This window comes from Lissotriton helveticus, chromosome 12 (genome assembly GCF_964261635.1).
Source record: "Lissotriton helveticus chromosome 12, aLisHel1.1, whole genome shotgun sequence".
Lineage (NCBI taxonomy): Eukaryota > Metazoa > Chordata > Amphibia > Caudata > Salamandridae > Lissotriton > Lissotriton helveticus.
In genome coordinates this window covers 875,276,633-875,337,580 of record NC_136073.1, presented here as the reverse complement: position 1 = coordinate 875,337,580, position 60,948 = coordinate 875,276,633, and the positions used below count along the sequence as shown (strand labels likewise).

Here is a 60,948-nt window from a genome sequence, read left to right as displayed (position 1 = left end):
CAAGCAATTTCAGTGCATAAAGATCAGGACGGAGACTCATTCCTCAGACCCTCACAAAGGTCTACTCCTTTTTAACGTTTATGTCCCCCCCGGATCAAAGGACGATATCCAATTTGCGGAAACCCTTGACGCCATTCAGCAAATAATTGAAGCCCAATCTTACCCGCCATACCTTATCATGGGTGATCTCAACGGTAAAATATCAAATATCGAAATCTCCAACTGGGCGAACTGGTATAAAGATGAAGCTCTAGAAATACCGGTGCCGACATTCCCGACTAATAGCAGGGCCGATAAAAGGGGGAAAATTCTACTAGCGTCACTCCCAATATTTAACGGAATTATATTGAACGGGAATGTAGAAGGAGACATCCCTGCATCCCATACACGACGGGGAAACGGCACCCTTTCAATCCTAGATTACAGAGTGACTCCCTTCTCCTCCAATGGCTGGCCTCCGTTTAGGAAGCCAGCCAATGGAGGAGAATGGAGGAGAGAGGCGGGTTCAAGCCCCCATACGCCAAATCATTAAATCTCCTCCCGGAGACTGCGCAAGCGCAGCCTTCGGTTCGAGACCTAAAAATGGCTTCTGATGTGGACAAGTTTGGCGATCTTGCTAGCCTAATTGCATGAAATGAATGAATGAATAAATGTATTTGTGTGGTTACTCAAAATCAAAATTGCATGAAATGTTTAATTGTTAAGTCACACAAAGATACTCACTTGGAATCCCAGTTTGATTCATTGCTGTTTTCAGGATGTTCTATATTCAGTAAATGGAATGTATTTGATATTATGTTGCATGCGAAATGGGATGCTTGCTGAATAAGATGATAACTTAAGTGTGTGAATAGGGCAAGGCTGCAGCATCTTGCCAAGTCCATGTCCAACTGACATTATACTCATCTGCAATGCTACTGAAGAAGGATTAAACAAATCTCACTCTCCGGCGTCTATTTTTGAATGACACTGAGGTTGTTTTTCGAAGAAAGAATTCCAGTAGAACTAAACAGAATCGTAAAACTTTAGGGTTCACAGTAGCCAAACCCATATAATAACTAGGGCTCCCGGTTTTCCGTTTAAACTGATTTTTACATATAAATACAGACGGAAAACTATTTTTCCTTTGTCTGTATTTATATGTAAAAACAGCAAAATACTAGTAAAACTGTGAATGGATGAGGTTGCCTTCTGGCATGTGCTAATCAGTGAGGAAGCACACCTCGGCGTATGTTAAGGATATTTCCTTCTCTATTATATTTTAGTCTCGATTTGTAAGCTGATCTATAAATAGAGCTCCTCCTGCAGGGGAATCGCATCACTTTGTTGGCCTGAAAGCATTTCGAAAACCTTAAGGACAAAGAAATAAAGATCAGACTTTGGAGGGCATCTGAGCTGCGGATCTGCTTGCAGTCGGAGTTAAATTGTTTAAGGGAGTAGGTGAGGGAGCCTTGTTAATGCATACTAATGCACCTCCATTGCCTTGTTTCCAGTTTTCAGCAGCATCATTCCTTTTATGGATGTCTTTGGTCCGTAATTCTGGGCTTCTGAGCATTTCAGCAAACTGTGCTGTTGCCCTGCGATAAGCCCAGGAGTTAAAAAGTTCTAGGGGCCAGCTCGCACTTCGCACTTCTCTTTGGAACTCCACGGGAGGCAACAGCACCTCCCCACCCTCCGCACAGGCAGTGGACGGCCTATTGTCATTCTGACTTCAGATGATTATCACATTTAGAATGACAATGAGCCGTATGCCTTTAACATGACATGTGCACCACAAGGGAGTGGCTGAGGTGAGTGACTCACATAGCGCCAGTAGATTGTAGCAGAAGAGCTTTCCCCAGTCAGCCAGTTTCGGCGTCCAGCAATTAACAAACTTTGGCAAAGCCAATAGGCCTTGCTTTAAAAGGCAGCGCTATTGGAGAGAGCTTGAGAGAGGGCAGTGAAATAACAGGGTAAAGAAACACATGTGCACTCAGACTGCTGGTTACTAATAAAAAAAGTATGTGAGGTATACAGTGTAGGGATACAACTCAACCAATCAGAACACAGTCAACCCTTAATGCTAGTAGGCAGACAGAAAAATAGGGAAAATACGAAATCAAGACAGCACAACATGTGATAGACCACAAAAGCTTCCAATCACAAGCAAAGGTTTGACCCAAGTCCCACTCCAAGTACATGTTATTCACTGAATACAATAGATCTGCCTGCTCAGAGTCACAGCTGTCCTGACCCAAGACCTTAAAAGGGGAGCAATAATAGGGTGGACAACATGGTGGGTATAGTCGGGGGAGCAGAGAGTGTGGTTAAGAGCATGCATAGTGTGGGAGAGCAGGGAGAGAGTGGGTACGAAAGGGAAAGCAGGTAGACAGGGTGTAAGAAAAGGGGTACAGAGTGAGACTGCGGGTCAGATCGTATGTAAAGAAAGGGGGAGTGTGAAGACAGTGGAGGATACTGAAAGGTGGAACAAAGAGACCGGGATGAAAGTGGCCACAGAAAACGAATCAGGGAGAGAGCAGGAAAACAAGGAGGGACCAGGGGGAGCTCGTAAGAGAGAAGGCCTGCTCCATGGTGAAGCCTCTAAGAGGCTTTTGCTTGCCAAGAGCAGAGGGTTGTTAACCATGGCAGAGCAAAGCGCACACAACATTTTCTCATTATAGGTTGCCCTTTAATCCCTGAAATGAGGAACTGGGACAGATCTGTATTATTTCCATACAAGTATTGACGTGTGGACACAGGACTGTGCACTTCACGGGTCACATCTCACCTTTTACTTTGACAGTGAAATTTATAGCTTGAGGCGAAAGTAAAGAGCAGATGTGTGGCAGTTATTCACTTTTTCAATGAATTGACTAATGACAAAATGTGAATCTTCATAATGACGTGCAAGGCGGGAATGGAGAATGGAATGTGCTTTCAATGGTACAAATGTGTACTACTAGGTAGGCTGTGGTGTCACAGTAATATGTCCAAGGTCACAAGGCCACCACTGCGAGGTTTATATAACAAAGGGTGTGCTAGCAAAGTCGAGAGAACCCCTTTCTGAACCTGATCTTGAATGTCACTGAGTGAGCGAGCGTTGGGAGTAACCCCCCAGTCATTTGATTGCTTACCTGAGGGAATTCTGAAAAGAGTGTGGGCAAATCCATCCATCTACCCACCCATCCACTAAGGCTGGGGTTCATAGTGCTCATCATCAAGGTTGATGTGCAGAATAAAGTCGACCGTGTAAGAACAACCAGTTGCTGGGTTTGCTAGATGATCCTTCTGGTCGTTGCCAGTGTTTCAATATATTTAAAAGAGAACAGGGGCCATGAATGAACTGTGGCTATGAAAGCACCGGTAAGGAAACATAAGAAAAATATATATATATATATACTAAGAAAAATACAGACATTTTTACTGTAGGAATTGCAGCTAATGTATGTAGCATGGCACTCGAAAGATGGATCAATTAATACTGTGATACTAACAAACGCAATGCATTTCTTGTATAATGTAGAAATAGTGCAGCACTAAGTTTACTCAATACCTTCAACTTCAAGTGTCGAAAGGCATTTTATTTTCGCTGTGTTTTCAGTTTAAATAAATGTGGAAAAATACTAGCTGTAGCATCGCCTTTTGCTTGTGGCAAAAATAAATGTAGATAAATACAGAAAAAAAGCCCAAAAAATAAATATGGATAAATACAGACGGAAATGGCAAAAAATAAATACCATAAAACCGGGAGCCCTAATAATCACATAGACTAAGCTGTTACATAACGAGCAATTAAAACAAAAATATAATTGTGATACATATGGGGAGGGCGGACAGTAGGGCGTGCAGAAGGTGTTGTGGGCACTTGGGAACTTTTATGCACATAATCTGGGAGTGTGATTCCGTAAGCTCCCTCTGGAGCAGGGTACACAACACCATCAATTTGGTGCCCTCTGTTAGTCTCCATCTGAGGCGCGCAGATGCTTGCTAAACATTTGGGGGCCAATTGACTTGAACACGTATCAGACACAATGGGGCTCATGCTTGTGAAAGTAAATATTGCACAGCTATGGGGCGCTACTCAACCACCCACAATAGAAGCTTAGGAAAAAGATCTCGACTGGTGTATGTACAGGGATAAGACAGTGTACTTGGCCAGGGGGTGCCCCAAAAAGTGGTCCCGTGTTTGGGGCCCTTGGAATACGTACCGGTAAGAAATATGTTTGCCACCTCGCTGTATTGAACATGATGATCCACTTTCCCCCATGACATTCCCTTTCGATGTGATGGTGTACCATGATTCATTCAGTATATTGTAGTGCTTGGATGGTTTGAGTCATCTGTAATGTTTCTTGAACCGATGTATGTTTAATTTAAAAAAAAGTATTAATTTCCTACTATTTCACGACCTCAAAGTCGACTCTTACACACTGCACCTACTACTGCTAAACAATGTTTTAAGACTGTGGCAATCACCTAGCCCTCCCTCCAAAGAGGACTGGATGGTTGCGATGATTAAGACAGCATCCTATGAACAGGTAATTTATAGGATAGAAGACCAAGAACAAATATTTCTGCAGGTGTGGACCCCCTTTTTTCGCGATTCCTGAAATTCTAATTCTCTATTCTTTCCCTCCCTATAAATAGCTTTTCCCCTTCTCCTTAATATATTACAGATGTATATTATTAGTCACATACTGATTTATATTTACTATTTTATAACCTATGAAATTGCCTTGATTTGATCTCCAATAAAAAATAAAGTATTAAAAAAATATATACAATTGTGCTCAACTGAGACATATTAAAATGTTGTATTTTTAAGTCTTACACTCATTCATTTCTGTTTGTAAATCGTGTAAGTTTGAGTTGTTATATTGAGCACAAACGCTACCAGTCTGAAACACTAACTGAGGCCTCCGGGGAAGGACAACTGCCTCTGGTCTATGATTGGTTAGGACGAAAGCGGAGGTGACGCAAGCGTGCGGGCGTCGTCGCCGGAAGTAGCCGAGTCTCATTCGCTGGCTTCTACTAAAGGAAAGGCGGCGCGCGCGGTCGCATTTGCACGGCGGTGGTTGTCGAAGGACGGCCTGGACTGAGTGAGAGCGCGCGCGGCTCCGTGAGCGGGACCGTTCTCCAGCTGCGTCCAACCCGGTGAGTCGCCGTCGGTGTGAGGGAAGCAAAATAGTTCGTCCGGCGTCTCAGCTGCGCCGTCGGCACGTACGAGGTTAACGCGCAGTGAGCGCCATGTCTATTGGGTACAGTTTATTGGGGAAGCATGTTTTGCCGTTAGCAGATTAAGGTGTTTAACGCGCGCGGAGGCCGCCCACGCACCAATTATTTTGCCTGCCAACAGCCCTCAACTTTCACCGGCTTGAGGTGGGGGTGGGGAACCGCGCGTCGCAGGGAAGCCTCGGGGAAATGGCGGCCTCTTGTTCGCGCGCGCTCACAAAATGGCCGCCAGAGGGCGGCGGAGCGCGCGACGCCTCGCTCACAGTTTCCAAGGCGTCGGGCCGCAGGGGGGGGATCCCCCGGGTGATCGCGAGGCCTTTTAAGAGTTTGAGTCTGGAGTTGGGGTGCGAGGATCCCGAGGGAGCTCGTGCATGCCGCCCCGGCATGTGCGCGTGACCCCGGCGGCCATCTTGAGGTCAGGCAGATGGCCACCCGGGGCAGCCAGCCTTTTGTTGCACGGTCTAGCATGACTTTGCTGCTCGTGCGAATGATGTGCTAGGTTCCCATCGTCGGGGTCAAGACTAAGAGTTAGCCATATTTTTAGAGGGTATTTGATCAGATGTTGGCCGGTGATATTGTGTTGTCCCCCACAGCACGAGTGCGGTAGGTTACTTGCTCTGAAACGGAATGTTTCGTGTCTAATTAAATCATTGGTAGTGGTGCGACCGGTGTATTGCGTCGGTCTCGCAGATAGGGGGGGCATGCTCAATTGCCCTGCGCGCATCTCCTTTCTGGTGATTCTACTGGAGGTCACTACGGGTCCCGTTTCCTCCACCTCGTGGAGCTGCGAACCGCCTAACTCTGGTAAAACTCGCGTCCCTCTGCCACAGCACAAGGATGCCGCATAGGGTGTATAGAGTTCATTATGTTAACGTGCGTCCAATGTAGATAGAACTGGTCACTGGCAGCGGGGGGTGGTGAGAAGGCCCGGCCCGTGCGAAAGCTCGTGCATACGCTGCAGTGATGCCCACAGATGCTTTGTATTGCTTGCAGTTGTGATTCAATGTGATTGTATGCTTAATGTACTACGCGCTAAGGTCTTTCTCAATTTCTTATCCCAGATATGGCAAAGGAGCAACTTTCACGCGAGATTTTTGACGCTATGATGCAAGAAATGATTGGAAATTACAGTGGAGATCGTTACGACGAACCCCGACGTTCCGGTAAGAGTCTTATATCATTTATTTTACACTCGTAGTCGGGCTAGGAGACGATACTCCGCTTTAAGGGTGGTATTCTGGTGGAGGGGAAGGTCAAATGTGGACTGTTTTGATGTGAAAGTCGCACGTTTTCCCCCATGTGTTGATTGCAGCCATAACGTATTTTCCATTTTCCCAACAGGGCCTTCCAGATCCACTCCGAGGTCGCAGTCTTACAGGTACGAGGAGGATTACCGTGACAACGGAAGGTATCACCGCGAAGCCACCATCCGCAGCCCGCGGGATGACTACCGGAGCAGAGCCCCCGAGTCTAGGAGGTCTTCGTATCCTGGGCCCCACCGGCGCGAGTACGAAGAAGACCCGCACCATGCCTACTCGGACCGCAGGCGATCGGGGAGCCCGTCCCGGAGCAGGGATCGCTACTACCCCGAGCACCGAGAACACGACTTTGCCTATTCCAGGTCCCGCGATGCGTCCTGGGCCGAGGGGCCCGAATACTATCCGGATCACGGCGCTTACAGGGAGCGTGCCATCGTGTCTCCACGGGAGCGCGGGGGCTACAGTCGGGGTGGGTGGGTGCCGAGCCCGCGAGATGATCCCCGGGCCCCACGGAGTCGGGGTCCCAGCCAGGGACTACGGGCCCGAGGCTCCAGCCAGGGTCCACCGGTGCGCGGCAGCGGCCCCATCCCACGGGGTCGCGGAACATTCCCACCTCGAGGACGCGGCACGACCTTTGTTCCCAGAGGCAGAGGATTCCCGACTAGAGGAGGCAGGCCGATCACTCAGCGGGGGCGTGGAGGGAGGCAGGGCTTCAGCCGAGGCGGTGCGGCCAACGAGAAGGCGCCGGTCCGGGAGCAGAGCCTGAAGGCGCTGATGGAGAAGGCGGATGCCGTGTCCAACTGCGAGAGCCAAGTGATCCGGTGGGCAGGCTTCCTGGACGTGGGCGACTCCGAGTTCACGCCCAAGAACCCGGCCCACAGCACGCTGGAAACGGACACCTGCATCAACACGCTGACATCCTTCCGCTGCTTCTTCAGGCCCGAGCTCCGCTATTTCTGTTTCTTGGCTGTCCGGACTCTAAACCACTCCGCTCTGAAGAAGCCCAAGATAGACGGAGACTTCTTCCAGCTGCTGATGGACAAAGGGGCCGTGACTGACAAGTTCTCTTTCAGTAAGACCATCAACCCCCTCGACAAGCACTTGACCATCTTTCAGACCTATCTCCTGAAGAGCGCCCACCCCCTGCTCCTGGCCTGTAATGAACACGAGCTCAACCAGAAGAATGCCGGCGAGGATGCGGCGGCGGAGACTCCGTCCGAGGAAGTCACTGCCATCGAGAAGAGCGTCGCCCTGTGCCGCAAGGGGCTGGTGCTTCTGGGGCAGACCTTTGCCGTGGTGACAGCTTTCCGGCAGGAGAAGATCCTGGAAGCAGCAGGTCTGCTCGACGAAGCTCCCAAGCCGTCCGACTACCCGAACCTCGACGACTCGCTTCTGTTCGGCAAAGAGTACATGACGCGCCTGAAGGCCTGGCTGGAGGAGAGCAAGCACAAGATCAAGGTCAAGTCCGACCAGGTGGTGCCGCAGAAAGGTGAGCCGGAGGCTGTTAAAATGTGTTCTTTCTAGCATAAAATAGTCCTAAACGTTATACTACAGCATATCTCTCCCCATGATAGTCAGATTGTTGATTGACAGTGAATCATTCTGTAGTTGAGCCGTCTTAAAATTGCAGAATATAACCTTATCTCAATTTACTATAAAATGTGCAGAAAATAACTACATGCTTCCTGTGCCGTCAGAGTATCATAGTGACAATGTATTCGTTTTGCAGACCAATCGTTAATTTCACGAAAACTAAACTAGAAGTATCCATCCATAAGCGGGTGGGGATAAATCTATGCCTAGCGTTTAAAACGGATTCAAGATATGGCTGCATTTCATACGTGGCTTGGTGTTTGACCGCTGCAATATTAACCCTAGCGTATTACAGTCTTCAGATTTGGGCTTCTCGTTCGTAATGAGGATACCCCAGATCACTGGAAAAAAAGTTGTCTGTCAGCCAGGGTATATGTAAAGGTGAGCCCACCTTAAGACAGTCCAAGATAATGGCACGAATTAAGCTAGTATAGTCCGGTGTCCAAATTGTATGCCATAGTAGAATGGGCTGCAGCATTATGAAATCTGCAAGGAACAGCACCCCCAGCCCCACATGGCGGTTGCAAAGGAACTTTGTTTAGCCCTGGTGATGTGTCCATGCTTGAAAGGATGCTTCCTTTAACTCCGTTTCTTTTGGGGATCATTATTGTAACGTTCGCAAACTATCTGTCCTGACGATTAAACTAGTTGTCTAAAAGAATCCTGAAGCCATATGCAAATCATAGGGTTTCATACCCATTAGGGTAGTTGTGGTCTACCTTCTCCACGTTTATTGGGGGTCTGGAGTTTGTGGTCAGCGTGTTTGCATGTATTTTGGTCCCAGTGTTTTTGCGAGTTGTCTCCGATGTGAAACCATTCACAACCCATCTAACCATTCACAACCCATCTAACCTTTGTAGTCCATTCATGGTTGGTGAACAACCTATTTTCATTGCGCTTGGACCAGACTGCTTTAGCAACACTTGAATTCGTTCCGTGAACTAGATAACAACTAACCGCCTGCTTTATTTTGTAGGTCTCAAACCAGAGTCTAAAGTGAAAGAAACATTAGATTCGCTCCTGGAGAATGCCGTTAATGCATGGAAGGAGAGCGAGGCCATGCGAGAGAAAGCAGAAAAGGAAGCTGAACTTAAAAAAGAAGCAGAAAAAAAGACTGTAAAGGAAACGGAACCCAAAAAAGAAGCGAAGGATGGCGACGAAAAGGAGGCTGCTGCTGAAGTGAAGGAAGAAGAAAAGGAGGAGGATACATCCGACACTGATAAAGAGAAGGAAACCGAGATGGAAACGGAGAAGGAGCCTGAAAAAGAAAAGCCAGATTTCTGGTAAGCAGATTTGCAATTTACATGTTCAGGCTACATCTACGTGAAGAGTGGCGTTTTCACCTTTTTAAGTTTAAAATATTCCTGGGTGGTTTGTTGCAAGAGTGCGTCCATTCTACAGGTACTTGTGCAATTCATTTAACTAATTGAATAATCGTTATATTAATTCCTAGGTTTTTGTTTGACGAAGAGAGCCAAGAGTTCAAATATTACCAGCAAAAGCTTGCAGAAATTCAGAAACTTAAGCGTGATGCTGCAGAAGCAAAGTTAAAGGCTGAAAAACTGAAGTTAAAGGCAGCCGAGAAAGCTGCAGCAGAAAAAGCTGCAGCAGAGCTGAAGGCAGCTGAGAAAGCTGCAGCCGAGAAGAAAGCAGCAGAGAAAGCCGCAGCAAAGGAAGCTGCCGAGAAAGCTGCAGCAGAGAAGAAGGCAGCCCAGAAAGCAGCTGCTGAAAAAGCAGCCGCCGAGAAAGCTGAAAAGACAGAGAAGGCTGCCAAGGAGCCAGCGGTCAAGAAAACCATTACCAAGACCGTCACCCCAGCAAAGCAAAAGAAGCAGAAGAAGGCTGCCACGAAGGCCCTGACGGGTATTCTCAAGAAAACCAAGGCAGCGGCGTCAACCGAATCTAATGATTCTGAGGAAGGTAAGCATCCATCGCATTGCCATTGTATGCCAAAGCTTGCCTAGGTCTATTGCATTGGGAGTAGTATGAACAAGGGTGTGGAATTCGTATAGTTTGATTTGCAGAACATATTGTTTGGGGCCAAGGTCAACATGTTTCCATGTTTTTGTCCTTGGGACAAGTAGGTCTAACACCCTGCAGCACAAACCATTTTGTTTACAATACCACATTATGGATAAGGGAAGGGCATTATCTGCATATAATTATGGTTCTATTTGTTACTGCTATTTAAACTTATAGTTATGGTTTATTGATACAAAGCCTTTCCTAAATACAATGCTTCCAGAATGCTCTCTAGATGCAAATATCTGCAAAAGCTTGAAAACAAGATTGATCCTTTGCTTTTATACTAAACTGTTATAATGCAACTAGGAAAAAAATGTATTGAAGTATGGTGGAAAAAATATTCTTCTAGTTGAAACTGATTGCACTAATTTTCTATCTGGAAAACATGAAAATAAACGCCCATTGGCTAAGCCAAGAAGTATGGGATTGGTGGTCAGCCTTTTGGTTTTGTCAGTGCATCTCTTGTTTTGATATTTTTGTAAAACTTTGTGGGAGGTTCCAGGCCCTCACCTTTATAACAAAAATTGCCAAAAAGCAATGATATTTTTAGTCTCTAAAAGCACACCATGCCACAGTAGTCCATGGCAGTGAACAAAAATACTGATGTACTCCTTGCAAAAGAGTGGAAACGAGTGACTAGATGAGAATTTTAAAGGTCTTGGTCAACTCCAGATCAAATTAGAATCCATTCTTAAATGCAGTGTCGTTTATAGCTTCTTGGCTGGTTAATTTGCAGCACAAAACCATAAGGGCTGTACTGTGATGCTTCAAAAAGCACAGATGATTACCTCCTTCAACCAAAATACTTTTTTCCCAGTTGATGCAAAAACCAAGGAAACGGCTGAGAATCTGGCACGGTTTATTGTTCAGATGGGCACAGGAGCAAAAGACTTCAACATGGAGAGCCTCACTAGTAATCCTGAGTTCTGGTACGTGGTCCATTCATTTTCTGTGAATATATTCAATATGTAGGAAATATTTTCGTATTGTAATGCACACATGAGTGCAATTATTCTGCCTGCAGGCTGTTATAAACGGGTAGAGGAAGAACCAGCTGAAATTACTATAAACTTAATTTAGACCGAAATGTAGGCAATGCGAAGTAATAATAAAATGGGGACACAGAAAAATCTCAATCTCCAAACAAATTGTGACAGATGCGTAGGTAGTTAAGGCTCGAGGTGCAGTGGCAGCAATCTTATTTGTATTTGTTTCAAACTTCAGTTTTTAGACTAATTTTGTCATTACTTTAATGTCTTTGGGTTGACTGTTCCATAGTCAATCAGGGTTTGTAAAGCGCAAGTACTCTCATGTGACGGCCTCATGGTGGGGCAATCTGTTGGTCTGTCTTTGCTTTGGTGTTCAGTTGAAGAGCCAGGTCTTGTGGTCCTTCCTGAATTGGGCCAGCAGGGATTCTCCGTGTGAGGTGGAGAGGCTGAGAGGTAAAAGAAAAATCGTCCTCCAGTTCTACTCCTCTGCTGCATTGGTTCATGTATGCTGGTCCTGCGTCGTGGAGGGCTTTGAGGGCATTATTCTTCAATTCGCCGGACAGTTTCTGATAAAACGAAGTAGCACATCTACATCCCAGAGAGTGTAGTATCAGGGTTCTGGTGGTTTCACCAATCTCATACCTCTCGATACTCTCCAAATCAAAGGGTGCCCCCCCCACACACAGGTTTTTCCCCCATGTGGGAATTTTCTGCGGAAATCCCTGAAAGAAAATTGACTGTTCAATGTGCCATTCCCTGACTGGCTACTTCAGAATAAAAAATGGACAATCACTACTACAAACTGATTTGTAACCCATGTACTTAGTGGGAGCCCAAGATAGTGACAGAAAAATCGTTACTCCCGGCACTTGCCACGAGGGACAATTGACCTGCATCCCCAGAGGAGGTGGGTATCTGTTGGAAAGTGGGTTATTGCTAGGGGCAAATGTAGGTCTGCCACTGGCAATAAGGCCACTAACACATGATAGGACTCAGCATGGGTCTTAGAAAATTATTCCTTTGCTCAACCCTTCGTAACGTGGCTGCGAGCAGACAGGCTTAACTTCAGACAGGTATGTAAAGCATTTAAACACACCATTTCAGTAAATAATTACGACACAACACAAAATAAAAATCTAACACCAATTTATAAAAATAGGTAATATTTTTATCTTTTAAATGACGCCACTCTTAGTCCTTTAGCAGCAAGGTAATCCACAGGGCTGTAGTTTCAAATGGTGCAGTCTTCAAAGGTCAGACCTTAGAGTTCCTAGCGCAGCAAACTTCAGCGGGGCACTTCTTGCTTCATTCAGTTTCAAGCAGCAGATCTGGAGGGCTCTGCCCCTCTCAGATACTTATTCAAAATTCTCTGGGTCATGGGAGCAGGTCAACTCCTCATAGTTATGACCACATCCTGTGGAGTGTGGCATTAGTTTGTCCCAGAGTGCATCATTCTTCCGAATCCATAATGGCTGATTTTCCAGCAAGGAGGTAAGAGCTGGCTAAACACCCTTACGATCTGCACATACCTTCCTTAAGCCTAGCCCTGACTCTGGGTCAAGATTGTCATAGTGGACTGAAACCCATTGAAGAGCGTAGTTTAAGACTCCATCTCCTGGCCTGGCATTCCTATAGAACAGCACACTGCCCTCCCAGCAATCTGGCTACGGGTCATTAAAACCAGGTCATCTGCATTATTTAATGACTTGTCATTAAAGCTTAAAAGCAGGCTAAATACAAAGCAAAAAGTGGGTTCAATATAAACCTTGTTTTAAGATGTTAGGCAAGATATTTGAGGCATGCATAGCTGTGGATATATATGCTTTGCATACTCCAGCCATCTAGTGTTGGGCCGGATAAAAGTTGTTTTTCTTCACAGAATGTCTCCTAAACCGCGAGGAATTGCGTCTCGTCTTGCTGGTAATCTGCATGGTCGACTCTGGTCATTAAATTGTTCGTGACCTCAGTGGGGGTTTAATGTGCTGAGAATTTCATACCAAACTTCCCATTTTTCAGTAAAACTATTATGGTACCATGGAGTTTGACAATAACTCCCAGCACCGTATACTCTTAATGGCATTACTGCACTTCAACAATTCTTATTGGTATAGACACTGTAGGGGTACAGGGCTCATGCACCTGTACCCTCGCCACTGGTAATAGGGGTGGCTGACCTATGCCAGGGCAGTGGGTTGTAGGCATGGCGCACAGGGATGCATGGCGCACAGGGATGTGTGCCATGTCGTCTTCAGTTCTACACCAAAACACAGCCTGTAACTCTAAACGTGTCTCTAAATAAATATTCTGTAAGTACTGGTTGTTCCCCTTACTATGAAAGCCTCCCGCCCCCTCACCCCACCGGCAAAGTAGTCCTCATCAAGACCAACATGGGAGCCATGTGTTGGAGGCATATGAGCTTTAGATCGTATACTTTTGCATACATCGCCATCTGATGTTCAGCTTGGATGTTTGCGCTTTGTTATTGTAGAAGTTTTTGTAGTCCCAAGGTAGGTGACTCCTTTGGTTAGTAGTGTGCATGGGCATCGACTCACTCCCTAGATTATTTTTTTTTTTTTTTGCCCGTGCGATTGGGTACAGATATAATTTGCTGCGCCCCGGGTCGACCCTGTTTCGATTCCTTCGATGCGCCAAGCTCTCCTGATTGACGGTTTCGTTTCGATCGCAATCTCGACGCGTATCCAGTTCAAAAGAACTTTTCGAGTCTGGTCGTCGCGGTTGGGCCGGTCGGGGCCATCAACCAGCTTATGGAAAGGACGCCATTTAAAAAAAAAAGGCAAGTGTGGGGCTAAATTCCCACACCCAGATCTCCATGAGGTCTGCAACCTTTTTCTCTCGCCAGAACACTAGCGTCAACACTGCCATGCCTGTGACTTTCAGGTCTAAGACCATACGTGCCGAGCTTGACATCAAGAAATGTCCAGATTGACACTTTCGGCACCTGAAGAAGTCTTCGAGGCAGGCACTGAAGATCCGGGACCAGAGACAGGAGATGAACAGGCCAGCGTCTCCGAAGCAGACTATTTGGACTCAGAAGATCAGGCGTTTACCCCAGGGCACGGTGCGTGAGTACTGATGTGGACGCCCTGACTCCGAAACCACTAAACACCTTCACCTTCGGTTCGACACTGAGACAAGACTCCAGAAGCCCCACCTCGGGCCTGGCTCAGAATCCCACAAAGCCTTCAGGCAGCTCTGGATCGAGCCAGCCACAACACGGTGTGTCGACCCCGGAATCTTCGGCACCTAAAGCAAAGCCAAAAGTAAGACTCTTTGGCACCGAAGCAAATTAAATCCAAGTCCTCGGAGCCGGAAAAACCAACTAAATCTTCGAAGTCAAACTCCACCTAAGCAAAATGAGACAAAACCCCTCTTGGAGCGAAGGAAGACTTGCCAAAACACCACTCTGAGCCGAAGTCCTCGGCAACGGAAAAATACAGCAACTCAAAAGAACATTTCAATCCAGATTCATCGGATCCTAAGCAAAGAAAACTACATATTGGCCCCTCTATTGGCCAAGTCCACCTCCATACCACTCAAGAAGAGAAAATGGGACACCTCAAATTCCTGAGAGACCCTCCAAGAAAAAAGACTAATCAACCTCGCCTATGAGGCCTTCTCTCCACTTCCACAATCCGCTAACATTATACCCTCTCCAGCACATACTCCAGTGCCGCCTCCTTTCACCTGCACCACAAGTGGATGATTAAGATATAGGGTGTGAGGATGGGGGAATAGACTCACATCACACAGATACTGATGACTCTTGGGACGATTACAATGTCCCAGACGAGCCTGAGCCAGATTTCTATTACTCCAAACCATTTCCACAGCCACAGAAAATGACAAATACTCTCCCTATGCTCAAGGGAATGATTAAACATGCCCCTCTGGTTGTTACAGATCCTGTCAGGACTAGGGTGCTTAATCATAGGATTGAAAAAAAATACAAGCCAGCTCCACGTGATTCAGCTTATAAAGTTCAACTCCCTCTGGACACACTGGTAGTGGCAAATGACCGTAAACTGGCAAATTCCCAAACCACCGATGATGCCCTTCCGGCGGGCAAAGAAACAAATCCCCTAGACGTGTCTGGCGCATTGCTAACTCGCGAGCCTAACTTGCGAGGTACGACAGGGCTCACTATGATGAGCGTGAAACTCATGCAACATCTTCCAGATGAGTACAAGACCAAAGCAAATGATCTCATACAATAGGGAAAGTTAATCATGAACACCTCAATAAAATGTGCCCTGGATGCTGCAGATACAGCATCCCGTGCAATTAATACAAGCGTGTTATTACGTAGACTTGCTTGGCTGCGCATATCCGGTTTTAAGCAAGAGGTGCAGTCTACCACCCTCAATCAACCCTTAGATCAGGAACACTTGTTTAGACACAGCCAAATCCATGGGGGCTCTACAAGCAACAACTAGTAGAGGTTATTTATGTCACTCTTAAAGGGGCGCCTCCAAGACCGCTGGTACAGACACCACTTCCACTTATAAAAGCCCCTCTCAAACTTTCCCTAACGGAGGTTATTTTAGAGGGAATTACAGAGGCAACAACCAAGGGAGAGGGTGTGGTTCTGATACCCGCACATCCAGTACTTGTTGACAGACCTTTACCAGTTCACAGATCATAGACAGTCACTAGAATGTATCCGTATTTAGTTAAACACTCAACAGTTTGTGATTCTACAGCCAACGAATCACTACACAAAAGTACTTGGCACATACAGGACAGGAGTGTCTTATCTACACATGTTATTGGTAATATCTTTAATCTTTTTTAGAAGCTTCACGTTTCCATCATTGATGCTCAGACATCATTTATATAGACCGAATATATAAATTATCCAATCCGTAAGTACGGGAGTGAACATTAGTAATACACAGGAGTCACGGAATCTTGATGGGAATCTTCATTTATTTCTATTCTTTTTGTAGATGTAAACATGCGTTCAGCCCAGTCAGCTCTTTTATTTATTTATGGAATTTTTAATGCGCAGCTACTACCCTGAGGTGTCTAGGCGCAGTGAGATACTCCAAGATACAGTGACTGGGCCACCATGTCGGGGACCACTCTGGAGAGATATTACCGAAGGTCATCACCTCCGTTTTCTCCGCATTAAGCTTCAAGCAGTTACTGTGCATCCATGATTGTATGTCCAGTAACCCCTCCTGAAGCTTAGCTGCTACCACTGGGCCATTCTTATGCACCGCCAGCACAAGCTGGGTGTCATCTGCGTAGGTAGTTAAACGCATCCCATGAGATTTGATGACCCTCGCCAAGTCCGCGACATAAATGTTGAAGAGCGTCGGACTTAACGAGGATCCTTGAGGAACCCCACAAGGCAGTTCAGAAGTCGGTGAGTAATGGTTACCCAATTTGACTGCCTGCTTATGGTCAACTAAGAAAGAAGCTATAAGGGCTGCGACACGGTCGACCAAGATGACGTGGTCGACCGTGTCCAACAAAATAAGCACTGCCGCTCCTCCCGAGTCCATAATATCTCTGATTTCATCGGAGGCCTTTATCAGTGCTGTCTCGGTTCCGTGTCCCCTCCGGAACCCGAACTGAGTATCATCCAAGAGTCCATTTTGCTCAATAAACTCTGACAGCTGTTGGTTCATGATGGCCTCTACGATTTTAGCCGGGAAGGCAAGCAATAGGCCTATAGTTGGCCGTAATGGTGGAGTCTAGGGAAGGCTTCTTGAGCAAAGGTTTGACAATAGCCTTCTTCCAAATCTCAGGATAGACACCGGTTTTGAAGATGGAATTACAAATATCGGTGAACGGCTGGGTGATGGTGTTATGTAATTGGTTCATTATGGGAGGAGGACATGGATCAAGCGGAGAGCCGGATTTAATCCTAGCAACAAGCGTGCTGACCTGGTCTTCAGTAACTGACTGAAACTGAGCGAAGAAAGGGTGAGTGGGCGCTGGATGGATGGATCGGTCCATGGATCCTCCCACCGGTTCTTTGGAAAATGTGGAATAGATATCCATCACCTTAGAGGTGAAGAATGTGGCCAGTGAACTACAAAGTTCCTAAACGGACTTCATCAGGGTTGTAAGTAAATGCTGGGAAACCAGGTATATCGTCTTTAGTTAGACTTTGCATTGTAATTGAGTTGATATCCAACAATAGTATCAAAGATGAGTCATCAAATACCTCATCAGAAGTGAATTCATTATGATCAATTATATTGCTCTTCCATGGATCCAAAGCAACAGCTACCATTACCGGGTTCGGTCTACAGTACCCCAACCCAGTATAACCTCCCTTTCCCTCCATCCTCCCCTTTGTCCTTTCTTTTTCCTACTTTTTAATTCTCGCCTTTCCTAAATTCCTATCTCAATTTCTCTACGAGCCCCTTAATTTGCAATATTACACTCCTGTTGATCCAGGCTTAAAAGTACTCCATAATAGCACCTTTATTTTACTCTTGCAGATCTTGATGTATCTTAAGTCTCCCTCCAAAAAGAGGAGTGCCTGTTACGCGGCAATGTGGAAGACATTTCACTGTTGTCTGCCAAAACATATTGACCAACAAGCAGTTGGAGTACAAGAATTGTCTGCTACTTACTTGATCTGTAAACTCGTAATTTAGCTTTCACATCCAGAAGATTAAGTTTATTGACTGTAGCCGCTCACCTTTAAAACGGGCAACACGTTTTCTCTTTGGCTCCGACATGCAATCTTAACGAGACCGATGGATCCTCCATTTGAACCCATCCTGTTCCCCTCCTTGGAAGGCGTCATTTCTTGTTGACATCACTTCACTTAGACATGTCCCACTTAGACCTGCCCGTGAGCTCCAGGCGCTACCTTTAGAGAAACCTTTCTTCCAAATACACAACAATTGTTTACTTCGTACCCGCCCCAGCTTTCTCTCAAAGGTGGTCTTACAGTTTCGCCTCAATCCATTCAGAATGCTGTTTTTTTCCTGCATCCGGATTAAGTTTCAGGGCATGCTCCTCATAAATTATGTGTAACATGCCCACATGTATTATGTTGACAGAACTAAAGCTGTTAGTGGAAAAACACAACTTTTTCTTGTTCACCAGACCACAAAGGCAAAACTCCTTACTAATTGGAGCATTGCTAGGCGGATTATTAAATGCATACAAACATGCTATGCTAAAGACAAAAACAATAACTATCCCTCCTAGAGCCCTCTCTACTTGGAAGCAAGGAGCACCTGTGGCTTTCCTTGTGGAAATTCCTATAGCTGACATTTATAAAGCAGTTACATGGTCTATGGTGTGGATCTATTCACTGCATAAGGATCTACAGTCACACATGCCTTAGGACTGTTACTTACCTTGTAAGTGTCGGTTTGTGGCATGCAGTGCTGTAGAGTCTCATGCTGTGCATAATCCCGCCATCGATACTAGGTTTCAATTCATGCCATCAAGTAGACCTGTCTGCAGAATCGAAGGTGCTGCTAAAATCTACATATGGCTAATAGACCTTTATTTTCCAGTCTCCAATGTTTTGCTCCGCATTCTCGTTATTTGAGTTGAGATTAGTTTCCACCTTCTCTAGTTTGTTGGAGGAGGGTTATCAATGAAAACATATAACCTGTCAAAATAGACGCACCAGTTCACTTAATCAATTAGAATAGGTTTTTTGATGCAGTCCATGCTAAAATGTACGCATATTTCCATAGGTCACTGCGGATTGTAGTGACAAACAACTTATTCCTTTGCAGTTTGGCGTATTAACCCTGCATGGCAATCTTATTTGTGGATTTGACTGAGCACTTGGATGGACTTGATATATAGATTCTCTGACCTGATTGATCTTTATAGAGCAATATTCATACATGAGGTTACGTTAATGGCTTGTTGTAACCATTGTTATATCATCCCCTAACGTTTTCTTCCAAACATATATACAATTGGAACAAATCTTATAACCAGAGAATATTCTGTATCCCTAAAATCAGCTTGGGCTAAATAAATTTGTAATTACCATAGTCCCTATGTAATAAAAGTGGTCTATCATGACTGCTGTGAGCTTCTTTGCGAAGTGTAATTGTCAAATTCCACCTCCATCTTCAATTAGGGCCAAATATAAGTCAAATGCCCTGGTAGTCAGTGCGTTGGTGGTTGTGGCACTACTTGTTTGAGAGTAGGAGAGTAAAGGCATCCAAAAGGTGTCATGTTCTAAACACTGTTTCTATATTGTAAGTACTGGGGGCTTACGTGTAAAGCAGCTACTTAACACACTCATCCACTGAGACACGAAGTGGGCTCAATAATGTATACCACACCAGTAGTTGTGTTTGAAAATCAAGATCTTTTATGTAGGCTTTAGGTTAAAGCAATTAATGCATTAGCAAATCATTAGCATTTCATTAAAGTACCTCATTAAAGCATTTCATGGACGCCTTTCAAAATGCATTTCCTTTAAAATGGTGAAACATTTCATTAAATATAATGTGGTGAAGACCACATTATTATAATGGTCAGACCACCACATTATCACCTTCAACGAAAAGGTCAAACTTAACCCGGCTCAACCCACCAAAACAAAGATCTGGAAGAGGGACATGAAGAATCTTAACCCAAACTCCTTGCCTGCCCACACAGGCAGTCTCCTACTTCCCCCGACGGACGTCTCTGATGTTCATTCTCTGACCGACCTCTACCTAGACACTATGACCTCAATAATCAATGAAGCCGCACCCCTGCAACTGAAGAGTCTCCACCAAGAACTCGAACCCATGGTATGATGGTAGACTCAATGAAGACAGACGTGCGATGCGCATGGCAGAACGCACGTGGAGATCTGACCCCTCAGCACTGCACCTTAAAACGCTTAAGAATAAGAGAAACGCCTACTTCAGAAAAATCAAACGCTCGAAAGCAGTCTTCTTTAGCCAACAGCTGGACCAAGCAAAAAACAGACCAAGAAAACTGTTCGAGTTAGTCCATTCCCAAACCAAGACGCAACCTCTACAACCTAACAGCTCAACAAATGATATTCCTAGCTGTGAAGACTTTTCTGCTTTCTTCAAGCAAAAGACCGACAATATAAGAAGTGATCTCCTCAAGGATGTAAGTCGACACTCCTGCTCCATCTCCATAACTAACACTCAACTTAAAAACAACGCTGCATGGAAGTCCTTCGACACTTACTCTGAAGAATCAATTCACTAACTGCTAGGCACCTTGAAGCCTGCTAATCACCTCACAGACCCCCTGCCTGCCAATGCTGTCAAAGCCCTCATCCCCCTGCTCCTCCCACTCTGGACTAAAATTATCAACGGCTCCCTTCAACAAGGACTCATCCCAGACTCCCTCCAGATAGGGCAAGTCACTCCTAACTCAAGAAATCCACAGCGGACCCGGCCGACCTAAACAATTACCGCCCTATCACCAATATCCCCACTCTGGCCAAATTGCTAGAAAAATGCGTACAACTCCAATTGACAAAAAACATTGATCAGTTTGACCTCCTCAACACTCACCAATCAGGATTCAGAGCAAAACATAGCATGGAAACGGTTATGACACACATAATTGACGCCCTCCAAATCCTTGATCACAATGAGTCCTGCCTCCTCATCCTTCTTGATCTCTCCTCAGCGTTTGATACGGTCAAACACGAGAATCTACTGGAGCTGTTAAATACCAGAATGGGCATATCCGGGACTGTTCTCAAATGGTTCACGTCCTTTCTACACAACCGATCTCAAAAGCTCAAGATCAACAACGCATTGTCCTCACCTGTGCCCGTAACACTAGGCGTCCCGCAAGGTTCCTCCCTATCCCCCACATTGTTCAACCTCGTCATGGAACCACTCACTACCTTGCTTCAAGCATCAAATGTACACTTCCATATGTACGCCGATGACACTCCACTCTACCTCAAGTTACAATCCCCGGAAGACATCAAACTTCTGGACGCCACACTAAAACACCCAAGCATGGCTGGCCGATAATCACCTCAAACTAAATGCTCTGAAAACTGAGTTCCTTCTGATCTCACCTCCTGCGAAAAAGGCCATCACCCAAACCTGGCTCAATCATCTAACCGCACTCAATGTCCAGCCCACCATCGTGGACTCTGGCATCACACTTGACTCCAATCTCAACATGCAGCAGCATATTAGCAAAGCAACTAATAGAGCCAACTTCCAAATCAACACTCTGAGAACTTAAACCCTTCCTACCACCCAAGGACTTCCATACTGTTGTACAAGCCCTTGTCATTCCTCGCATAGATTACGGAATTGTGGCCCTCAGCGGGCTCCCCCTAACAACAACGGCACCACTAAGAGCCTCTCTGAATGCGGCCGCGAGACTCATCACTGGCTCAAGAAAACACTCGCATATATCCCCTGACTTAAAAGCCCTGAATTGGCTGCCTTTTGAAGCCAGAATTCAGCTGAAAATTGCCTGTATGACACACTCGGCCGTACACCACAAGTCACCCAACTACATCACTCACAAGCTGACTATATCAGGAGGCTCAAGATCCAACAGAAGCACAAAAAACCTCCTCCTGAAACCTCGTAGATTCCGGAAGGAAAAGACATACAAACGCTCCTTCTCAGGAATGGCACCTAGGATCTGGAATGCACTCCCGCCAGAAACTAGGCTTATCCCCTCCACTGTACTCTTCAAGAAAGAGGTAAAAGCCATCCTTATGGCTAAGTTCACCTGAACCCTACTGTTACCGCAACAATGACACTTATCAGCTACTATATTATCGGCTACCTGAGTGTTTATCCGTGTTATACTCTTGTTTGATTGCTACTGGATCAAAGTCATTGCAAGGATTCTATATTACTGGTTTCCAGACTGTTGATTAGGGTTTACACTATGATTTGATTGCTCTACTAACTTGCAATCCACTTACTACTGACTACTATACTGTTTTCAACAGTGTGTTTACTCACCCTCTGGGGGGGGCTATAATCTTATTCGATCGCTACTGGAGCAGACCTTGTACGGCCTCTTTATTATTGGTTTCCTGATTGTTATTATTGTGTATACTCTTATGCGATTGCTACCCTACATTGTAACTCTCACTACCAAATATTATACTGTTTTTTAAAGTTTGTCTACCCTACCTCCTGTTTCTGTAAAGCACTCTGATATCTGCAAAGATCTTGTCCGTGCTATATAAAACTTTAAAAATAAATAAATAAAATTAAATTAAATATTTTCAGTAAAGCAAACTTCAAATAACACAGCCTGTCGCGTTCTACTCTTCAGCAGGCTGAAAGGGTACTTTCATAAACCATGGACTAGCATTCAGGAAGCAATTATAAGCATTTTCTCTTGTAAACATCAACAGTTCAGTAATCAAGGTCAGATCATTAAAATAGTATTGGAATAAATCACTAGGAATCAGGATTTAACACCATCAGGAACTGTAGAAGCCCGCCCCTGCAAGAAATTCAGTACAGGGGGGGAACAATATCACCACTTTATCAGCAGGCTTGAAAACATATAAGCAGGCATGAGCAATACAGGCCGCATAAAACGGCCACCAAGCACCAAGAGTCAATGACCTGACCGATCTTGTTCTCAAGGGGCTGGAAACAGTTAATTCAATAGGGCCTGCTCTTCAGGTGTGTACCGTTACTTGGCCCCAGCACACCTAATGCATAAATCTGGCCTCACGACTGCTTGAGGTTCAATGGGGCCAACAGGGCCCAGTCACAGCGTTCCCCGGGGGAGGGGTGAACTTGGGGCCCTTGCGATGTCTTGGGTAGGCGGGAGGAGCTTCCGCCGGTCGAGGGGCTGCCCGGCGCGGTGCAAGGCGCTGTCTTAGCGCACCGCCGCCGGGGACAAGGAAACACACTGCGGGGCAAAGCGGAGGGGGCGCTCTTCGGCTCTTGGCCCCCTCCGCGATGAGTCGCGATCTGCTCCGGGTGCCGGGCCTTGTGAGTAGGGGCTGGTTAGGGGCAGCCAATGGCTGCGCAGCTTGGGCGGGGGCGCGGCCGATGACGTGGCGGCGCTCACGTGACAGGGGCCCAGGCAGGCTTCAGGCCTAGTGCGGCCTGACTAACTTGATGCGGCGGCCTTCTCCTGGCACCGGGGGCCGCCGAGGGGGGGGTCAATGACGGCGCTGGACACAGCGCGGAGGCAGTCGGCCACAGGACAGGCCGGAAGCGCCTCAGAGGCGGCGTGTGGGCGGCGCCGAAGCCACGATGACATGGGGGCCTCCTCAGGCGGCAAGGAACAGCGCTTGGTGCCGAGGCGGAGGAGCGCTTAGGGGGGTGCTTCACAGCGCTGGTCGCCGGCAGGGCGAGGGGTCAATCGCAGTAGGTTTTGACACGGCACTGGGCAAGTCAGTCAGCAAATAATGCCGGCAGGAGGGAAGGCAATTTCAATACTCCTGACAGGACAGACAGTCTCAAATACAGCGCTGGACAGGGGGAGCTGGATATGGCGCTATGCACACAGTTCAGCAGGGACTGCAGGCAGTTCAGTCAGGGGGAGACCGGTAGGGCCAGAGGGGCCCAGATGAAGGTGGGGAGTGCGCAGGGCAGCACAGTCCAGTACCTGGTCGATCCCCCAGCAGCCTCTGGTCAAAGGAAAGTAGTGTTTTGGGCGCTTGGATGGTTCTGCGCCCTTAGGTGATGGTTTCTTGAATTTGGGGGGAGGGGGGGTTGAGTTGGAGGCTGGATGAATTTTCCTCAGTCACTGCAGATGGACCATGGGGTTCCCTACCGCTGGGCCAGATCAGGGGGCTAGTCTAGGACACCTCACTCACCTTAAGAGGCAGCACTAAATCCTGTCAGTCCCAGTGGCATAAGTTCCTAACTAGGCCCTCCCGCCTAAAACTCCCCCAGGTCTGTGATGCCCCAACTGACTAGAAAAAGTTCCCTCCCTTGCTTAAGTATGCCCAGGTCAGGTGACCACTCTCTAAGGCGGCAAAAATCAGCGCCGCCTTTCTTCTGGAAGGTTCCAGGAGCTTCCCCACTCTACCTATGGACAGGGGATGGGTGGCTGGCATTGCAACATTGTATGGGGATCCAGCCAGCTCCTGGCAGCTATGGTGCTACACTAAAAGACCATGCTGCAGTAGCAGGGGCCAGTGGCAGCCATGTTTGAAGTAGAGAGCACCTGCACCCGAACATGGATTAGCCATGAAAAGGTGCCCGAAGACCTAAGGGCCAACAAAAAGAAGGTGGGAAAAATGAGGCCAGTGCGGAAAAAAAATAGGGAAAGACCACCCTAGGGCTGACCGGTCTAACATATGTAAAGGATGTGAACCTGTGAAACACCAGGGATGGATTTACTCCGTCATTGGTCTAAAATGTATGGAGCTCTGAGAAGCCAAAATAGCTTCAGAGCATAGCATTTTCTTTCAAGGTGCCAAAATCAGAATGTATACCAAATTACCTGTCAATGGAACAATTCTTCCATATTCTCTATACCTGGCCTATTTTCAACTTCAGTTTTTCGCAAATGTTACCTGCACAATTATGAACTTGCCATATTTTACTTAGTAATCGATCTGCTGCATGTTGGTGCGATATTGCTACCTTGTTACCTTTGGCTGCATCTGTAACATATTTTTTTCCCTTTATAGGTTTCTAAATGAGGAAGAAAGTGCAGCTTTCAAATTCTATGAAACCAAGCTCACAGAATTTCGTGAGTCACCCGAAAAGGCAGAGTCTGCTGATTCTGTCAAACTTGATGTTGAATCTAAAGACTCTGGAAGTGAAAAGTCAGACCCCTCGCCCCAAAAGACAAAAGACTCCAAATCAAAAGATAAATCTGACGTTTCTGAAGCACTAGAAGTCGAGGTATCTGAATCTCAGGATAATGAAGATCAAATGGAGTGCGATGCCACGGAAAGCGCTGGTTCTGATGGGGCCTCACAAAGTGCTACTTCTACCCCTGCCCGCTCCCCACTTACCCGCAAGAGAGGCAGACCCATGAGGGGTGGCCGGGGAGGCCTGGCGAAGAGGGCGTGTCCAGCAGAGGAGCCGAAAGGTAAGTACTAAGGCTGCAGTGTCCACGGAGCTTTTTGTTAGGCTGTGCTTCTGGTTCATTGGAATTCCGTTTCAACTACTCTGGGACATTACAGCCATATAACACTGAGAATGTAAGTAGCATTTGTCCTGTTTCAATTTTAACTAATTCCAAACTTGCGGTCAGAATTGTTTTTATAAACAATCAAGACCCATTTTTATGTACATATTCGGGATTTTTTTCAAATTGACTGCCCTTAGCATCTACTGCGAAGGAATATGCATTGTTCAGAATGCAAAGGTTGTCTGAAATGAGACCTGGCATCCTGAATTGGATTGTTTTTTTGGGTGTTAAGTCACAAAATTCTGTGCCCTGTTGGCGGCAGGGATCTATTTTATTCCTTAACTTTTGATTAAATTGGACCTTTAGCGTCTTAAATGTTTCAATGTATGTTGCTCACATGAACAAATTGTAGTTTTTAAAATGCAAAGGAAGAATCCAGTTAGGTGAAATGTACTTTGATACAATCTTCAGGAGCCCCTCCCCAGAGCAGTGCTAGCCTGGGGTTAAGTGGTGTTTGGGTGGTTTGCTGTAGGGGGGACCTGTGACGGGGCCCCAACCCAAAAATATGTTCTTGTGCCACAATGCAATATCCTGCCTTCTAAAATATGGACAGTGTTCTCAAATGTGCTTAAATGACGAACCAAAATCTCACTTCTGTATCCGCATCCATGCACTAGACTGGTGCACTGGTCACTTCTCCTTTTCTAAATGCCCCTCCCCTTGGGGATGTGAGGAACCTTCTGAAGCGTGCCCGACAGACTTAGATACAGGGCAAACAAACCGTGAACCTGCATGGCCTCGCACCGCACGCCAGTCGAGCAAAAGAGCCGACTTGAAGCCAGAGAATTGTGTGGTTGTTCATGATTGAGAAATGTTAATGTTGTCATTGAATGTTCTTCCTTCCTAATTATGTCTTCGGTTTAACTTTTTAGTTGAGGAACCAAACAGAGTTGGTAATGAAAAGCCAAGTGGACGACCAGCTCTAAGGAAGGTGAGGTGGAACAAATGTCACCCCTCTGTTCGGCAAAACGTCAGAGCCCTGGCATGAAAAGTCTTCAACATTGTTGTGCTTCATCTGGAGCCAGGGATCCTATTACTCAAGCCTCTTTGCTCTGCAGTGATGCAGTGCACTGTATGACGGCTCCATGGTGCAGAGACTTTCTGTTAGTTGGTTGCTTTGTAAGTGTGATGTAAGCTTTGAGCCAGACTAAGGCCTGGGTTGAGGCTTCAGGCCTTTAGAGTTGATTCATGGTGCGGTAGGCCAAGGCCACCATCTCTGGCATTAGCCACTCGAATACAGCGTTTTGTTTGTCACATGTAATACAGGTCAGTGTTATCCGTGGTGCCGCACACATACTTATGTTTTTCCCTCCTTCCCCCTCTGGTGCAAGTATGCACTTGTGTTCTACTGTTGGCTTTTCTGTGTGCCAAGTTACAGCCTGGTCTGAACTGACACCATCCTGAATAAACTGCACAATGTATGGAGACAAAGACTCCTGCCTACCTTTCAGCCTGGACCATTTGCATCAACCGCTCCCAATTCCATCCATGAAAACTGCTTTTATATGTTGGTCCATGTGGTTTGGACCATCACTCAAGTCTTTGCGCTGCTGTGGCTCTGCATTTTACAAGCTCTTGCAAAACCAAGCGTCCTTCAGTGCAGCGAGGAATATCCCAGTGCTGGGTTATGGAAGGTGTTTTTCCATGTTCTGTGATGCCTACCCAATATCTGCTGCTTATTTCACCTAAAATGCCTCACCTGCCTGAATTAAGACAGGCCAGTTTAGTGCGACGATCATCGTTGCATGAGATCATGTGAGCAGTAGAGCAGTATGCCAGGATTCAGTCTATGCATGCAAATCGCATAACCGCTCTGCCTTGATGGCAGGAGTCTTCAGTGGCAGTTTTGTGTCTAGAGTAGCAGTAGTGATATGAACATTTTGACACATTGAGAAGCGGTTACATCTTCAAATTAAAAAGAAAAATATTCTGGACAACATATGGAAAGTTTACCCGTGCGCCTCTTTAGGTAGTAATTGCCTCTTTGCCAATAGCTTTCTCAAACCACCTTGGTGGTCTGTGCCCCTTTTTTTTTTTTCCCCCGATTTTATTTTTAAAAGAACATGATTTGCAGCTCATTGCGTAAAGGTTTGCTATAATGCGGACATCTGACTATTTTATCCTTTTTGTCATTGAATTCAGTTATTAAATGTAAATCTGCATCTAAACCTTTTGATTTATTTTCCCTCGTCTTACATGCAGAAACAAACCAAGCAAAAGGAAGCTGATCTAAGTGCTGAAGATGATGGTATTAAACTGTAAGTAGTCCGAAGTTGTTTGTTGTCATTTATGAACTTTTGCAATCCAGTAAATTTTTATGGGAATGCTTGAATCTGTTTTCCCATGTCCATATGCTGCCATGATTTGGGTGCCTAACAGAAATCCTGTCTCTCACTGCCTTTGTGTAGAAAATTTTGGATGGTATTTAATTTAAGGTCTATTTTCCCCCATAGTCTGAACCTCTGCCTCTTAACTCCTATCCATTCAACAAATCTTGAGTAATGAACCTTTGTAGAGCCATTAAGTAGCTATCTGCTTCACAGGGGAGAGAAATCCTCTACTTCTCCATGGACGAACAGTCTTTTGTTTGATCGTGATGCTACTGCTCAACAGGAGCTTCTTAGATCTGAAGCCCTGTGTTTGCTATAGTAGTTGACTAAGTTTTGCAGCGTGAATCTTTCTGGATTCACTATGCTGTGCATTCCGCCATCTAGTGGTTGGGTCTGGAATTTTAGTTTTTTTGGTTGACATGCCACCATTTGGTGTCCTTCGTGACGTCAACGCGCTTCCTCCAGAAGCGCCCACTGGTCTCCATCTAAAGATGCTTTTTTCCACCATTGTGTCTGGATCAACAGTGAAGGAGCTCCAAAACTTTAGAGCGAAGAATTGACAAACTCGAAAAACCATCAAATATCACTGGGCAAGACACATGAAGACAAATACCATAGTCGATGAAAGAAGAGCGAAAATCAGAGAATTTAACGTTTCTATGGAGAATGCACATACAGGGGGCTCCCTGGGCGCGGTGATGGACAAATCTGTTTGAATTCTGCGCAAGCTGCCACCACAAGTACGTGCAAAAGGACCAACACCCAGTTTCTATCTCTGTTTGCTGCTCCACCATCAAGCGAGGACTGTGCAGTTTTCATCCAGAAGACCCTCAGAGTAAGGGAGAGGTAAAGAAGAGCAAACTACAACATGCAGGGGACGCCTCCAGTGGAGAGGAAGAAAACCTCGCCGAAGGACCAGAGTACGCCATAGTCATAGAGGTCGAAAAGAACTTATAAGGGATTAAGTCGTCGAACCCCAAACACTCCTGATACTCGCAGAAACGAGTTAGTAATTGAAAGGAGCAGGGCCGCCGAAACACAAGACGTTGACGACTGCACCCAAGGACAAGCAGCCGGTCGGTTCCTTTGAAAAGGGCCCCCAGACAGCGAAATCCCAAGACAAAGGAAAAGTGCAGAAGAGCAGCCACGAAAAAAAGGCCTAGACGTCGAAAAAAGAAGGCCTGAAAGCGGTTTAAACGTCGACAACCCCGAAAAGAAGTAGAAACCCTCGTAGTCGAACATGTGCAAAGATGGAAAAGAGGTGAAGGCTCGAGGCCGAAATGGCAAGCATGCATCTTGCAACGAAAGAGATACTTCGACGAAAAGAAAATTCTACTGCATTCCTTCGAGTCACGGCCAAAGCTGAACGGTGCGTCTGATTTTCAACCGCCGACCACAACTGAACCTGGAGAGGAAGAGCTTTACTATAGCTACTCCCAAGGGGAGGAAGACTAGCAAACTTGCCAGGGCTCGACGTCCTCTGACGCTCAAGACTTTCAGTGGCAAGACCACCCAACCACTAGATGGCGGAATAATGCACAGCATAGTGAATCCAGAAAGATTCACGCTGCGAAACGTATAGTTTCTCATCTGTCGCTATAGTTTTGCAGTTTGTAGGCTTTATGGATTCACTAGCGAACCCGCCTTCCTGATGACGGGAGGAAAGGGAGTACAACTGAAGAAAAGACTACACGATTTCAGGAGAAACAGAACTAACACAAGGCAAGAAATAAGAATCCGAAGATTGCGACCAAAGGTGGGAGCTTCCGGAGTAAGCGTGTAGACGTCACTAAGGATACCAAATGGTACCATGTTGACGGACCCAACCACTAGATGGCAAAATAATGCACAGCATAGTGAATCCAGAAAGTCTTCAAGCTGCAAAACTACACCTACTGGTAACCTATAGGTTTCCCTCTAACATGGGTGAAGGCTGCTGGAAGTGCAATTTTTAAACAAAGGAAGGAGAGAGAGAGAGAGTGTATGGATTCGTTCTCCCTAAGTAACGTTTATAAACAAGAAGAATCCATAAAATTATGGGTTGACGATGTCCCTACTGTGGTTGAGAGCACGTCTGATGTTTTTAGGTACCCCTCACACACCAACAGGCCCCTTGGTGTCATGCTTCATCATCGGGGTCATCGTATCCCGCTACGGGATACGGCGTGCTGCGACCTGCGAATGCGCGGGAGCACTCTTATGGCTATGTGTGGTGTATAGTGAGGGGTGTTTTTATCATATAGTGAGTGTGTAGTGGTGGGGTTGGGATAGTGAGTGGAAATTAAAGGACCTGACTCGTGGGTAGACTCAAAAACTTTAATGGTTCCCCGAGTTGGTACTATTAAAAAGATATAAGAGGAAAGGGCGTAGTATTATGACACAGAGCCGGCGTAAGGGGCAGCGAAGAGGGATTCTCCTCATAGACCCGCAGCAAGGAAGCCCGGGTAACCCCTACGTTAGACACGGTCTCATGGAGCAATGAACTCCTATTTTTACAGTCTGCAAAATAGCGGCTAAAAGTTTAGGTACAATGATAGACCTTCACTTGTAAATATCACTTTTTTGTATATACACAGATTAGAGAAACGTGAGTAAGGTGGGGATTTTGTGTAACCCTGTCCTGAAGATGTTCTTACATCGGAACATGTTGACACACACAAAGAGGCGGCGCACATAATACTACGCCCTTTCCTCTTATATCTTTTTAATAGTACCAACTCGGGGAACCATTAAAGTTTTTGAGTCTACCCACGAGTCAGGTCCTTTTTAATTTCCACTCACTATCCCAACCCCACCACTACACTCACTCACTATGATAAAAACACCCCTCACTATACACCACACATAGCCATAAGAGTGCTCCCGCGCATTCGCAGGTCGCAGCACGCCGTATCCCGTAGAGGGATACGATGACCCCGATGATGAAGCATGACACCAAGGGGCCTGTTGGTGTGTGAGGGGTACCTAAAAACATCAGACGTGCTCTCAACCACAGTAGGGACATCGTCAAGGCTGCTGGAAGTGCACATAATTGTGATCGGGCACAGGCCTTTTTGTCTGCCAGAGGATGTCAAATGTTTTTTTGTTGTCACTTTAAGGGCTTGACTGAACCGCACACTTAGTTGAAGCACTGAGCTGAGAACTAGTGTCAAAATTCATTTTTCCAACAATGAACTGTGGCATATGTAACTTTCAGAAATTAGATTGACATCCCTTATCTGATTACATTAACCCGTGGTTGGCTTCAAAATAATGATAAAATGCTAACCTAAAAGTTGGTGTCCACCATAGTTGTTTGTATACCCAAAATTCCCTGCACCACTCTGAGGTTTGGCTTGAACAATTTTGAACTTCCATTCCCTGAGGATATTTTGTTCTACGGAGGACGTTCACGCCTGCTATGATGCTGGAGTATTGAATGTCCAAAAGGCTTTTGGATGGTACAGTACTGAAGGACAGAGTACTGGAGAAGTGTGGCTCAATGGTTAGAGCGGCAGACCCTGATGCAGAGGTCTAGCCTGGGACCAGGGTTCAATTCCCCGTTTCGGCGGGTCTTGGGCTCAAAATTCCACGGACCTGCTAATTCTCGCCTCGGTGCCTATTCCAATCATGGAGTCCCACTATGCAACTCTGGGCAATAGCTTGCTTAATCTCTACTACGGCCCCCACAACGCTACGGATGCCTGGCCTCCGCCTTGGGGGTGCCCAGGAGTGGACACCTCACAGGGAAAGCCAGGATGGGTTCCACAGCGGTTTTCGTACAAGCGCCTTGAGACCCTTGCGGGTGAGTAGTGCGCTATACAAGTATCAATTTACATTACTTTACAATTTACATTACTTTACAATTTACATTACTTAATAATCTATGGATTCAGACACTGAGCTTTAATACTCTGCTAAAGAGGCAAGATCATAGCCTGTGTCATCCACCTTTACAGGTGACAGGCACTGACACCGTTGAAGTAAAGGATGGCCATCGAGGAGGCATCCTCTGGGATAACCAACTGTCCTTAATGTCAGAAGACCGGGGCATGGTGTAACATCTCCTGCACCAGTCTCAAGCACTGCTCCTCCCCTGTCTCTACACAGCTTCTGCACATGCTTAAAAGCATAACTGGGTGTGCGGCAGAAAAGCAGCCAGTGAAAACCAGGATTCCCTGTTGGGGTAGAGAAAAAAGTGTTGGGGTCCGGTTGCACCAGTCTGGTGGTGGTGCACTGTATGCAAGGCATATGTGACATACCCCTTTCAGTTAAATCTAAAAGAGCGCTGATGCTGGGTAACGTTTTGCAAATGGGGTAGCAACACAATGGTGCATCACCAACTCTAGTCTCTCCATGGTATGATGGGAACATTAGGAGTAGATTGAACAGCTTACAAAGCACCATCCTGTATACTACAGGGAGAAGGGTGGGGGGCTGCGTCAGAAAGAAAAGCATCTAGAGTGTTTCCCTTTTGTTAAGGATCGTGTTTTTCAGCCCTCTGGGTTGACGCCATGCTGGAGAAAACCAGTAACAAGAGACTAAGCCAGAAGTCCTTTCCAAGCATAGGGTTTAGAGACCACAGCAGCGGGCAAGGTAGAATTGGTTTGGGATAGCCCACCTCCGCTGCTAAACTGTGACAGTCCAATGATTCTGCACCCCCTTTCCAAAAAATCCCCGTCATAAAACACCAGTGAGGGTATGGACTGTATCCTGTAGTCTCCTTAACTTCAGTCAAAACAACAAATTTCCTTTTCTAATCTTTTTAGGCCGGAGTCCTTAGGAGTCACTATATAATGTAGGGACAGGTGGACTAGTGTGTATTGAGTATTTGCACAGGTTACCAAATTTACATAACTACTTGGATGAATTTTTATATACAAAGGTTAAGTTACACACAACCCAATGTCCAAATTCAAAATATATTTATTATTCACTGTTGCTGATACATTTCTAGAGTCAATTAATGTGGTTAAAAACAGTCCTATTATTCATAAACATTTTTGCTAAAAATTAAAGAATCACAAAACTTTGTTGCACAAATTATAACACTTAGAACACAATGTATTAATGAACAAATTGTTGTTTTGAATGTTACCCATTCCTTTTCCAAGTAAAAGGTTATCTCCCTCAACATTTTGTCATTTGAGTACAGCTCCTTAACTTAAGGCCACTTGAACGTACATAATGTTGGTACATTTCAAATGACTATTTGCTCATGGTTGCTACCTCCTATTCAGCACCAAGAATGTTGGCCAAATGTATTGCAATGATGCAGTGCATCTTTGGTGCTCACTCGCACACTTGCCGGTTCTGGATGATATCTGTACAGCATAATTCTGCACACAAAAAATTAGCACATCGGACTCCTTCAGCTGGCTGCAATACAGATGGCAATCCTATTGGAGCTGGACATGGTCACCCTGTATTACATTCTGAAAACAGGTTGAGGGAGATGAACTTACCTCTGTGGTCTGCCCTTGTTCAAAGGTTCTTGGACTAGCCGATTTACAGTCCGATACAGCTGTGTGTGGGTTCTGGTGGGGGTGGAAGACTAGAGCAGTGGTTCCCAAACTGCACCATGGCTACCTGGGGATCCGTCCAACCTAGCCTGGGGATCCGTGCACCATGCACTTTAATGCATTTAATGTTGCTGGGTCTGTTTGCTTAAGTTGAACTAATTAGACTTGAACGCATGATGTGGATTATTTGTAAGTGACCTGTCGAGGGAAATGGCCTCCATATTTTACTGCACCCCCACGTTCCAACACTCCTAAAGTAAGAAAGGATGCCTGACTTACTTTGGAATCAAAAGTTTAATTTTGTTCCAAATGCATTTTACACCAATGCAAAATTTCAGGAAAGTGCAGTTGTCCTGTCTGTTAAACACAAAGTATTAAGTATTGATATTTGTGCTTGAATCATAGGTCATTCCAGTCCATATTTCTTTCAGCACACACACTTCTAGACCGGTCTGCTCTATCCTTGAGCACAGGGAAGCAAAACACTATATACGACATAATGCCAACATTTGGAAGCAAGAAAGAGGCATGTTAAAGAGAAAAATCAGGAATTTGTGTTACTTGCAGTGATTTGGAGGCAGTTTTAAGAAGGAGACAGCTAAAAAGCAGCATGTAGTTTAAAAAATCGTGAGCCAACCTGCTGAGACAGGTGTTGGCATGTATGCCATGGGTAGAAATGGAAGTGCATGCAAATATTCTTCAAGCTCAAACACTTTGGCAATGGGTCCTACATTCATAGGGGTGCTATCTAGCAATTTAAGTGGGATAAAGTTTGAGAGGGTACTCTAAAAAAGGCATGGGTTATGGTGTAACTAGGAATATTTTATTAGAGGCGCCTTACTTAGTAATACGAAACACCCTGCATATATGATTATAATACCTTTTTGTTAGCTTCATCCCAATTGTTTTCAGGGAGAAAATGCAAGTACTCCCGAGGCCGGGCTTACATCCACCCCGTCCTCCCAAAAAAGTACCAGTGGGGAGCAACGGGCTATGGCCAGTGGGTCAAGGGAACCCCGGGTTGAAAAAGTTTAATAATCACTGCCTTTAGAGACTTGCTACCCAGGACCTATCAGTGTTGTGAGGCAGTTCAGTCTGAGGTAGTCTTGGTCTTGCTGCATTGAGGTTCAGGGAGGGAGCTGTAAGATAAGGTAATGGAGTATTGGTAACCTGTGAAGCACATGTTGAATTCTAAGCCAAAGATGTGCGTTAATTGCTTTGTAGCTGTGAATAACTGATTGTTTAAAAAAATACTTTATAATCCTTCTTTGTATTGGGTAGAAGCAACAAATGGAGAGCCCTCTTGTGAAAGGTCATGTTGGGTATATAGTTATAGAGTGGAGGGGGTTGGGTGAGCTTCTAATTCACGGGATGGTCTCTACAAGGGTCTCCTATAAGGTCCGGTCTCCTAGAATATTGTAGATGGTTTAATACATTCAGACTTGGCTAAGACTCCTATGCAAGACACACATTGTGGTTTGTTTATGCTATTTGATGGTAGTTACAGGTTCCATTGAATGTTATTCCAGTCTCCTAATTATTGCGTAAGATAGCCATTGAACTGCCCATTTATCCTTTGTAGACACCTTGCATTCATTACTGGCGGTCCTCTGGAGATGTAATCTTCTGCCTCCATGGTAGAGCTACGTCTGTGGCCCTAGTTTTATATAGATGCACGAAAGGCCTTTGTCTAGACCTGAAGTAGATACTCCATAATTTCTTCAGTCTGATGCCCCTTTAGTTAAGTCGTAGTTGGCCAACTATACAGAAAGCAGTTGGGTCTCATTGAGATGTTATAGCTTTGAGCGTGGCAGTTTCTTAGATATTGTACGAGTTACTGGGAACAAAACTTCAGAGTCGGAGTAATCGCAGCAGAAAGTGAAACAAACTGCAGATAAACTGTTAGTCGCTACAGAAATGGATCTGCTTGCTGCATGGCCTGGGAATATCAACTAATCCCAAAATTACATGGAGCTGATGCAAGCCAAAAGGATTTGAGGGCACCAAAGCAGAGTCTAGCTCCACACCACAGTGAGAATGTGCATGAATGGGTGTTTGGTTACCCTTGCAGCAGACTGGAGATCACCTACGCCCTGTACTGAAGTTGCCACTGTAGTAAAACAGCATAGATGACTGTTTTTAGTGACTCTTACTCATGCGAGATTAAAATCCCATGTGAAAATAAACCGTGATACTACTTGTTTAACTAAGCAGCACAGCAGGAATGGAGCAGACATGCAAGAGGAAGAACCTGCATCCCTTGGTGTGCTGAAAATAAAATAAATGTTTCCCTGAATTTAGTAAGTGGAAAGATACTGGTCCTCTATTCTAAAGGATCATAAAGAATCTATGTACCAGCAGAGGATAAATAAGAGTGAGAAAGCCATTGCAAAAGGAGTAAGATGGCCAAGCCCTTAAAGGGTCAACCCACACCCCGCCAGATATTGATATTGGCCCAAATAGGTCTTTCTACAATAGACTGCTAAATGCATCTGGGTGAGACTGTCAAAAGCATTCAAATACAGTTTGGATCTCAAGATGCCACTTTCAGAAATCCCTATAATAGAGCATAAAAGGACATTAGATTTGTGAAGATTCTGGCCATGTTTGTGGAAAGTTATCTGTTATGAAGGACCCGGAGAAAGTTAAAATAAATGGATGATTGGTTTTGGGATGACCACCTTAATCACTAGAAGGATGGCACTGCCGCATTTCCCTTCTGCTCACAGTAGGACTATTTTAACCCCTCACAATATTAACTAACAAGTAATGGGATCATTCATGTGAAGCGATCTCATTCTGACTGGCCTGGCTCTACATATTTGTTTTTTAGGTCGCAGTATATCTGCAATTGTCACCCATGTAATTGGAGATCCTGTTTGGATTTCTCTGCAGATTTCACCACTGGCCGAATCTAAATCTTCGAGGTTACAGTGGAGTGCTAATATAAGACTGGGGGGGAGGGGCGTATGCTAAAGCTGCACAGCATTTCCATGATGTGGATGCTCCCCCTTCTTTTTTTTTTTTTTTTTTTTTATATTTAACAAATTACATTGGAAATGTATTTCATAAATAGGTCTCTGCTGTGAGGTATGGCACAACATACTGATGGTCCTTATTGGAGCAGTTTGCAAGATGCCACCCTGTGGCATTTGCTGAGGAATTTAAATATGGCTTCTGGTTGTCGCAGTTAATTAGGCCTCGAATCAACTGCTGATTTTTTTTTTTTATTATTAAGTAGCAGCCGTTAGCCTAAAAAATATCAAGCATTTTACCTCATGATCAAATTGACGTCAAATAGTTGACTGAGTGCCTTACTTTATGTCCAATAATACAATCATAGGCCAGGATCGTATTCAGTTGTCGAACGGTGACATACCAGTTTGCCCACAACTAAACTACCTTTTGAAGGACAGTATAATCTAGACCAGTGGTTCCCAAACTTTTGACTCATTGAGTCACCACTGGAAGCCGGGGACCCCCAAGCAATTTGTGTGAGTCAAATTTCAAATATTAAAACAGTAATTCGAAGAAAAAAAACACGTGTGCACACAAAACAAATACTCCAAGAACTAAGCATTTTGGGGCCAGATGTACGACCATTTCATTTAGCGCCTCGCAATTGGCGACCCATTGCGAGTAGCAAATTGCAAGTCGCTAAATGAAATGTATAACAGTCTGTTTAACACTGTTTGGGATTCCCAATGGGGTCGTAAATTGTGAGGCTCATTAATATCAATGAGCCTCGCAATTTGTGAGCCCATTGGAAATGCCAGCCCTACCAGGGATGGTGGCCTGCTGGGCTCAGCAGACAACCATGCCTGGGACTGCTTTTAAGTAAAGCAGTTAAAAAAAATAAAGCCGCCCGTTTTCCATGCAATAAAAAAAAAAAAAAAATGAAACGTTTTAGTGTAATTTTTAAAGGGCAGGCAGTGGTCCCTGGGACCACTGCCTGCCCTTAAAAAATAATTGAGCATGCATTTGCAAATGGGAAGGGGTCCCCTGGGGATCCCTTCCCATTTGCGAATGCATTACGATCTACTTAAAGTAGATGGTAATTGTGAGGTTTTTGCGACCGCAATTGCAGTCACAAAACATTTGTACATGGTTTTGAGACTTGCTATTTGGAAGGGAATGCCCCTAAAACCTATTTAGCGAGTCGCAAAATTGCGACTCGCGAAATAGGCTATGTACATGGCCCAATAGGTTTTTGCATGCGCAAACGGGTTAGCAAACCCATTTGCACACATAAAAACGGGTCGTACACTGGGCCTTAGTATTTTATATTGAAGGAATAGCCCCTCTGTCACATGTATTTCTTTTGTTTTATAGCATCTCTTACCATTGTAGGATGTCAGAGCACACATATAGACAATGAATCATACATGTAAATCAGTGTCTAGAAAATGTTACATAAGGTAAAAGGGACTATACAAGGTGCAGTATTCACATGTCATGCATACTGGTTGGTATTTTTAAAGAGTACTTGGTCTGGAAAAGCACAAACTCAGGATTCAGAACATAACACAGTGGCTAGCACTGACTTTAACATTACAAATGTATTTCAACCCAAATAAATCTTTTTAGCAGCATCAGGATAATAAATGACTGGGGGAAAAACACGAGTTACTAACAGGTATTTAGTTTTCAAGCAGCTCTGATTACAGTTCATAGGTCCCTCTGCTAGATTACGATTGTCACTTATGAAGTTTGGGAAACACTGATCTAGACCATACAGCTTGATGTAAAGGAATACTTCTTCCTTACGGGTATAGCTACTATGAGCATAGTTAATTTAACAGAAAATAGCATTTCATGAGAATGTTTACTTTTACTGGACCCTGGTCTCGGATAGGTCAGAACAATTTACATTTTATAGCTTTTTGCATAAATCGTTTACCAATGTGATGCTTGCTTAAGAATGGAGCCCACCTGCTTTTAGGACTATGAACTGTCCCTCCTTTACTGCTCCAACTTCTAATGACCATTAACGTAGAAAAACAATTAGGTTACATGAGGACACACTTTCATTTTAGGCACGGGGAGATTAAGGGATTTGCCCAGAATCACAGGAGGTTTTGGCGTCGAACCCAGGTCCGAGGTCGAGCGCCCTAGCCGTTAGGCCAACTTTTTGTTCAACTCTTTGAAAATCAACAAAATCGAAAGATATGTGATTCAGAGACGAGTGTGAAGTATGTCGCACAGCTTACCCCAAAAAAAAAATCGCTGCCATTCAGCTCTTTGCAAATCTGTTGCATTCATTAGTTCAAACAAACTGCGCTTTTTGCATGACTGTTTGCTGGTTCTGGTATTCACTAACTTTACATTTCCTTCACAGGGGAGATGCCTCCGGAGATGATGGGGATGAATGAGAATGCGTAAAGTTACAACTTGAGGTATTTACGTGCATGAAGCTGTGGGTCCATGTTCTCGATGCGTTGCTTACACAATACCACTCCACCTGACACTTTTTAATATCCTTGGTACGTTCTCGAGGGCTTTAGTGTCTGGGCACATCTTAGTTAGCTCTGACATCTTAGTTAGCTCTGAACTCTGACAAAAGTAGTAGTATTTTGTTTATTGGTCGGCAAAAAAGAGGCGTGAACCTTTTCTAGAGTCGCATGGTGTGCATTTGGCCATCTAGTGGTTGGGTCTAGAATTCTCTATTAAATCTTTAAGAATGCGACCATGTTTGCTCATGCACGTGCGTTTTGGAGTGCAAGAAAGGTCACCAGCTTTTTCTGATAAAATGGAAAAAGTCTGTTCACTTCATGAAAACAAGACCTAAACCATTGATGCCCAAAATATGGGTATGGACTAGGTAATCAATCACTCTGCTCTTATTCCAGCCAAACAAACTGTTGTCACAGGGTCAAAACAGTCAACTTGAAGCCGATCAACATACCCTTCGGGTTGAAGACTTAAAATTGTGTACCAATTCAAAAGCTCGCTACAGGGCCGAAGACTGAACAATCCCATGGCCTAGCGAAGAAACAGGCCACAACAAAAATGGCCATCTTTCACCAACATACGACCGGGTTTGGGAGAGTAGGGAGAAGCCCTTTACAGTACCAAAGTTACTCGAACTGAAAAAGTACAGAGACGGTGCTTCAAGATTACTATGCTGCAGTAGGTCCTACCGCTGTTAAATAGACTTTATAACCAAGGTGGATTAAAGGAATCCTACCTGCACAGCTCCCTTAATCACCAGCACAAATCGTTCCCGAGGTTCATCATAGACCACGTTTTTTACCAAACCAGGGGATTGCCGTTTGGGATAGTCTGCCCCCAGTGTATTCAGAGTGCCTGGCAGTGATGGCTCCCCACTTACGTCGAGAGTTTCATATATACCCCTGCCTAGATGACTGGCTAGTAAAGGTAAATCTGATCATACTTGCATTGCACAAACTGAGGTTCTCTATGAATATGGAAAAATCATCGACACCAAATTTGCCTCTAGTGAGGCACAGGCAACCCTGGTATACAAAAGAGCCCTTACACTGGAAGACCATATTCTCCTCTACCAGAAGTGACAGTCTCTGATGAGGAGGCGAGTAATGAAACTATATATCGTAATGGCATCCTGCATACCACTAGTCCCACATCCCAGATTTTACATGATTCCCTGTCTCTGACAGGGAGCACAGTAATAAACCTAGAGGACATAATGGCATCTTGCAATACCACTGGTCCAACATCCCATACAGGAGTGGCTTAATGGTCGCCAGCAACAGTTTTGGATGATCTAGTGGTTGTCACATGGGTAGTGTAAAAGACTATTAAATAGTGGAAATTATTAAACGTACCAATAGGGAGACTATTCAAGACACCAACTCGAACAGTGACCATTCCAATGGATACGACCTTGGTGGGGCTTGGAGCCCTACAGAAGACGTAAAGTACATGTGTTGGGACAGAGGGGTGTTTTCCTGGCGCTGAAGGCCTTTCTCACACAAGGGGGAAAAACATCCAGACAAACGCCACAACTGCTCGAATTTGTTTCAAAAGTGGTGCAAGACTTGATTACAACACCAGAAATTGCGAAAAGCCAAGAGTTTGCGTCCAGGTACCCACACTACTGGTCAATTGGGAATCCCCTATAAATAAACTGATCTAGGATACTAGCATACACTTCACCCCAATTATATTTATCCTGGTGGTGCGAAATAATACCCAGCCTGGGTATCTGTTAAGGTGCACTTTGCAGCCATGGTCCCTTAAACTAAGAGAAAATTGGGTAGAAGCCCCTTTACCTCATTTCCTAGATGGAGAGAATAGCTCCACCTTGAGCAGTACCCTCACCCACGTACAACTAAAATCTGGTACTCCTCTGAACCCATGCATCTTGCGTACCTAATAATAAAGACTTTATTCATATTGGCGATCACCTCGCTGTGTAAAGTCCATGATCTGCAAGCTCAGGCCATAGCGAAATCCTACCTTTAAATTTACGACAGGGTGGTGAAGAGAGCAAACCAACATTCGCTCCAAGGTCTTGAATGTTCATCAGTCCTTCCACCTACCAGTGTTTTTTCCCAACACCCAAAGACACCAATTGTTCCAGCACAAATCATAGATGTAACGACGATAGTAATGTACTACTTACCATAAACAAAAAACAATCCTGAACTGAACGCAGTTCTTCTTGTCCTTTGCAGCAGCTAGCAGGGGTTCACTAGGAATGATTAGCACTAGTAATACAGACTTTGCAAGAAAGCAGGTTTACCAGTGCAGGAGAGGCCGCAGGCTCCTTCCACAAGGGGGGGAGCAACACGTTCAGTTCGTCTTGTTGCAGGACATAAGCAAGGTAGCAACATGCTCCTTCAAACTCTTTCACGAAACACACTTGCATGGACTTTAAATCCATCCCCCATTGTTAAGAGAATACCACAGTAAAATTAATAAACGGCATATGAATGAAGGATTCATGCTGCAAAAGGTTTGCAGCTTGCAGTTTCTGGGCTCACATGCAACAAGTCTTCTCCATTAATGTGTAATTCATACCCGGGAGGCCAAAGGAGCAAGAGAAAAAAACTGGAAGAGCAAGTTACCAAAGGGGAAAGAAAGTCAGAAGATAGTGACCACACAGTGGTTACTTCTGACATTACTAGTGGAGAGACCCAACACAATCTGGTAATAGAGGTGGTGGTACCTATCTGGGAAAAGGTAGGAATTCAATTCCGGGCTCAACCAATAGATGTCAGAATGAGGCACAGCGCTTGAAACAATTCGACTTCAAGACATGCACAACAACTTTCCACGGTATAGTAACCATTTCGCTTAACAGCGTGATGTGCTCATAGATAGCATCTGACCATTTTCTATTCTCTGGTTGGATCATCTGACGATCCCTTACACAATTAAGGTGATATGTTGGTAGTCAAACGACTAGAATTGGCCCTACTAGACCTTGGTATAAGATGAAAGGAAAAAGCTGAATTCTCTATCTTGGAATCCACTTCTTTCTCTCTGAAATGATTACCGTTTTTCCGGCGTATAAGACTACTTTTTAACCCATGAAAATCTTCTCGAAAGTCGGGGGGTCGTCTTATACGCCAGGTGTCGTCTCATGCAACTTAACATTGTGAGGAGCTGCACCCATAGATCGATGGCAGGGGTCAGTTGCTACTGAAGGTGGCCCCTGTAGAAGGTACTACAGTGCCTGGACTGCTGCGCCATAAGCGGTGAGAAGTGAGGCGGACTTTGTGTGCTGAGTGACGCCCATGGTGCTTCTGAGACTTTGGGGGACACTGGCCATTACTGACGTGAATCGCAGAAGCAAAGTTATGCACGGCCCATAGTCCTGGGCAAACGCAGTAAAAGGTTGGCTGGGCTGGCGGCCCCTGGGTAGCTTTGGCTGCGATGTGGAGCACGGCAGAGCAAGCACTGGAGTCTTGGCTCCCTGGTTAGGGGACGAGCAGATCGCCCGCTGCCAGGCCCGCACGGGCGTGCTCTGATAACAGGCGCTGCCGCACTGATCAATGCCACTCTGATTAAAGGCTCCGACACCTTCGGGTCAAGTCCGCGCTATATAAAAACGCACACTGTAAAATAAATACCGGTAAATAAATACCGTATTTGATGTGCGTTGGAAGAGGGGTAGTCTTATACGGCGAGTATAGCCCAAACCCTATATTTTAACAAGAAAAGTAGGGGGGGGGGGTCCATCTTAAACGCCAGAAAATACGGTACTAACGTATTTCAATCGTGGATTATTCAGTATACCGTTCGTCCCCATGAAATGTAATCCTACTAATGGGCGAGTGGAATGTGGCTCCTTGGTTCACCACTACCACCACCTACTAGCTTTAAAATGGCAGACGCCAACTGGAACGGATAATGTGCCTTTCGCTAATGGCTATAGACAAACTAGGAAATCTAGTCTGTGGGGAATTATATTGTGGATTAATTATAAAGAAAATTATATTGCAAGGACATTAGGCAATCTAAATATTTTGTTTATGCATCCAATAGTGAGTCCCCAAAACACTTAAGCAAGACTGTATTTAAGATTGCCCAATCAATGACTGCCCTACTTCGAATACATCCTCAATCCGGTGTTCTCAAGTCATGTGTGATTGACTTGCCATTTTAAGGATAAGATCTCGTCAATTTACTGATTTTTTTTTTTTGAGGCAACTGTCCCCATGCTGACAAATTCTCTTAAGGGGCGGACCATCCCAACTTGTCCAACTACCACCAATCAAGTTACACAGAAGCGGTTATTGCTATGTTCTTCAGGACTCCCACTTTTTAAAATCTGGTGCTTCTATAATCCCTTTTCTTTTTCTGTACTAGATTAATCAAATCTGCTTGAATCCCAGCATTATGGAAACCTGCTGTAGTAATTCCCATTTTAAAGAAATCTAATCCTTTCGAACTTTGCATATTAAAGGCCTATTTCTTTACTGCTTGCACTAACTAAGATGTCAATCTCACAGTAACTCCAGTCTTTCTCATGATCTTGTTGTAAATGTTTTGGATCCACACAATGTGGCTTTTGGACAGCACATTCTACTGAATCTCTTTGGCTCGAATGATTGGTGGCCAACAATTGGATGCACCACCATGCCCAGTTGATTCTGTGCATAATCTGGAAGTCACATTTGACTCTGCTTCTTTATACAGGTTCAGGCGTCGCCACTCCTTGTTTTGGTGTCCTAAAAACGCATTGTAAGGTGCTCCCATTCCCTATTAGGGTAAATATGGTTGGTAACCAATTGGCTACTTGGTAACCAGTCTGCATCCAGAGCTCCGAAGTCCAGTGGTGTGGCTACCAAGGTGGCTAATCACCCGGATGAAAATTGGTTTGACAACTGGCTTTCCCATCCCAGTTCCCAGTGCCAGGCTGTGTTTCTAAACAATAGAGCAGCCCTCTCACATGTTGACCATTTGCCCTTCAACGGCTACTTCGCCTCTTTTCCTGATAGTTGACTCCTCTCCCATACAGGCATCTATTGTTACTTTTCCTGGAAGTTGTTGGCATGTATACCCAAGAGGGCCGAAAACTGTCTGCAGGACAGACCCCATGTATGTTTGTAAACGGACACTGGAAATCTTGGCCAACTAAAGTGGCAACTTTTCTCACCACTGACCATATCCAATTTGATGGTTGAATCTTTTTTTAATGCACTGAATCTTTTGATACCTTGTTGATCCTACTTTTAGTCCCATATAGAAGTAGTTGATACTAGACTTGCAAGAAAGGATACACCAATAGCTCCTTAGCCAATTACACAGCCAACTTTTTGAAGGGTTAGAGCTCAGGCACAGTCTGTATTTAGCTGGGATTGGGGCATTTCAGTCATTACAACAGTATCTATAAGCCAAATTGGGCACAAAAAGGTGAAGTGGTAACCTGCAAAAAGCCTGGTTTCCTTAAGTTTGTGTGATGGATCGGGCCATTCATTTCATTCCTTTTGAGTGCCTGGGCACTGCAGGCTCCCATAACTGCTGTGCCTCAGCAAACCTAGCACACAATAGACTGCATTTTTCTTTTCAATATTTTTCTTTGTGATCCCAGCACATGTATGATGGGTCTATATGTGTTTTTGGGGCAGATAGAGGAGCGAGGCTATAGCGGTAAAGCACATGCTTGGTGAGAATTGCAAATAAGGAGTTCAGCATTGGGAGAATCATAACCTCATCACCACGAGGGAACAATGCATGCAGGAACATACTAAGTTTGCTTTACTGGTAACTCTAGCAGGGTCCATTTTTGTTCTAGGTATAATCCAGAGACTATTCTTAACAGCATAGTTTGTCTTGCAGCTGCTGTGGTTGGCTCAATGGGATGTTTAGTGTCCTTCAGTATAAGGTTTCTGCTTTTAGAGCTGGCCAGGTATGCAGGTTTCCAGCGGAACTGCTCGTTGGCCCAATGGCCTGGGTGACCATTCAAGTCTGGAATAGTGTGGAGGAAATTGGTCTATAAATCCCAGCGTGGAGCAAGCAGGAGTTTCAATTCCCAAAGATCATCAAAGGACTGGACCATGTTGTCCTCAATCGGTGTACTAGCATGAGGGCTGTTTCTTTCCTGGGGATGTCTTGATTGTCGCTTAGAGTGAATGCAAACATGGTATTTATACCTTGTCTTCTGAGGGGGATCTGCATAACCCAGGCATGAATAGCTTGGAATGTAATCCTTTCCAAGGCGGTGTAGCAGAAATCTTCCATGACAAAAAGAAAAAACACTCTGTGGACCATTTAAGAAATTCTGGTATCTGGTGGCTTGCAATAGTAGTAACCATGTTGATAATACAAAGTATAAACTTGTAGATCTCAAGAGATTGATACATTGAGTTGCTTTGTCTTGTGGTGTTCTTGGTCTTGTGGTTTCTGATAATTATAAAAACACTTTTAAAACTAATACGATTCAAAATGTGTCAATCTTGGACATGCCAAAATAGTTAGTTGATTAACTCAAATTAATTGCACTAAAAATCAGTAAGACTTTTCACTCGTTTGGAGTATCCGCTTAAGTCGCCAATGCATTGCCCTAGGTGTTTCCTTTATTTTTATTTATTTTCAATCTTGAAGGTTTTTCCAGCAAACCTCATCAGCTTAAGTGAATCATTGCATTAGGAAATAAGTCCTTGTCTGATATAGGTTGGATTTTCACCCTTCCTTTTGTCTGTTCACACCATATTTATAGAGCCAGCAGTTTGCCAATTCTTTGACTGGTATGAAGCGTCATCCTGCAGCTCCACAACTGCTTACATCTGCTCCTGCACTAAGCGATAAGAGGTCCATAGTGTATCTGTCCCTAATGATTTTGGCAGTAATTTGCTGTAAATGGAGCAATCAGTCAAACTTGTTCAGTTTATAGGTCTTTTTTTTGTACCAGGTTTTCACATTTTTAATACGAATTCGAATACATAACCTGCAACTGGACTTCATTTCTTTTTAGAGGGGATGGAATATGGTGGGATCCACAACCAGTTAGGACTCAGACTGACTCTAGTTGGGGGTAACCAGATTCTTTAGGGAGAGGTAGCATTATATAGTGAATAATTAATCATTGAAAATTCGGGAGTATTGCATATTTTCTGCACACCTACTAAAATATACATTTTCACTGGCTTTCTCTGGTTTTTAAATGGAACAATGTTTTTAATGCATGTGTTGTAATGTTTAACTAACACTACTTTTTCTTTTTTTCAGTCTGCAAGAAGACTTCATCTGAATAATGTTCTTCCGTCAATGGTGTAATAAATGTATTTTAATGTCCGCTTTTGTTGGTTTAACTTTTTTTATATTTCTGTTAAATAAATGACAAGTATTTGAATGGTCTGTGGAAGTTTTTGTTAAGTAGAAACCTATCCTTGTAATGGGTGTAAAAAGTTGTGTCCATAACTACAATAAATCTTGTCATCAATTCCATTGTGAGCTTATTTTTTTCTTCCAGTTACATTTTTCATACGCTAGTCACATTGAGAGCAACTGATTTCTGCCATAAAGTTCCTACTTCTGGGGTGGTTCTTCTAGAGCAAGAATTGAAAACCTCTGCATCTTCAGGTGGTGTTACTAGTGCTTTTCCACCTGCTGATGCATAGTACAGTATGTCCACTGAAAAGGATTAGGTTTGCGTAGTCTTCATACTACCATGTAGTGGTTAGGTTAATGGGAGCAAATTTTTTGGGTCTATTTCCATGAATAAATATGCATCTGGCTCAACATTAACTGCGCTGTTAAGCAATCAGTAAAGTGATATTTGTTGCCTTTCATACTAGAGGGAATGTTATCACTCTTTATATTTGAAGTTTATGGGATGCCCCCTTATTTTGTGTTTCAACAATTCACTCCTTCATGAAGGGTATTAAAAGGCTTTCACCAGATCACACACCACCTATGTCACCTAATTACGGTATATATTTAGGTGCCTTGTCAAGAACCTCATTAGCCATGTGGCAGATTCCTCACTGGAAAAAATGAAGGGCAAGAAAGTGTTAATCTATGGGAGTCCTTCAATTCACATCAGGACGTGGTTCCTTTCGGCGCTCCTACTGCAGAGGATCTAAGAATACCTCCTCTGATACCACCACCTATAAAGGCAACAATCAACCCTCTCCCTCTAAGGGTTACTTCAGAGGGGGTTACAGAGGCAACAATGGCCAAGGTAGAGGCTCAAATACACGTGCCTCCAATTCCAAACAGTGATTTGCCTACACTGCCGCTGGAACACCCCCCCCCCCGCCCGCAACCATAGTCCATAACTACAGACAAGTACTGGAAATTATCCATTCTGGTTATTGCCGGGAGTTCACCAACAATCCTCCAAACATTCCCCTGCGGTCACGCAAAATCTCAACACCCGGTCATCAAAGGCAATGGATGAACTGGTCGGGGATATTTGCCTACGCTTTTCTGCCTCGACCACTGATTCCATTAGTGGTTCTGAAGCTCAGGCAAACATCTCACTCGTCCTAGTAGCTCACATGGGCCCGTCAACCATAGTTCACAACCCTGTTGGAGCGGTCTCACATCCAGTCTCCTCACAGACCCATGGAGAAATCAGACCTCCAGATCCAAAACTGCACCTCGCGATCATGGTTGGGTTATCGACTCCCACCTGCCCCAGTGTGGAATCTCAACATAGTCTTCAAGGTTAATGGGCCCACTTTTTGAACCCATGCATAAATGTGAGACAAACTGTTTTCCTCATTGCAATCACTTCACTGGTGAGTGGGTAAACTACAGGCACTAACCATAGAAGAACCTTTTTTCCAACTGCTACAAAGTGGTTCTTCGTACTAACCCTAAATTTGTACCTAAGGTAGTATCTGCCTTTCAAATTTTTTTTTTATTTTAGGGGGGGGTTTTCAGGTTTCCTGGTGAATTAAACAGCGTCCCCGAGCCCTCCACTGCCCTCAAGACTGTAGGAATCCTCTGATGTGGAGCGGGGGGTAATTGTGACTGTAGGAACCGGAGAGCTGCTGCCAAGGTCCCGGCGGCAGCCGGTGGGGGGGGGACCGCAGGGTGTCACATCCCCAGAGGAGGAATCCCCGCTCTTGCCTGCAGGGCGCTCTGAGCCTTAGTGCTGCAGCCCCTTCCGTCACACCTGACGGCGCTGTGTGTTTCCCTCTGGTCTCGCTGTTAGACTAGGGACTCCACTCTGGTGGTTCCCTGGGCAGCGTCTCCACCCTCCCTCTCACCTCCAGCTTCCGAGGGTCCGATGTAGAGAGGGACAGGTTCAGCCGAGTGAGCCTCTCAGATAAGTGAGGCTCACCGCGGACCTGCAGCAGGATTCCGGACTTCACCGCTGTGCCAGTGGGGGTGCCTCCAGGCGCCTCAGACTGCCAAAGCCTCCAGGCTATTGCAGGTAAAGATCTCCGACGCCGCTTTCCATGCAGGGGTTGAGGGGGGGGGGGGTCCGCCAAGCCTCCAGGCTATTTCAGCAACAGATCTCAGACGCCGCTCTCCATGCAGGGGGTGGGGTCCTCCACGACCCGCTTCAGAGCCGTTTCAGTCCTGGCCCCAAACCCAGCGTCCTCGGAAGTGCTCTCCGGTGCTGTAGAGAGAGCGGGCAGCGCTGGAGGGGGGGTTCCACCACAAACCGCTTCAGTGCCGTTTAGTCTTGGCCCCACATCCCGCGTCCTTCGTCGTCTTACCGGTGCTTCACCATTACAGAATCGGTCGAGTGTCCAGCAGCAGCTCCACAGGCTCCAGACCCCAGTCGAGCCAATAGTCATGCAGTTCGGGTTTGATGCTTTTTTGATTACATTCCGGTTCCGTTACGTTTCGTTCCGTCGGACTGGTGACCTGGTGGGTGCTAACAGGGATGAAGCCCGCAAGGGATCCCAAGCACTGGGAGCTCTTCACAGGAGCTCCTACCAGGCGGCCATCTTGAGTTCCATCCTTTGGAATTCGTCGGTTGAATTGCCAGTATTCTTTCCTCGACCTGATTGTGGCAGAACAAGCTCTGGACTCCTTCGATGCCAGAAGAGCCCTTTTATATTATATTGAAAGAACAAAATTTCACAAAACAAAATATTTTTGTTGCTTTTGCACCACCAAACAAGGGCATTCCTATTTCCAAGTCTGGTATTGCAAGGTGCATTGTTAAATGCATTCACCAAGCACTATTGTGTTGATGTATTAACAAACTAATGTTGGCCAAACCATACTTACTGCTTCAGTTCACTCCCAACAGCTACAGGTTAGCCTGTGCTTGGGAGAATACTGCTGTATAATCTATTAAAAGCATGTGATCTACAGCTCGCATGCCTCGAACGGATGTTACTTACCCAGCAAACATGTTCTTGGTATGTACAGCTGTAGATTCAAATGCGTCCACCTGCCTCCCCGGGTACATGTAAGTGCTGCAGTTCTTTAAAAAATGGACAGAATGCAGAACAATGTCGTGCATTCACCCCAGTATAGAGGACCTGGCCCGAAGTGGCAGGCCAGGTCCTCCCTGGACTGTAAACCAGCATCCTAGGGCTGGTTTCTGGCTTTCAGCCCTCAAAAGCCAGGATGGCTTGAATCCAGTGGCATGGAGAGCATCAGACCCCGTCTCGGAGTGTTCTCCAACCTGGAACTTAAACCTTAATGACCATAGCTCCCTGAGCAGAGTGAACCAAACCTAGCACCATAAATATGGGCTGCAACCATGATCCATCTGACCCACTGGGCGCCAGTTGTGGCTTCCAAAGGCTTTTGAATAGTAATCTAAAGTGGACCATTCAGCTCAGCACGTAACTAGTACAGTTCTCATTAGTTTTCAAACATCTTGCCACACAACTTCACATCATGAGGGAAAAAACGGATACTCGGTGGACTTGTAGACGTTTTTGTACCGCCTATATCTAGCAAATGAAACTCCCTCTGGTGAGAATACACTCTACCTCCTAAATCCAGCGAACAGATGTCCAAAACACTGACAGGAGACCAGACAGTTGCTTCTAAGACCAAAGTTAATCGCCTGGTCTCTTCGGGAACAATCTTCGCACCAAAGTTAAGTCCCATAATTGATCATAACGGCGCTTGGGTGGATTAGTAACTAATGCCCTTTAGCAACTTGCAGACCATTGAATGAGCCCCATCTTGTTTGCCTTCAACACAAGCCGAACCCAGCCTGCTCAGTCATCAAATTCAGATGTATGTAGGAAAGTGCCACATTTTTGTAAAGTATATACTGGGTCCTGGTCGTTAAGAATTACCCAGCTACGTAATGGCTCCACTGAAAATGCTGATGTTTGGTATCTGTCATCCAACTAAAGAATACTGTAAGTTGGTAATTGGGATGCAAACAGGTTGGAAATCACAAAAAAGAGGGACAAGGCAATAAGCCTTCTCTGACTCCCCTCCCAAAACGTATAACTCACCAAAGAGAAGGACTAAGAAAAGAAGAGAAACTAAAGAGCAAGACCAAGAGTTCTATTCCTGCTCTCACTTCATACTGATACAACCAGGAAGGGGGACAAAATAAAGAAGGAACTTTGCAGTATCATGCTTCATCATAGGGCTGCATCAGACGCCCAGGCGCAGACCAACACTTCACGGAGCGCAGAATATTTTTTTAGACTATATAGTGTGATAAGGGAAACAAAGTGTATGGAAGTAAGAAAATAGACCACGGGAAAAGTGCTCCCTCAAGAAGGGATGAAGTGCAGACAGGTGCAAGTAAAACTGAGTATACCAAAAGTTACCTTTATTCTCTATTCCCCTCAATAGGATTAAAATACCAAGAAAAATAGGGTATATATAGGGGAGATTAATTGCTCCATACTCCAACTGCAATAACCAACATGTTTCGGCCTAGATAATGCCTCCAAAGGTCACAATGGCCTTCACCAGGGCCTTCAATTACTATAGTTTCACCCCTCACTGGGGTCTTCACTTCGCCTTCTATGTATTACATAGAGGTCATCCTTTACTGTAGATAGAAACACAATAGGAGGCTATATTAAACTCGTATCTCTCCCCAATCTTTCTCCTTTAAGTCTAGCCCCTTCCTTATGGTATATCATTTATCGCCATAGTAAAATTGTGGTCTTATCGTCGCACTCTAAAATCAAAAGTATATCCGTTTCAATGATATGACCAGGCGAGTCCCCTCCGTATGTATGTAAGGAGGGAGACCACCTAGATATAAAGAGCCAAAGTGCTGTTACATTAGTATATGCAAACAAGCCAATTGCTCCCTAGGGAGACACGTCCTCCTTGAGCTAATCGAGACCATGAACCATTCTCAGGATGATTCTCGCTTAACAGCCCCACTTAATACTCCAAAGACCGACAGGGTCCTCCCCCAGTCTGGGTCCACGACAATGCCGGTGCTTTGTTTTCCCCGGTCTTTTACACAACGCCTACGTCGGTCACTTGGGCGGCCTGAAGGCACTTGGGAGGGAAGAACCAGGCCTCCAAGGGCCTAGCGGCGCAGGGCATGCCTAAATCGGAGTTCACCTGCTTTGTTGTACAGAGACACGGGACACTGTTTAGCGTAGACAACAGGATTTATTAGCTGCAGCTATGTACAGTGATCTTAGCAGTACACCAATGGTATGTTCTCAGGAGACTGCCCCTTTACTCCCTGGTTCACAATCTTTTATATTCTTTTACATCTGCATAAGAACACTCCCAATACGCTAAATTTAAACCAATGAAAAGATATGGTTTTTTTGGAAAAACAAGACGTTGCATGATTTAATTATCCACCCCCTAGGTCATATTTTGACTAACCCCACAGGTGATTTAATAATGGTGTCCCTGAGTTAATCAATTGTGGTAGGCATGTTTGTGTATTGCAAAAGAGGCCAATTTGCAAGGTAGGATAAGACGGGAGGACAATGAAAACCAACAGATGGTTTGAGACAAGGATTAGTGAGTTGAGATAAGAATACTGGAGGCCAACAGGTAGTTTGGATAAGGATTAGTGAGTCGGACTCATTCCTGGAATCGACTTCACCTCAAGGATAGAGGGGTTATGTGATACGTGGCAGTACGAAGGGCAAGAGTTTTCTGTTCGTCAGGCTGCCTGAGTAAAGGCAACACAAAAGGACGGTGAAACATAAAAAATGGAGTCTGAACCGAATTTCCTCAGACCCTCCTTTTGCCATTACGCAGGCAATACATAAACTCGCGTTAATCTGAGTATTTCAATAGCCATAATGTCTTTAAGCTGTTGTTGCAACATCATTTTTATGTTCTGTTTTCTGCGGAATAGGTCTTGGCACACACACGGTGGCACAAAGGCCACACATAGCGGGACCACATTGTAAGCAGAGGCAACATGAAAAGACAATGGCTAAAATCATTCCAATAAAAGTCAGTACCTTCCATCCCCATGTGGACAGTAATCGCCGAGACCAACTTCCTTTGTCCTGGTGGATGGACTCCGCAATGTGGTGTAATTTAGAGATGGCCTGGTATAGTGTAGGTGCGTTATCAGGTATGTAAACGCAACATCTGGATCCGATCAATTTACAGACTCCACCACGGTCTGCAAGAATGATGTCGAACACCATTCTGTTCTGTAATGTCATAAGGCGATCTGCCTGAAGCTCGGCGGTGATGTTACTCATCGCGCCGACAGTTTCATTTATAGTTGCTTCAACTACTCTAATGAGATGCCTGATGTTTCTACTATTGGCCATAGGGCCCCAAAATGGGAGGAATCCTTTGAGGAAGTCGCCTCCCTCTTGTCCTGCTGTGTCTTTTTGATCAAATACATCTCGTACTTATTTCTATGATGTCCTGAAGGAGCGGTATATGTCTGAGGGAGGAGAAAAACCATATAACAAGTTCCTGAGAAATCGGCTGGTAGCCATGTATAGGCCCTATCATGGCAAACGAAATATGTTCCCTGAGATGCTACCAGTGAAGTTTGGGATGCATAGGTATATGTGATGTTAAAAGTGCTCTTTCCCAATTGGGCCTTAGGACTCTGACAATTTCCTTGGAGACATAGGTGACCTTGGTGGGGTACAGTATATATAGGTGGGGATCTTTTCCTTTTGGCTCTGTCTGTAAGACTAGTGACGTAATGTGTCACATTCCAATCAATGTATGCTTGTTGTTCGTCAGGAAATTCATTACGTTTGTTGTAGTGTTTTGACATAGCCACTATTCCTTTTATTAGCGTGTCATGACTAACATCAACTCCATCCCTATACGGACCAATAGGATGTTGATTCTCATAGGCATTTGCAAACAGAGGTGTAAGCCCAAGCAGATCCTTTTAGGGAGAAGGGTAGAACTAAATATGGCATTCCTTTATCTGTATTATGGGGTAAAAGTCCACAAACCCAACAATCGGTGGTATTGATCACTAATTGATGCTGGTGTAACAATTGAATGAAGGAATTGTTGAGATACTCCATTCTCCTAATTTGCTCATGCTCTGGTAGTGTACGAAATTGGTGTGGAAGCAGTAGTGCGAAAAGGCATGGGCTGGAAGGTAGATATGTTTGTGCTGTACAATGTGAACAATCAACCCATACGCGCTAATATAATACATAGAGATTAAAATACACAATGTTATACTACAACTGGTATATAATAATTTGCAATATTTTTTCATTATATTCTTTTAATCATTTTTTTCTAACATAGCTGAATCCATCTTCTAGATGTTGCTCGTGGCCGTCTTCCTTTTTCACTTAGCCGTGATTATCAGCCGTCCTATGACACTGCAAGTCCCGCAGACCTATTGCCACGACTCGGGTCACTAACCAAGGCTCTTACCACGACCCTGCAACCTAATTAGATGGTCAATATCACAAAAAGCACAAAAAGGTTTCTTAATTGTCCTTGGTTACTCTAGATCTCAAATTGTATCTAGTTTTGTTCAGCACAGTCTGATTCTGAAAAAGTGTCTCTGGATTAGAGTCCAATACAGGTGTGCATCGCTAAAAGGTACAAATCGGGGGATCCTTTCACCTTCAAAATCGCCAATACCTTCGCGGACCCACTGGTCATAAGGCAAAGGCAAGGGTACCTTTTTGCAATGCACACCATGGATCCAGTTCTTCTTGCCAACCACCTTTACAGCTGTTCGTGTTGTCAGCAAGACTTGGCAAGGCCTTCTCCAGCGAGGTTCCAAATTCTTTGATCGCTGAGAATTTTTCATACACACCCAGTTCCCTGGGTGTATGCGTGTCCAGGATCGCTTGAAGCCTGTGGCAAGGCGTCTTGTACCTTTTGGTGAAGGACACGTAATTTAGTGGTGAGGTCATGTAAATAATCAATTAACAATGGGTACTCTATCTCGGAATATTTCTTTGGCCTTGGGACTCCCCAAACATTTGCTGGGCGTCCAAACACAACCTTGTAGGGACTGAGTCCCATACGGTAATAAACAGTTGTTCGAGTGGACAATAGTGCTAAAGGTAAAGCATCGGGCCAGGCAAGACCCGTGCTGGCCTGTATTTTTGCTAGTCTGAGTTTAAGAGTACCATTATAGCATTCCCCTAAGCCTGCTGACTGAGGGTGATTTGCTGCATGAAATTTCTGTCTTATTCCAAGACCTGCACATACTTTCTGCATTATGGGACCTATGAATTCAGTTCCATTGTCGCTCCTGAGGATTCGAGGCAGGCCGAACCTCTGGAAAAACTTTCAAAAGGACTTTGGCTGTAGATAGAGCAGTATTATCCTTTAGGGGGTAGGCCTCCATCTAGAAAAGGCGCACACCACCACAAGGACATACTTGAGATTATTACATCGCTTCATGTGAATATAATCTATCTGCAACACCTCAAAAGGATATGTTGGAGGAGCAAAATGCTTGTAAAGCTCTAGTGTAAAGGGTGTCGTGTTTTCGAACTGCTCCAGCTAACCGACCTGTGGGTTGGTATTAAGCGCCAAGATGCTCCTTGGAGTGGTAGTAGTGCTATAGAAATGTATTTTACATTACAATGACCTGCTGGGGTTGGTGTTCCTTTTCCTGGGTTATGCATCAAACAAACAATACAGTGTAACTAGATTGTCTGCACATTTTGGAATACCCTCATTCTGCCATACAGGAGCCAGAAGTTTGCATATTCCTTTAGCACTGATGTGAGCTGGACCATGTGCCATGGTAACAACCGGAAGCACATAGGCATCGGGTAGCAGCCAGCGCTGATGTTCAGACAATTATGTCCAACACCCTGTTACGTCTAATATTCCTGTAGTCTCTCTCCACTCACTCAATTCTTTCTCTGTAGCTTCTTCCTGAATCATTTTCACACTTTCTATTGTCCTCACACATCCCTCCTTGTCTGACCCATCTAGCAGGGCCTGCAACACACATGCGGCTTGTAACGTCTCTGGCTGTTTGTTTCGCTGTCTGATCTGCAAACGCATTTCCTTGACCCACATCATCCGTAATCTTCTTATGTGCACTTCACTTGATGATTGCTATCTGAGTAGGCAAGGTAAGTGATTCGAGAAGGTCATTCACCAACTCGCCATGTTGTATCTTAGCACCATGGGAGGTGAGGAATCCCCTCCCTCCATAAGCGGCCAAAACTATGGGCCACTCCAAATGCATATTGACTATCGGTAAACACATTCGCTCTTTTTAGGGCTCGGGCCTACGTCACCACGAAGTGCGGCGGAGCTTCCGAGCTCTTATGTATTAGAAAAAAAAAGAATTCTGAAAGGGGTCCGGGCTGCCACATTCCTTAGTGCGCGCCGCGTTTTTTATGGCATCTGCCTAGTGATTCGTCTTCGTTGTGCTGTCTATTTAGTAGCCTTGACGTGATAGGCTATATTTACTTTTCGTCCGTCATTTATTTCAGTTTCATGGCATATTGTCTGTGGTTACGTGCACGGCAGACTTATTAATCTTAATTAGGAGCTGTCAGAGTGCCCGTGTAATGCAATACAGATGGTGGGAGCGCGTTCACCATTGCAAGTATCATGCGCGCGTGTAACGTGTACCTTTCGCGCACGGCAGTCCATTCATTTTAATTAGGAGCTGTCAGAGTGCCGCGTTCACGGCGGAGATAATGGAAAGAAGTTTCCTGTAGCTTCAAGGGCAGTCACAGTATTTTTTAAGATACCTCGCATACAAGCACCCTTGCCTCGCCAATCCGCGTGTCTTCTAAAATCAAAGTGCGCAGTCTTTCAAGATTTCTGAAAAGATATTTCTGTTGCACGAACATTTGCCTCTTCTCTGCGAGGAGTGATTTCCGTAGCTGTTTTCTCCTCCCTTCAATATGTTAGAGTTGGATTGGTGTCACTACAACGCGTTTTTTTACATCGCATTCCGTTACATCGGAATTTTTACAACGCAGGATCCATTACATCGGATGCCATTACAACGCATGGCATTACATAGCATATGCTATTACAACGCATGGCATTACATCGTAAGTATAGGTAAGTTTACCTTTTTAAAAAAAATGTAATTAAGTTAATTTAATTTAATTAATTTAATTAATTTAATTAAAATACATTTTAAAATAGTAATTAATTTAATAGATTTAAATCAATTTATTTAATTTAATTTTAATAAAAATTGTAATTAATTTTAATTAATTAATATAATGAAATTAATTTAATTTAAATATTTTTTAAATTGTAATTAAATTAATTAAAATAATTTATTTAATTAATTTAATTAAAAAATGTAATTAATATAATATAATTAATTTAATTTAATAAATATATTTTAATTAATGTATTAATGGTAAATATAATTTAATTAGCCCTAAGCACAAACCCAACCCTGAACCCTAAAACACCCCTGTACCCCAAAACCCAAACCCAACCCTAAAACCTAAAAATACCCCTGTACCCCAAAACCCAAACCCTGCCCTGAAACCTAAAAACACCCCTGTACCCCAAACCCTGCCCTGAAACCTAAAAACACCCCTGTACCCCCAAACCCTGCCCTGAAACCTAAAAACACCCCTGTACCCCAAAACCCAAACCCTGCCCTGAAACCTAAAAACACCCCTGTACCCCAAAACCCAAACCCTGCCCTGAAACCTAAAAACACCCCTGTACCCCAAAACCCAAACCCTGCCCTGAAACCTAAAAACACCCCTGTACCCCAAAACCCAAACCCTGCCCTGAAACCTAAAAACACCTCTGTACCCCAAAACCCAAACCCAGCCCTAAAACCTAAAAACAGCCCTGTACCCCAAAACCCAAACCCTGCCCTAAAACCTAAAAACACCCCTTTACCCCAAAACCCAAACCCTGCCCTGAAACCTAAAAACACCCCTGTACCCCAAAACCCAAACCCTGCCCTGAAACCTAAAAACACCCCTGTACCCCAAAACCCAAACCCTACCCTAAAACCTAAAAACACCCCTGTACCCCAAAACCCAAACCCTTTAATTATAATTAATATTAATTAAATTTATTAAATAAAAATTAAATACTTACCTATACTTACGATGTAATGCCATGCGTTGTAATAGCATCTGCTATGTAATGCCATGCGTTGTAATGGCATCCGATGTAATGGATCCTGCGTTGTAAAAGTTCCGTTGTAATAGACTCTTGTTGTAAAAGTTGCGATGTAACGGTGCATCACCGTTAGAGTTTAACAGAGATTTTCGCAATAAACAAAAACACCTATGTAGATTGCGGCGTGTTTTATTTGCCATCACCTTGAGTTGATTTTTACGTACATATTTCACACACACAGTAGTGAGGGCAGAGTAGTGAGTGCAGAGTAGTGAGGGCAAAGTGTAGAGTAGTGAGGGCAGAGTAGTAGTGAGGGCAGAGTAGTAGTGAGGGCAGAGTAGTAGTGAGGGCAGAGTAGTAGGGAGGGCAGAGTAGTAGGGAGGGCAGAGTAGTAGGGAGGGCAGAGTAGTAGGGAGGGCAGAGTAGTGAGGGCAGAGTAGTAGGGAGGGCAGAGTAGTGAGGGCAGAGTAGTGAGCAGAGTAGTGAGTGCAGAGTAGTGAGTAGAACATCACAGGCAGCAGCTGTGCAAGCTTCTTACACTCACAAGGAGACCAGAGGCAGCAGAGGTGCAAGCTTCTCACACTCACAAGAAGGACATCACAGGCAGTAACGGTGCAATATTCTCACACTCACAAGGAGATCACTGGCAGTACACACCACATGAACACACTCCATAACACATAGCAACAATACATTGGCATTTACAATGCCATTAGCTCAAACTCAAATAAATCCGAGCCCGATTGCATTTCTAACGCTTGTTCCTTTAGCCAATGCACAAGCTCTAGTAAGAGCTATCAATTCAGCTGCCTGAGCTGAATTCTGTCTAATACGTGTGGTTTCTACAATTGTATACAAAGTCGTAACTGCATAGGCTGAGGTCGTCTCACCATTGGTGAGTTTAAAACAAGAGCCATCAACCCATAAGATTCCATCTGGATTCAAGAGTGGAGTATCTTTTAGATCAACTCTACCTTTTGTCTCCTCTGTACGGAAGAAACAATCATGATGTTCTTGAGTATTTGCTTCTGCTGGGATCGGTAACAGTGTGGCTGGGTTTAGGGTATTGCATAGTTTAATATGCACATGACTAGCCAAAAGTGTCAGTTCGTACCCGGACAAGCGGGCACTAGTAAGATGCTGGGTCTTTGTCCTATTTAGGAGTATATCTACTGCATGTGGCACCATGACAATAAGAGCATTATTTAACTCCAGTAGACTGGCGAATAAAAACTGCTGTTGCTTCTGTGGCTCTCAAACAACTGGGTAACGCCTTGGCCACTGGGTCTAATGTGGCTGAAAAATAGGCACATGGGCATTGTTTGTCCCCAAATTGTTGCGTTAAAACTGACAATGCACAACCTTCTCTCTCATGGACGTAAAGTGTAAAGGGCTTACTGTAATCAGGAGTACCTAATACAGGAGCAGAATACAGGGCAGTACGTAAATCATTAAAACTTTCCTGACATTCTGCAGTCCAAGGGAGAGGTTGGGGTGTATCTTTAAGAGTGAGTGCTAACAAAGGTTTCGCTAACAGAAAAATTCGGAATCCATCTGGTACAGACATTTGAGCAATTGCTTGGATACGTTCTGGTGTTAATTGTCTTCCTTCCTTTGACAAGAGATGACCTAGATAGGTAACTTTCTGGCGGCAATATTGCATCTTAGAGGGTGAAACCTTGTGGTCCAGATCAGCCAAGTGTCGTAACATTGTAATAGTAGCCTATATACAAATGTCCTCAGAATCAGCAGAAATCAACAAATCATCTACATACTGAATAAGGGTGGCACCTGGAGGTAAAGTTAGAGTATCGAGCTGTGTTTTTAAAGCTTGACTATAAATGGAGGGACTCTCACAATAGCCTTGAGGAGCACGTGTGAATCTGAAGCTTTGGCCTCCTTAAGAGAAGACAAAAATAGCTCTACTTTCTTTGGCAATGGGAATACTGAAGAATGCGGTCTTCAAGTCAACAGAAAACTAAGTAGCAGAAGCAGGTACCGTTGTCAATAGGGCAATGATATCTGGGACAATGGGAAGTTGGGGTACAACAATCTTGTTGGCCTCCCAGAGATCGATCACAAAGCGATAAACGGGAGGTTGGGAAGAATCAGTACGTTTAAGAATAGGTATAACAGGACTATAGCACACATTTACTCTAGTCTCTTCAATCACAGCTTTCTGAACCAAATCAGAAATAATAGCCAAAAGAGCTTTTTCACCATCACTGGAAACTTTGTACTGGGGAATGCGTGGTAACTTAATATTGGGTTTGAGGAGGACCTCTTAAGGCGGGATTTGCAAAAGGCCAACATCATTAGGACCGGTAGCCCAAAGAGTAGTAGGATGAGAATGCAATTCAGGGGGGAGCTTGTCTTTAGACAAATACACTGGGGAAATCAATTCCCTACCCAAAGTGAGGTGTCCACCAGAAGGAGAACAATGTAGGGTTGCATACAATCTTTTTAATAAACCCAGACCCAACAGATTTTCACCCCAACCAGTTGTTAAAATAAGTGGAGCCTCTAGATCATAAGGACCTATCGAGATGGGCAAAGGTTGAGAAATTGGGTTTTTAACTGGGGCGCCAGAAAATCCTACGGAAATATTCGTTAAGCCATACAAAGGTCATGTTTTGACTAACCCCACAGGTGATTTTATAATGGTGTCCCTGAGTTAATCAACAGTGGTAGACCTGTTTGTGTATTGCAAAAGAGGCCAATTTGCAAGGTAGGATAAGACGGGGAGAAGGACAATGAAAACCAACAGATGGTTTGAGACCAGGATTAGTGAGTCGAGACAAGAATACTGGAGGCCAACAGGCAGTTTGGATAAGGATTAGTGAGTCGGACTGATTCCTGGAATCGACTTAACCTCAAGGATAGAGAGGTTATTTGATACGTGGCAGTACGAAGGGCAAGAGTTTTCTGTTCGTCGGGCTGCCTGAGTAAGGGCAACACAAAAGGACGGTGAAACATAAAAAATGGAGTCGGAACCGAATTTCCTCAGGAGCTGGGACGTAACCTAAAAGACTACAATGAGTCTTTCACTTTACACTTTACTTGATGGCCATCTTGTAATCCTGCAACACTTGAGTGTGTAGAATAGCTAATGAAATACTCAATCACGTCCCTTCCACAGCTGTCAAAATTCACCTATACCTCATAAGGGGGTCAGCAAATGTATGTTTATCTTTATATAGATCGCTATTTATAGAGTAAAGACAGCCAAGAAATGGATATTCTTTGACACTTGATGTATACTCCTCTTAAATCATTCTCCTTTGCTAGGGAATAGGTACTGATTATTCCTCGTGAAAGTCACTATTTTGGGGATGAATACAGGTTCTTTTCTATTAATGCCTCATTATAGGATAAACAACCGTGGGGTTATCATTCGTTCTACTATTAATTATTTTCTCCTGTATTTTAACCATGTCCTATAGAGGGTACTAGACACAAATTCTTCTTTACATCACTCACTATTTTTGAGTTAAAAAGCCAAGGGGTCACCATACATTCTACCACTCGATGTGTTCCCCTGTTATTTTTTCATGATCCCATGCAGTTGAAACCAGGGGATGCAGTCATTCAGACCCTTTGTATCACATCTCAATCTGTCCACCCATCTTTGTTCCATGACTAATAAATACTCTGAGATGTTGACTGTGCTTGGCGGAATAAAAGGTCTATCTAGCACTGTCCAATTTAGGTCTTTTTCAGTATGACCCATCTTCTTAAAGTGTGTGGTTAGCTTACTGTTAGTTTTGCCATAGCGTATTGTACTCATGTGTTCTAGTATGCGGGTCTTAATCCGACGGGTGGTCATTCCCACATATTGTAAAAATCAGGGACATCTTAGTAAGTAAATTACATTCTCAGAGTTACAGGTGGTGTGTTTTCTGAGTTCCCACAGATATTGTAGACCGATGTCTACGCTCTTGCCATTCATGGACGTGGGGCATGCTTTGCAATAGCCACAGGCATAGGGCCCCATCACGGGCAATAAAGGCCGGGTCCGCTTATCTCTTGTTTCCTGATTACGAGGAGTTCTGGAGCATGTGCTGACAACAATAAGCCTTGATGCTGCTACTCTTCTCAAATG

General features: G+C 44.7%; 1 protein-coding gene across 2 annotated transcripts; it reads left to right on the top strand.

The window, feature by feature from the left end:
* Nucleotides 1–4,949: 4,949 nt before the first annotated feature.
* On the top strand, nt 4,950–45,881 carry LOC144799483 (SURP and G-patch domain-containing protein 2-like). 2 transcript variants are annotated; one of them, XM_078670814.1, is made up of 11 exons: nt 4,950–5,133; nt 6,273–6,374; nt 6,553–7,959; nt 9,040–9,346; nt 9,517–9,983; nt 10,906–11,017; nt 24,663–25,069; nt 26,044–26,102; nt 27,374–27,429; nt 38,341–38,398; nt 45,663–45,881. In XM_078670814.1, the coding sequence occupies exons 2-10, from the start codon at nt 6,275–6,277 to the stop codon at nt 38,372–38,374; spliced, it is 2,949 nt and encodes a 982-aa protein (XP_078526940.1). In that variant the 5' UTR covers nt 4,950–5,133; nt 6,273–6,274; the 3' UTR covers nt 38,375–38,398; nt 45,663–45,881. The 2 variants fall into 2 exon arrangements, 1 of the variants encoding a protein (XP_078526940.1); XR_013603821.1 differs by lacking the exon at nt 26,044–26,102 and having other exon boundaries at nt 4,956–5,133.
* The last annotated feature ends 15,067 nt before the right edge of the window (nt 45,882–60,948 follow it).

Bases quoted from the DNA above. Each gene is read 5' to 3' on its own strand.
- LOC144799483 (XM_078670814.1), top strand. From the start codon at position 6,275: ATGGCAAAGGAGCAACTTTCACGCGAGATTTTTGACGCTATGATGCAA. The intron at 7,960-9,039 runs GTGAGCCGGAGG...TTTATTTTGTAG, and splicing joins CCAGGTGGTGCCGCAGAAAG to GTCTCAAACCAGAGTCTAAA. The intron at 27,430-38,340 runs GTAAGTAGTCCG...TTTCCTTCACAG, and splicing joins GAAGATGATGGTATTAAACT to GGGAGATGCCTCCGGAGATG.